Genomic DNA, 72,089 nt, shown 5'->3' with positions numbered 1-72,089 from the left:
GTTCCTGGTGTTAAATTCCTATCACTGAAAGAGAAACTGAAGAGGTAGAAAAAGTCTTGAATCACTGATGCCAAACCTCCCTCACTACTCCCACCCCCATGCAATGGCAGCATGGTGCCGAGAACATCTCTGGAAACTGGGAGAGGAAGAGCACAGAAACTGTGAGGCATTAATCTCAGTGCTGGCCTATTAGAGAAGAAAGAAAAACCAGGTGAAACTCAGCTGATGCCTACCCACAGAGGGAGCATTTGAACCAGCCCTAGCCAGGGAGGAATCACCGATCCTAGTTGTCATAACCTGAGTTTCTGCAAACACTTCCACTGAGGGCTACAGTGCTCTGGGTCTCTAAGTAAACTTGTAAACTTGAAAGGCAGTCTAGACCATAAGGACTGAAACTCTTAAGTGAATCCTAGTGCTAAACCAGGCCCAGAGACAGTGAAATGGAAGGGAATATGACCTACTGAGACACCAGCTGGGCTTGCTAATGGAGAGCTATCAACACCCTTCCCCTAGCCCCAGGCTGCACAGCTTCTGGCTCCAAAAGAGACCCTTTCCTTCTGCTGAGAAGATGAGAGGGAAGAGTGAGGAGGACATTGTCTTACATCTTACATACCAGCTCAGCTGCAGCAAAATAGGGCACTGGTCAGAGTTGACAGGCCCCTGTTTGAGCCCCTTGCTCCCAGACAATATTTCTACACACCCTAGGCCAGAAGGAAATTCACTGCCTTAAAAGGAAGAACCCAGTCCTGCTAGCACTCATTACCTGATAACTGAAGACCTTTTGGGCTCTCAATAACTGCAGCAGTACACAATTACTGCACTGAGGACCTTGGTTCAGCTTCTGACAGTTGGTGGCTTCAGGTAAAAATCAGCACATTACTAGCTGTTGTGGCTACAGAGTGAAACTTCTCTGCTTGAGAAAATAAGAGAGATAAGTAAAGAAGACATCGTCATGCATGTTAGGTACCAGCATGGCCACAGTGGGGTAGAGCACCAAGCAGGTTCTTGTATTCTTTAATATCAAGACTTTACCCTTGGATGGCATTTCTCAGCCTGCCTTGGGCCAGAGGTCGGGGAGCCCACTGCCCCAAAGGATGAGTCCCAGGCTAGGCAGTATTCACCATAAGCTGACTTAAGAGCCCTTGGGCCTTAAGGGAACATCAGCAGTGGTCTGGCAGCACTTCCCATGGCCTGTGGTGTTGGGGGGTATGGGGTGAGGCTCCTCTGCTTTTGAAAAGGGGAGTGATAAGTGGGAGAAACTGCATCTTTTGGTTTGAGTGCCAGCTCAGACACAGCACAATAGAATACCAGGTTGACTTCTAAGGTTTTGGACTCTAGACCTTGACTCCTAAATGGCACCTCTGGCACACCTGTGGCCTGGGGGGACTTGTTGTCTTGAAAGAAAGGACACAGGCTTGGCTGGCTTTGACACCTGATAATTGTAGAGCCCAAGGGCCTCTAGCAAACATAGGAACTAGCTAGGGGGTGGTAACAGCATGCCTTGAGTGAAACTCAGTGCTGTGCTAGTTTGAGGTCTGATGTAGTGCAGTCAGAGTGGTGGTGGCCACAGGGGTGCTTGGTGTCACTCCACCCCCAACTTTAGGTGGCTTACCACAGAGAGAGAAACTTTATTATTTTTATTTATTCATTTATTTTTGCCAGGGGAAAGAAAGGGAGGATAACAATAATCTCTGTCTGTTAATCCAGAAAATTCTTCTGAATTTTGTCCAAGATCTACAAGGTGGTATCACTAACAGTCTGCAAAACCCATAGTGTTACTGGGATTGTGGTGCCCCCTAAACTGGATACAGCTTAGATCACAGCACCCAAGTTCTTCTAGGTATCTGGAAAGCCTTCCCTGGAAGGATGGGTACAAATAAGCCCATATGGTGAAGACTACAATAAATACCTAATTCTGCAATACACAGACACTGAAGCACATCTAGTAGCATCAACACCATCCAGGAAAGCATGTCCTCACAAAATAAAATAAATAAGGCACGAGGGACCAATCCTGCAGAAAAAAAGATATGTGACTTTTCAGACAGAGAATTAAAAAATGCTGTATGCAGAAACTCAAATAAATTCAGGATAACAAATAGAAGTAATTCAGAATTCTATCAAATAAATTTAACAAAGGAATTGAAACAATTCAAAGAATTAAAAAGAAATTCTGGAGATGAAAAATGCAATTGGCATACTGAAGACTGACTGCATCAGAGTATTTTAATAGCAGAACTGATCAAATAGAAGAAAGAATTAGTGAGCTTGAAGACAGGCTGCTTGAAAATACGCAGTTTCAAAAGACAAAGAAACAAGAATAAAAACCAACAAATCATGCCTACAAGATCTAGAAAATGGCCTCAAAATGGGCAAATTGAAGAGTTATTGGCCTTAAAGAAGAGGTAGAGAAAGAGAGAGGAATAGAAAGTATATTTTAATAGACCATAACAGAGAATTTTCCAAACCTAGAGAAAGATGTCAATATCTAAATACAAGAATGTTGTAGAACACCAAGCATATGTAACCCAAAGAAATATACCTCAAGCCATTTAATAATCAAAATTTCAAAGACCAAGAATAAAGGATTCTAAAAGCAGAAAGATAAAAGAAACAAATAACATACAGAGCTTTAATGCATTTTGCAGCAGACTTTTCAGTGGAAACAGTACAGGCCAGGAGAAAGCAACATGAAATATTTAAAGTGCTGGCCAAAAACAAACAAACAAACAACAATAACAAAAGAACCTTTTAGCCTAGAATAGCATATGCAATGAAAATATTCTTCCCACATGAAGGAGAAATAAAGACTTTTCAGGACAAACAAAACCTGAGGTATTTCATTAATACAAGACCTGTTCTACAAGAAATGCTGAAGGGAAAACTTCAATCAGGAAAAAGAAAATATTAATAAGCAGTAAGTCATTGCCTGAAAATACAAAACTTCACTGGTAATAGTATAAAGAAAAAGCACAGAATGGTATAACCATATAACTGTGCTGTGTAAATTATTCTTATCTTAATTAGAAAAAAATAAATAATAAACCATTAAAAATAGTAACTACAACTTTTAAAGACATAGGCAGTACAATGAGATATAAATGGAAACAACAAAAAGTTAAAAAGCAGCTACACAAAGTTAAGATGTACAGGTTTTATTAGTTTTTTTAAATATTTGTTTATGCAGATTTTGCTATGTTGTTATCAGCTCAAAATAATAGGTTATAAGATATTATTTGTAAGCCTCATGATAACTTCGAACCAAAAAAAATACAACAGATACACAAAAAATAAAAGGCAAGAAACTGAATCTTATCACAAAAGAAAATTACCTTCACTAAATTAAGACAGAAAAGAAGGAAGAGATCATAAACTAACAAGAAAACAAATAACAAAATGGCAGGAGTAAGTCTTTACATTCAATGTTATCAATAATAACATTGAATGTAAATGGACTAAACTCTTCAATTAAAAGAAATAAACTGGCTGATCAGATGAAAAAACAGACTTATTGATCTTTTGCCTACAAGAAACACACTTCACCTTTAAAGACACAGATAGGCTGAAAATAAAGGGATAGAAAAAGAAATTACATTCAAATAGAAACCAAAAAAAGCAGAAGTGGCTATACTTATATAAAAAAACAGATTTCAAGACAAAAACCATAAAAAGAGATTTAAAATGTTGCTATATATTGATAAAGGGGTCAATTCAGAAATAAGATATGACAATATTAATTATATATGCACCAAACACTGCAGCGCCCTGATATATAAAGGAAATATTATTAGAGCTAAAGAGAGAGATAAGACCCAACACAATAATAACTGGAGACATCAATGCCCCACTTTCAGCATTGGACAAATCAATTAGACAGATAATCTACCAAGAAACATCAGACAAGCTGCACTATAGACTAAATGGATTTAATAGATAACTACAGAACATTTCATCCAATGGCTATGGACTACACTTTTTTTTTCACAAGAACATGGATCATTCTTAAAGAAAGACCATATGTTAGGTCACAAAGATAGTCTTAAAACATTCAAAAAATTGAAATAATATCAAGCATCTTCTCTGACCACATGGAATAAAACTAGAAATCAATTACAAGATAAATTTTGGAAACTATAAAAATACATGGAAATTAAACAAATATGCTCCTGAATTACCAGTGGGCCAATACATAAATTGAGAAAAAAATGAAAAATTTGAAACAAGTGATAATGGAAACATAACATCCCATAATCTGAGGAAGCATAGCAAAAAAGTAAAAGAAACAAAAGAAAAAATAAAGCATGCCCAAATTTAAAACCTATTAGATACAGCAAAAGCAGTACTAAGGAAAAGGTTTATAGCTATAAGTATCTCCATCAAAAAAGATGAGGAACTTCAAATAAATAATGTAACAATGCTTCTTAAATAACTAGAAAAGCAAGTGCAAACCTACCCCAAAATTAATAGAAGAAACAAAATAATAAAAGCAGAAATAAATGAAATTAAAGTGAAGTAAACAATAGAAAACATCAATGAAAAAAATTGGTTTCTGGGAAAGTTAAACAAAATTTACAAGCCTTATTCAGACTAAGAAACAGATATGATCCAACTAAATAAAATAATAGATAAAAATGGAGGTATGACAACTGATACTGCAGAAATTCCAAAAATTATTACTGGTTATTATGAGCAACTATATGCCAATACATTGGAACATCTAGCAGAAATGGACAAACTCTTAGACATGTACAACCTACCAAGGTTGAACCAGGAAGAAAGCCAAAACCTGAACAAATATTGATAACAAGACATGAGAGCAAAGCCACAATAAAAAGCCTCCCATATAAGAAACACCAAGGACCCAAAGGATTTACTGCTGAATTCTTCCAAAGAACAACAAATTTATTCAAAGAATAACGAATACCAGGCCTACTCAAATCATTCTGAAAAATGGAGTAAGTAGGATTACTTCTGAACTAATGTTATGAGGCCAGTCTTATCCTGATAACAAAATGAGACAAAGGCATATCAAGAAAGAAAACTACACACCAACATCCTTGATCAATATTGATGCAAGAATTCTCAACAAAATACTAGCAAACCAAATTCAACAGTAAAATAGAAAAATCATTTATTATAACCAAGTCAGATTCATTCCTGCAATGCAAGGATGATTTAATATACACAAATGAATCCATGTGATACATCATATTAAAAGAATAAAGGATATAAAGCATATGATAATTTCAATTGATGCTGAACAAACATTTAATAAAATTCAACATCTTTTCTTTATAAAAAACAAAAAAGACCATTATTAAATGTTCATGGATTAAAAGGATTATTCTTGTTAAAATGTTGATACCACCCAAAGCAATCCACAGATTCAATGCAATCCCTATCAAAATAACAATGACATTCTTCACAGAAATAGAATAATCCTAAAATTTATATGGAATTAATAAACAACCAAAAAAGCCAAAGCTTGTCTAAGAAAAAAAACACATGAAGGAATCACATTACCTAACTTCAAATTATACTATGGAGCTATAGTAACCAAAACAGCGTGTTCTGGCATAACAACACACATACACCAGTGGAACAGAATATACAACCCAGAAAAATAATCCACACACCTACAGTGAATTCATTGTCTACAAAGGTGTCAAGAAAACATACTGGGGAAAAGACAGTTTCTTCATTCAATGGTGCTGGAAAAACTAAATATTCATATGCAGAAGAATGAAACTAGACCCACATCTTTCATGGCATACAAAAATCAAATCTAAATTAATTTTAGACTTAAATCTCAGACCTCAAACCATAAAATTACTACAAGAAAACTTTCAGGAAAGTCTCTAGTACATTGGTCTGGGCAAAAATTTCTTTGGCAATACCCCACAAGCGCAGGCAACCAAACCAAAAATGGAAAAATGGAATCACATCAACTTAAAAGGTTTCTGCACAACACAGGATACAATTAATAAAGAGAAGAGAAAACCCACAGAAAGGGAGAAAATATTTGCAAATTACCCATCTGACAAGGAAGGGATTAATAACCAGAATATAATAAGGACCTCAAACAATTCTGTAGAAAAAATATAATAATCTGATCAAACATGGGCAAAAGATTTGAATAGACCTTTCTTAAAAGAAGACATAAGAATGGCAAACAGGCATTTGAAAAGATTCTAAACATCACTGATCATCAGAAAAATGCAAATCAAAATGATGAGATATTATCTCACGCCAGTTAAAACGGTTTATATACAAAAGACAGGCAATAACAAATGCTGGCAAGGATGTGGAGAAAAGGAAACTCTTGTACACTGTTGGTGGGAATGTAAATTAGTATAAGTACTGTGGAGAACAGTATGTGTGGAAGTTCTTTCAAAAACTAGAAATTGTGCTACCATATGATTCAGCAATCCTACTACTAGGTATGTATCCCACAAAAAATATCAGTATATCGAAGAGATGTCTGCACTCTCATGTTTGTTGATGCATTGTTCACAATAGCTAAGATTTGGAAGCAATCTAAGTATCCATCAACAGATAAATGGATGAAGAAAATGTGGTACATATACACAATGGAGCACTATGCAGCCATAAAAATAATGAGATCCACTCTTTTGCAACAACATGGATGGAACTGGAGATAATTGTATTAAGTGAAATCAGCTGCACCAGGGGTAAGACTTCTGCCTGCTCCCAGCCCCCAAGAGCCCAGGGAGGCCCAGGTCTATAACCCTGACTTGTGCGGCTGCAGTCACGTTCAGGATGGGGCTGCTGCTTGATCCTGGCTCCTGCTGGTTCCGTGGAGTGTGCAGCCCGGGCCAGCCCCCTTGCAGCACTGTGGGACTATAACATAGAGATTATGTATGTATTATTGATGGCAGAGGTGGGCCATCTGGAGTGGCCCTGCCATCACTCTAGCCTCTGCAGGGAGGATGCCAGAAGGCGGTGGACAGCCCCCGCAGCCCGCTGTACTGGGGGCTGCCACAATGGGTCTGGGCAGGGTTGCCCGCTGGTGGGGGAGAAGCACAGTCAGGCAGAGAGGATCCCTGAAGTGGAGATACACCCGGGATGATGCTGCAGTTGCACATGGAGCACAGGGGCTGGCACAGGGTGCAAAGCTGGGGCCACGCTTCGGGGCCGTGGAAAGTGAGAGAGGCACCCGATTCAGGGATCCAGCCAGTGGTGCAGCCACTGCGCCCACCCCATCTTATCCAAATCAGTTGAAGGCCTTAATAGAAAAAAAGAAAAAAGACAAAACCGGACCTCTCCAGAGGAAAAGAAAATTCTGCCAGCAGAGTACTCTCAAATTTGAACTCTACCGTGGGTCACCAGCCTGCAAGCCTACCCTGCAGATTTCAGAATTGCCAATATCCGCAATCATGTAAGCTAATTTCTTAAATTCTTTTGCTCTCCCTCTTCGTCTTCCTCTCCCTCTCTCAAATAACCAAAATACATGCACCATCATACAGAGTGGTGAAAAACTGAATGTGTTTGCCCAAAGTCAGTAGCAAGACAAGATGTTCATTCTCACCATTTCTATGTAATATTTTACTAGAAGTACTAGTCTAAAAATTAGATAAGACAATGAAATAAAAGGTAGCCAGAGCAAAAAGGAAGAAGAAAAATTATCTCTATTTGCAGTTGACATGAAGTTTTATATAAACATTTCTAAAGAATCCACAAAAAATATTAAAACTAGTAAATGAATTAGCAAAGTTTCACAGTACAAGATGCATATACATATCAAATGTAATTTTATATATTATCAATTAACAATTTAAAAGGAATTTAAGGATAAAATCCATATAAAATATGTTTAAAAAATAAAATTCCTTACTATGCAGCCATAAAAAAAGGATGAGTTCATGTTCTTTGCAGGGACATGGGTGAAGCTGGAAACCATCATTCTCAGCAAATTATCACGAGAACAGAAAAACCAAACACCTCATGTTCTCACTCATAAGTGAGAATTGAACAATGAGGACACATGGACATAGGGAGGGGAACATTACACACTGGGACCTGTCGGGGTGGAGGGCTACGGGAGGGATAACATTAGGAGAAATATCTAATGTAGGTGACAGGTTGACGGGTGCAGCAAACCACCATGGTATATGTATACCTATGTAACAAAACGGCACGTTCAGCACATGTACCACAGAACTTAAAGTATATAAAAAATAAATAAATAAAAAATAAAGTCCTCAAAAGCAAATGTAACAAAAGTAGTACTAGACATGTACATTTAAAAATATAAAATAATATTGAAACAAATTAGATCTAGTAAATGGGAATAGATTCCACGTTCATGTATCAAACTATTTAACATTATTTAGATGCCAATACTCCCCAAATTAATCTACAAAGCCAAAAAAATCCTATCAAAATAACATCTGGCTTCCTTGCAAAAAAAAGGGTAATATAATCCAAAAATTCTTATGGAAAGGCAAATAACTCAGAATAGGCAAAACAAGTTTGAAAAATAAGTATAAAAGTTCAGATGCAAACTTTCTGATTTCATAACAGATTATATAAAACTACATTAAGCAAGACAGTATGTTAATGATATCGAGACAATATATTAGATCAATGGAATAGAATTAAGAGTCCAGAAATAAAACCACAGATTTTTGGTCAATTGATTTTCCACAAAGATGACAAACTATTCAACGGGAAAAGAACGGTCTTTTCAAAAAATACTACTGATACAACTGTATATCCATGTGCAAAATAAATAAATAAGGTTGGACTCACACTATACACAAAAACTAAAGTGTATCAAAGATGTAAACGTAAAAGCTTTTTAGCTCTTTTTTTAACATAAAAATCTTAGAAGGGTATGTATGAACGAATCTTCCTTGACCTTTGATATAGGTAATTGTTTTTTAGGCATAATAGCAAAAAAACTTGTGACAAAAAACAAAATAAATATATTGGACTATATTAAAATTAAAAGCTTTTCTTCTGAAAATTATGGCATAAACAAAACAGCCCTCAAGATGTAAGAAGATATTTGCAAATCATAACTTTGATAATAGATACATGACATATATCCAGAGTAAAATTAGCAATGTTTACAACTCAACAATAAAAACCAAAATAACCCCATTAAAATATGGGCCAAGGATGTAAGTAGAACTCTTTCTAAAGAAGATACACAAATGGCTAATATATACATAGTTTCTATGTATCATTAATCATTAGGGAAACGTAAATGGAAGTCCTGATGGAATTCATCTTCACAGCCATTAGGATGGTTCTAATAAAAAAGGCAGACGGTAAAATGTGTTGGTAGGGATATAGAGAAATTGGGAAGCACACACATTGCTGGTGGGATTATAAAATGGTGAAGCTCCTCAAAATGTTAAAAATTAAAAGTAATTGCAAACATTACTTTTTAATTTGCATTAAGAGTAATAGCAAAAACGCAATTACTTTTGCACCAATGTAATACAATGTTGCCTTATGAGCCAGCAATTCCACTAAATATATACCCATGAGAAATTAGAACATATATCCACAAGAACTTATATGTCAGTGCTTATAGCATTGTTATTCATAACAGGCTCAAAATGGAAAACAGCTCCTATGTCTATAAACGGATGAGTGAAAAAAATGAGGTATACTAATGCACTAGAATGTATTTCATTGAATCATTAATTAATTTATTTTTAATTTTAATTTATTCATTTTTAACTTTTATTTTAGGTTCGTGGGTACATGTGAAGATTTGTTATATAGGTAAACTCATGTCATGGAAGCTTGTTGTACAGATTACTTCGTCACCCAAGTATTAAGTCTAGTACCCATAAGTTTTTTTTTTCTTCTCTCCCTCTTCACAACGTCCACCCTCATGTAGACACCAGTGCCTGTTTCCTTCTTTGTGTTCATGAGTCCTCATCGTTTAGCTCCAACTTATAAATGAGAACATCTGGTATTAGGTTTTCTGTTTCTGCATTAGTTTGCTAAGAATAGTAGCCCCCAGCTTCATCCATGTTCCCACAAAGACATGATCTTGTTCTTTTTTATGGCTGCATAGTATTCCATGGTGTATAAGTACCACATTTTCTTTATCCGGTTTTCCACTGATAGGTGTTTAGATTGACTCCATGTCTTAACTATTGTGAATAGTACTGCATGAACATATGTATGCATATATCTTTATAATAGAACTATTTATATTCCTTTGGGTATATCCCCAGGAATGAGGTTGCTGGGTAAAGTAGTAGTTCTGTTTTCATGGCTCTTTGAAGAGTAGCCACAATTTTTTCCAAAATGGTTGTACTAATTGAAATTCCTATCAACATTGTGTAAACGTTCCCTTTTCTCCACAACCTTAGCAGCATCTGCTATTTTTTGACTTTTTATTAATAGCCATTCTGACTGGTGTGAGATGGTATCTCATTGTGGTTTTAACATTTCTGTAATATTGAACTTTTTGTCATGTGCTTGTTGGCCACAGGTATGTCTTCTTTTGAAATATGTCTATGTCCTTTGACCATTTTTTAATGGAGTGGTTTGTTTTTGTTTTGTAAATTCGTTTAAATTACTCACAGATGCTGGATATTAGACCTTTGTCAGATGCATAGTTTGCAAAGATATTCTTCCATTCTGTAGGTTGTCTCTTTATCTTGTTGATGGTTTATTTTGCTGTGCAGAGGATCTTAAATTTGGTTAGATCTCATTTGTCAATTTTTCCTTTTGTTGTGATTGCTTTTAGTGTCTGTCTTAAAATCTTTGCCTGTTCCTATGTTCAGGATTGTGTTACCTATGTTGTCTTCCAGTTTTTTTTTTATAGCTTTTGGTTTTACAGTTAAGTATTTAGTCCATCTTTAATTGATTTTGGTATATGGTGTAAGAAAGGGGTCTAGCTTCAATCTTCTGCATATGACTAGCCAGTTATCCCAGCACCATTTGTTGAATAGGGAGTCTATTCCACATTGTTTGTTTTTGTGAGCTTTGTCAAAGATCAGATGGTCATAGGTGTACAGCCTTATTTCTGGACTCTCTATTCTGTCCCATTCGTTTACATGCATGTTTTTGTACCAGTACCATGCTTTTTTGGTTACTACAGCCCTATAGTATAGTTTGAAGTCAGGTAGTATGATGCCTCCAGTTTTCTTCTTTTTGCTTAGTATGGCATTGGCTATTCAAGCTCTTTTTCGGTTCCATATGAATATTAAATAGTGTTTTGTAGTTCTGTGAGGAATGTTGTTGGTAATGGGATAAGAATAGCATTTAATCTGTAAATTGCTTTGGGCAGTATGTCCATTTTAATGATATTGATTCTTCCTATCCCTGAGCATTGGATGTTTTTTTCATTTGTTTGTGTCTTCTCTGATTTCTTTGAACAGTGTTTTGTTATTCTCATTGTAGAGATTTTTCACCTTCCTGGTTAGCTGCAATTCCTAGGTGTTTTATTCTTTTTGTGGCAATTGTAAATGAGACTACCTTCCTGGTTTGGCTCTCTGTTTGGCTGTTGTTTGTGTGTAGAAATGCTAGTGATTTTTTTGTACGTTGATTTTGTATCCTGAAACTTTGCTGAAGTATTTTATCAGCTGAAGGAGCTTTTGTGCTTAGACTATGGGGTTTTCTAGATATGGGATCATGTTGTCTGCAAACAGGAATAATTTGACTTCCTCTCTTCCTACTTGAATGCCATTTTTACTTTCTCTTGCCTGATTGCTCTGGCAAATATATAATTTAATGCTACACATTTTCCTTTAAGAATGGCTAACTTTGCATCCCACAAATTCTGATTATATTTTTGTTTTCATGTAGCTAAAATGATTTTTACATTTAATTTTTTTGAACCACGGGTTATTTAAAAACATGTTAATATTTGAAGTAAATTTTTACAAAATTGATTCATATTTATTGTGGTCTAGAACATACTTTATTTTTTATTTGATACAGTCTTTCAAATGTGTTAAGATGTGTTTTATAGCACAAAATGTGTTCTTTTTAATATTTCATGTGTGTTTTTGAAGAATGTGTATTATGCTCTTTTCATATGGATAATTCTATAACTGCTAAGTGATCAAATTGATTGAAGTGATGCTTAGGCCATCTTTATTCTTACTGATATTTTGCCTGCTTAATCTGTCAGTTACTTACATTGAGTTGTTGATGTCTCCAACTATAAAAGTAGATTTGTCTGTTTATCTTTGCAGTGCCGTCAGTTCTTGCCTCACATACTCTACTTTTTAGGTGTGTACATGTTTTGGATTGTTATATTCTCTTAAAGAATTGACCCTTTATCATTTAAAAATGGCTCTTCATTTCTGATCATTTCACTTTCTCTGAAATCTGCCTTTTCAAAAAATAATATAGCTACTCACACTTTTTTTACACTTATGTAATGTAGATTACAAACTAATAGTGACTTATATATATATTAATGTTATAACCCACTGTGGAAAGTGGCCAACATTATTATCCCAAACAGCCCAAGTTGGTAAAGGCTTTTTAACCAAAGCATTCTCTGAAAACATTAACTTTTGGTAACACGCTTTGTTTTGATAAATGTTAACACTGTATACCTTTCTTTACCTCTTTATTTTTAAATTATCTGTGTCTTTACATTGAAAGTGTCTTTCTTTTAGACATATACAGTTGATTTTGTTCTTTCCCCACTCTGACAATTTCTATCTTTAGTTAGTATGTTTGGACCATCATATTTAAAGTAATTATTTATACTAATATTCTATTTATATTAATATACATGATTGATATATTTCACCCTTATAAATATTTTCTATTCATTTCATTTGTTCTTTGTTTCTTTTTTTCTTCCTCTTTTTTTTTGAGACAGGGTATGTCTTTGTCACCCAGGCTGGAGTGCAGTCATGCAAACATGGCTCACTGCAGCCTTGACCTCGTAGGCTAAAGTGATCCTTCACCTTTGCCCCCCAAGTAACTGGAATTGTAACCACCCAAGAAGTTCACCTTGCTGGCTGCCTAGACAGAGCTTATTTATCAAGGCAGGGGAATTGCTATGAAGAATGTATAATTCACACCGAGCCAGCTGTGTAGGAAAGTGGAGTTTTATTATTACTCAAATCAGTCTCCCTGAACACTCAGAGATCAAGGTTTTAAAGATAATTTGGTGGGTAGGGGCTCAGGAAGTGGGGAGTGCTGATTGGTCAGGTTGGAGATGGAATCATAGGGGGCTGAAGTGACGTTTCCTCACTGTATTCTGTTTCTGGTTGGGATTGCAGAACTGGTTGAGTCAGATTACCACTCTGGGTGGTGTCAGCTAATCCATCTAGTGCAGGGTCTGCAAAATATCTCAAGCACTGACCTTAGGTTCTACAGTAGTAATGTTACCCCCAGGAGCAATTTGGGAAGGTTCAGACTCTTGCAGCCAGAAGCTGCATAACCCCTGAAGCATAATTTCTAATCTTGTAGCTAATTTGTTAGTCCTGCAAAGGCAGATTGGTCCCTAGGCAAGAAAGGGGTCTTTTCAGGAAAGAGCTATTATCAATTTCGTTTCAGAGTCAAACCATAAAAGGAATTCCTTCCCAAGGTTAGTGTGGCCTATGCCCAAGAATAAACAAGAACAGCTTAAAGGTTAAAAACAAGAGGCAGGGCGCGGTGGCTCACGCCTGTAATCCCAGCACTTTGGGAGGGCGAGGTGGGCAGATCACAAGGTCAGAAGATCAAGACCATCCTGGCCAGCATGGTGAAAACCCATCTCTACTAAAAATACAAAAGTCAGCTGGGCGTGGTGGCACGTGCCTATAATCCCAGCTGCTCAGGAGGCTGATTCAGGAGAATCGCTTAAACCAGGGAGTGAGCCAAGATCATGCCACTGCTCTCCAGCCTGGCAACAAATCGAGACTCTGTCTCAAAAAAAAATAAATAATAAAATAAAAAAGAGAAACAAGATGGAGTTGATTAGGTCTGATCTCTATCACTGTCATGATTTCCTCAGTTATAATTTTTTCAAAGGTGGTCTCAATTCCTGCTTTTTCGTTTTATAGCACCTTATTCTTAAGGTATGGACAATGAAGATGGAGAAAGGCTATCAATTGCTCTGGCTTCTTCCTGCTGACAGGGTGCATGGTGGGGGTAGGGGTTGACTCCAAGGTGAGAGACGTGGAACTGTTTTGCAGCTGTCTGAGCTTGCTCACACAGACCAGGCTGGGATTCCAAGGCTTTCATGACAAAGGTGTTAGTATTCTCATCTATAGTTTTAATACAGCATTTAAGTGGACAGTGTACTATAAATACTGAGTTCTAGGATAACGAGTGCAATTTCTGGTTTTAAAATTAAAGATTTAAAGCATTTGTTTGATAACTTGTAGGCAGCCAAAAATATTTAATCTGACTTGTACAGAAAAAAATAAAATAAAGACTCAAAAACAACTAACAACAGGTGTACTATAATTATTGAAACAATTTTTTTCTCCCAGTCTTTATTTTTATTAAAAAAAGTCATTATACTGCTGATTTACTTGCAAAATAAACTTTAGTTTTATTATACTTAGCCTGATTATTTGCATAGAGTGCAGCAAGAGTAATTATTTTTCACATAGGACTTTTAAATTGGCTCTGATGGAACTCTGTTGCATAAGGAATCTCAGATAAGACTTTTTAAGAAACCAAGTCAAGCCATGGGTTTTTACCCTCAAATACCTATGAGTTGGGTAAAAATTCTTCTCCTCTTGAGGTTTCAAGATAACTTGGGGCTCCTGGGCCTGTTAGAAAGTGACATTCTTTACTTACCACAGGTCAGGAACTCTGTATAGGAACTGCATAGACAAGGTATGAGGCCAGTTTTCCCAATGGGCTTTTATTTGCTCTATAAGTCAAATTTGATTCCTTAAAGGACAACACACCATTCTAGTCAAAGACTTGGTAAAATAACCAGTTTCTCCGATTGTGTTCTGTTGTAAAAGAAAACATTCTTATTGCATTTATGCAAATAACTATATTGCCATAATTTAAGAATACTCACATAGTTTCCAAATTCTGGGGAAATCAGATAGAGAGAAGCAAATATGCCTCTAATTTTCTTCAGAGCAGTATACTTTACTCAGTTGTTAAAACCTGTAAATAGCTCAAAAAATAAGTTTCCTTGGCTCTGAAAAAAACAAAAAGGATCAGCAAAGTTTTTAGCAAAACATAAAAGTAAAAAAAAAAAGGTTACTTCAGTTTTCTATCAGCTCAGTCCATTAAGTCAACTCCTGTTCTGCTTGATATTCATGAACATTTTAGCTTTCCATGACAGTCCTGAGAGTTTATTTCCTTTATTCTAATGTCACAATCTCGAGTTATCTAAGAAACTTGCATTCAAGAGCTCCTGTCAATGTTTTATAGCTGATTGTGAAATCATCTTCTAAAGATGACCAAAACAAAACAACACAACAATTGTCTGTGGACGAAAAGAACATTTTAAGGCAGCCACAGTTAGAGACACAATTGACAAGAAAATTTGTTATTTCTGTGGCACACAATAATTTAACATAACAAGTTTAATTATTACTGATAGCATATACTGAGGCATATCAGAATTATAGGAATCTTATACAATTTCATAACACATACTACTAACCTCTTTATACAAATATAACCCATAGAAAGTTAAAAACAATTTTATATTTGATAGTGCTTCCTGTGTTTGAAACACTTGATTTCACAAAATAGAATCCCAGGTCACCATAAGTCATTCATTTAACCAAACTGATAACTCAAAAATTTAAAAAAAGGAGAAACTTTTACTCTGATAGAGAGGGGACTCAGCTTTCCAAACAATAAGACTCAATGAAGATAGTATAAGGCCACCAGAATCTCTCTTCTCTCTCCCTTCATACTTTTTTGTTTAGTTTACTTAAAAGGCAAACAAAAACCTTTCATTATCTTTTAATATTACATAAAAATCATTTTCAAAATAGAAAACCATATTTTATGTTTGCATTTGTGCATCTTTAATGCTAAATTTAGTTTTAATAACATTTTTAGTAACAGTTTTAATTAATTTGATGATAAGGTAAGATTTTCATAAACCTTTTATAAACTTTTACAATTTTTTTTGTTAAACAGCAGAACAATGTTGTAAAAAACTCTGTTATGCTTTTATTCCAATGTTCAATTTATGGAAAAACTGAATAATACTCCTTTAACTTTAGCCAATATATTTATACACCGTAATTTTTAAAATAAACCTACCACAACTTGCTTAAACCTTTATATTTTTTCTGCCTCACTTAACACAACTTAACCCTCTGAACTTAGATGAGAAATTCATATTCCCATGCTTTTATATAATCTTTTATTTTTTATTTTTTATTTTTTTGAGATGGAGTCTCACTCTGTCACCCAGGCTACAGTGCAGTGGCACAATCTAGGCTCACTGCAAGCCCCACCTCCTGGGTTCAAGCGATTCTCCTGCCTCAGCCTCCCTAGTAGCTGGGACTACAAGCGTGCACCACCACACCAAACTAATTTTTGTATTTTTAGTAGAGACAGGGTTTCTCCATGTTGGCCAGGCTGGTCTTGAACACCTGACCTCATGATCCACCCACCTTGGCCTCCCAAAGTGCTGGGATTACAGGCGTGAGCCACTGTGCCAGGCCATCTTTACATGATCTTTTACCAAAAGCACATTCTACTTTCCTTACATGGCTTGTTTGTAAAACTGTTTCTTCAGTAGTCTCACATACATGTTACACTGTTAACTCTTAGCAACTATTACTTTTGGTGAAAAACCTGGTTTGTAAGTGATTTTATTTATGTACCAGGTGTGTAACCCAGGATGCCAGTCAAAAGTGCAGATAAAGTCTGACTCTTTCCAGCATAGCTAAGGGGTGTGGCTAACTCCACATGTTCCCAGGCCTTATCTAGCTGTAAAGCAGGTAGGTTGTACAGTTAAGAGTCATAGTGGCATTTTATGAAACATTTAGGAGGCCTCACAACCTTCAAATTGTACAACATTTCTTGCATAAATTCCCTTTCAGAAATCCTTTCACAACTTACACAGACCATCTGTGACATGCTTAGATTTTCTGACTTGTCCTAAACATCCCGTTTTTTAAAGAACCAATCACTTTATTTTAGGACAAGAATTTACCATACAAGATCCTTTTTTATATAAAATATCTTTTCTTTATAACATTCTTTGCATAGCTAGGGAGCTAATTTCACATGTCCCCAGGCCTTATCTAGCATAAAATGGCACATCTTTCAGATGTGCCAAGAAGTTATAGATTTGGTCTCTTTGCATTATCCCATATTTCTTCAGGGTTTTGTTTATTTTTTAAAATTAATTTTTCTTTATTTTTGTCTGAATGAGTTGATTCAAAGAACTAGTCTTTGAGCTGTGAGTTTCTTTTCTCAGCTTGGTCTATTCTGATCTTAATACTACCAATTGTACTATGAAATTCCCATAGGGAATTTTTCAGCTCAAAAGGTTAAGTTTAGGTCTTTCTTAAAATAGAAATTTCATCTTTCAGCTCTAGAATTATTATAATGATTGCTTGGCTTCCTTGGATTGGGTTTGAACTTTCTCCAGGATCTCCGTGAGCTTCCTTGTAATCCAGATTCTGAATTTCATGTCTGTCATTTCAGTTATCTTAGACTGATTAAGAACCATTGCTGGGGAGCTAGTAGGCTTGTTTGGAGGTAAGGGTACACTCTGGCTTTTTGAATTCACAGAGTTCTTGCACTGATTGTTTCTCATTTGGGAGGGCTGTTGTTCCTTCAGCTGCAGTGCAAATTGAGTACAGTAAGTTGGTTCCATTTCAAGCCTCTATACAAGGTCTTTGTTTTTGAATTTTTGATCTTGGTGTCTCATGGGGGGTGATGTAGCGAAGTGTTTTTTGCTGTTGTTAGTTTGGCCTGTGTTACCTGTAGACAGCACTTAAGAGCAATTGTTGCTAAATAGGCTCTTACTCAACCACGTGGCTCTTTTGTGTTTCCTAATATTTCCAGCTATGTTCCCTTCCCCAGGATCATTCAGGTCCAGGAATCAGCCCTAGCATTCAAGCCCCCCACATAGGGTTCCTCAATTTCTCCCTCTTCAGCCTCAACATATGCCTCTTTTCTCCATTTGCATTTGGCATTTTATCTCTAAAGATCTTCTCAAATTACAGTGGTTTAGTCCAAATCCCAGTCTCTGTCAGTGAGAGTGGCACTTCCTAGCTGCATCTAGTTGGTCATCTTGCCCTTTTTTTCAATTGGACACTTTAAAATGGTTAATTCTGTTATGTGATTTCTTTCTCAATAACATATTTTTAAAAATAAAATATTACGACTAAGGAGAATCTAAAGAGATATTTTAACTAAATATAATGTGGCTTCATGGATGAGATTGGGAAACTGAAAATGGATATTAAGTAAAAACTAAGGAAACCTAAATAAACTATGGCCTTTAATTAATAAAAATACTAAGAACTGGATGGTAGTTGATATTAACATGGAAAAGATGTTAGAACTCAGAGAAAATGTTGGCTCAAAGTAAATATGAATTTCAAGTGAATCCCCGAGCAACAAAAAACAGTTTTTATATTTTTTGGAATGATAATGTAGACTGAAAAATGTGACTATAATAATGAATGTAATTATAATTATTATTAATGTATTGTATTATTAATATAAATTTTTGTGTTTATCCCCAACATCTAGAATAGTGTCAAGTACACAGTAGGTAGTTAATAAACATTTGTAAAATGAATGAATGCATTTATTGTGGTCATTTCTATTTATAAAAATGTACCAGATCAAAAAGGAGCCAAAATAATGTTTTTGACTATCTTTTTTAGCTAATGTAGATTTATTGCACAGCTGGTCCATTTGACTGCTTAGGGATTAGGTAGTAAGATGAGAAAAAGGAAAACAGCAATTTCCACTGAAAAATAACTGATTCATGGCCCTGTCTATTCATAATCTAAGCTTGTTAAATATTCAGTCTGTGAAACTTAATACACAAGGAACAAATTTCAAATGAGGCCCAGGTTTTAACTAGAATGCTAAAAGAAAGCCTTCTTTTGCAGAATAGTACATGGAATAAAGTTCCATTTGTGAAAATAAGAGAATATACATAGATATGTCTGTATAACCCAAGTACAATTTCTGGAAAGTTATAGTTATTTCCCTTAAGGTGTAGAACTGTGCTGGGGGTGAGTTTTACTTCTAATTTCATATCCTTCTATAATGTGTGATTGTCTTTTTACCATGAGCTTGAATTACATTATAGTTTTTAATATTACTAAAAATATGTTTGTCATTATACTTTGCTCTTCATGGAACCTTATAAAAGTTCCACCTTTGAAAGAAGTTGCTCAAGATTCTTTTTCTTCTTTGAGTCTCTATTAAACCACTAAACCATTTAGTTCTCAGAGCTTATCCATATCCTGAAATTATAGCTTAATCTGCCTCATTTTTACAACTTCAAATCTTTTAAATTTTCATTCTTTTATAAGACTTTATGGGCACTATTATTTCAGTAAACACAAAAAAAAACCCTATTCCAGATAAAAGTGAAAAACAAAACAAGGCAAATTTGTATTTTTGTGAAAACTCTGTGTGTAACCACACTCCTCTGTCTATAAAGTACATTCTCATATTTATGAAATTCCTCACGTTTTGAATTTACCCAAATTTACATGGTGAAAAAGTTTATGCAATTTTTAGACATGGAAAAGTTAGTGTTATAATATGCCCTTCAGGAAGGTTGGAGAAATGAAAGCAAAGTCCTAACCACTCATCAGAAATAATAAACATGATTTTAAATACAGGATAATCTCTCTTAAAGTTGTATTGTTTGGTTGCTTCTTTTTAAGGCCATAATATCTTGAATTGTGTGACAGAGCACTGTTAACAATTAACTATAATGATTCTCACTCAATTGAGGTTATTGAAGAGGAAATCCTACATTGAAATTGCAAGTATCTTCCTGCTTTCAGAATCTTTCTTATTCCCCTACAAGAGGGTTATCATTAAAGCTATAGTGAGTTTTCTTTCTAAAATACAACTTTGGTACTCTCACAGCAGAAAACAAACTGTACCAGTTTGCTTGAGACTGAGATAATTTCCATGGCATGGGACTGTCAGTGCTAAAACCAGGATAGTCCCTGGCCAACCAGGACTGTCATTTATCCTGTTTTAAACCTGCTCACAATCAGAATCACTACTCAGTTTTTATAAAATGAAAATTCACATTTTTTAGTCTGGAATACAAGACTTTGTAGTACAAAGTTTCTGCTTAGCTCTTCTGTTTCTTCTAGTGTCTATTCTGGCAGTGTATTAGTCCATTTTCACACTGCTATAAAGAACTTCCCTGAGACTGGGTAATTTACAAAGAAAAGAGATTTAATAGACTTACAGTTTCATATGGCTGGGGAAGCCTCAGGAAACGTGCAATCATGGCAGAAGGCAAAGGGGAAGCAAGCACCTTCTTAACAAGGTGGCAGGATAGAGAGAGAGAGAGAGAGAGAGAGGGCAGGGGAAACCACCACTTATAAAACCATCAGATCTGTGAGAACTCATTATCAAGAGAACAGTACTGGGGAAACTGCCCCCATAATCCAGTCACCTCCCACCAGGTCTCTCCCTTGACACGGGGGGATAACAACTGGAGATGAGATTTGGGTGGGGACATAGAGCCAAACTACATCAGGCAGGTACACTCTAGCTGTACTTTATTATTTCTGGTCAAATATTGCAGCAAATATCATTTGTTTCATGATTCTTTCACATGCCTGTATTGTTTCCCTACCAAGGACGCCTTTCCCCTTTTTCTTTACCTGCAGAATTTATACTCATCCTTCAAGTTTCTTTTTACTGTTTCCATAAAGCTTTTCTTAACTTTCCAATACATTCATTTGCATATAAGCCTCCCACAGCACTTGTGTACATCTCTATTAGGACTCATCACATGGTTTAAATTTTCTGTCTGCAAGACTATCTTTTCTACTAGGATGTAAAATACTACCAGAAACTCAAGAATCTTTTTATTTATTCTGTAACCAAGATATCTGACATGGAGTAGGCATTCAATGGCAAGTTAATTATCTAAGGCAAATGAATTCTTAATTTTACAACATCTATCAGTAACTATTAAAAAAACACCCACTAGTTTTGCACTAGTTGCTGTTGCAAATGAAAAAAAAAACAGTTTAAGATCAAATTTCGGAGGGAGTAGCCAAGATGGCCGAATAGCAACAGCTCCGGACTACAGCTCCCAGCGTGAGCGACACAGAAGACGGGTGATTTCTGCATTTCCATCTGAGGTACCAGGTTCATCTCACTAGGGAGCGCCAGAGAGTGGGCGCAGGTCAGTGGGTGCGCACACCGTGCGCGAGCGGAAGCAGGGTGAGGTATTGCCTCACTCGGGAAGCGCAAGGGGCCAAAGAGTTCCCTTTCCTAGTCAAAGAAAGGGGTGACAGACAGCACCTGGAAAATCGGGTCACTCCCACCCGAATACTGCACTTTCCCGATGGGCTTAAAAAACCGCCTACTAGGAGATTATATCCCACACCTTGCTCAGAGGGTCCTACGCCCACGGAATCTCACTGATTGCTAGCACAGCAGTCTGAGATCAAACTGCAAGCTGGCAGCGAGGCTGGGGGAGGGGCGCCCGCCATTGCCCAGGCTTGCTTAGGTAAACAAAGCAGCCTGGAAGCTCGAACTGGGTGGAGCCCACCACAGCTCAAGGAGGCCTTCCTGCCTCTGTAGGCTCCACTTCTGGGGGCAGGGCACAGACAAACAAAAAGACAGCAGTAAACTCTGCAGACTTAAATGTCCCTGTCTGACAGCTTTGAAGACAGCAGTGGTTCTCCCAGCACGCAGCTGGAGATCTGAGAAGGGGCAGACTGCCTCCTCAAGTGGGTCCCTGACCCCGACCCCTGAGCAGCCTAACTGGGAAGCACCCCCCAGTAGGGGCAGACTGACACCTCACACAGCTGGGTACACCAACAGACCTGCAGCTGAGGGTCCTGTCTGTTAGAAGGAAAACTAACAAACAGAAAGGACATCCACACCAAAAACCCATCTGTACATCACCATCATCAAAGACCAAAAGTAGATAAAACCACAAAGATGGGGAAAAAACAGAGCAGAAAAACTGGAAACTCTAAAAAGCAGAGTGCCTCTCCTCCTCCAAAGGAACGCAGTTCCTCACCAGCAACGGAACAAAGCTGGATGGAGAATGACTTTGACGAGCTGAGAGAAGGAGGCTTCAGACGATCAGATTACTCCGAGCTACATGAGGACATTCAAACCAAAGACAAAGAAGTTGAAAACATTGAAAAAAATTTAGAAGAATGTATAACTAGAATAACCAATATAGAGAAGTGCTTAAAGGAGCTGATGGAGCTGAAAACCAAGGCTTGAGAACTACGTGAAGAATGCAGAAGCCTCAGGAGCCGATGCGATCAACTGGAAGAAAGGGTATCAGCGATGGAAGATGAAATGAATGAAATGAAGCGAGAAGGGAAGTTTAGAGAAAAAAGAATAAAAAGAAATGAGCAAAGCCTCCAAGAAATGTGGGACTATGTGAAAAGACCAAATCTACGTCTGATTGGTGTACCTGAAAGCGACGGGGAGAATGGAACCAAGTTGGAAAACACTCTGCAGGATATTATCCAGGAGAACTTCCCCAATCTAGCAAGGCAGGCCAACATTCAGATTCAGGAAATACAGAGAACGCCACAAAGATACTCCTCGAGAAGAGCAACACCAAGACACATAACTGTCAGATTCACCAAAGCTGAAATGAAGGAAAAAATATTAAGGGCAGCCAGAGAGAAAGGTCAGGTTACCCTCAAAGGGAAGCCCATCAGACTAACAGCGGATCTCTCAGCAGAAACTCAACAAGCCAGAAGAGAGTGGGGGCCAATATTCAACATTCTTAAAGAAAAGAATTTTCAACCCAGAATTTCATATCCAGCCTAACTAAGCTTCATAAGTGAAGGAGAAATAAAATACTTTACAGACAAGCAAATGCTGGAGATTTTGTCACCACCAGGCCTGCCCTAAAAGAGGTCCCAAAGGAAGCACTAAACATGGAAAGGAACAACCAGTACCAGCCGCTGCAAAATAATGCCAAAATGTAAAGACCATAGAGATGAGGAAGAAACTGCATCAACTAACGAGCAAAATAACCAGCTAACATCATAATGACAGGATCAAATTCACAAATAACAATATTAACTTTAAATGTAAATGGACTAAATGCTCCAATTAAAAGACACAGACTGGCAAATTGGATAAAGAGTCAAGACCCATCAGTGTTTTGTATTCAGGAAACCCATCTCATGTGCAGAGACACACATAGGCTCAAAATAAAAGGATGGAGGAAGATCTACCAAGCAAATGGAAAACAAAAAAAGGCAGGGGTTGCAATCCTACTCTCTGATAAAACAGACTTTAAACCAACAACGATCAAAAGAGACAAAGAAGGCCATTACAAAATGGTAAAGGGATCAATTCAACAAGAAGAGCTAACTATCCTAAATATATATACACCCAATACAGGAGCATCCAGATTCATAAAGCAAGTCCTGAGTGACCTACAAAGAGACTTAGTCTCCCACACAATAATAATGGGAGACTTTAACACCCCACTGCCGACATTAGACAGATCAACGAGACAGAAAGTCAACAAGGATATCCAGGAATTGAACTCAGCTCTGCACCAAGCGGACCTAATAGACATCTACAGAACTCTCCAACCCAAATCAACAGAATATACATTTTTTTCAGCACCACACCACACCTATTCCAAAATTGACCACATACTGGGAAGTAAAGCTCTCCTCAGCAAATGTAAAAGAACAGAAATTATAACAAACTGTCTCTCAGACCACAGTGCAATCAAACTAGAAGTCAGGATTACGAATCTCACTCAAAACCACTCAACTACATGGAAATTGAACAACCTGCTCCTGAATGACTACTGGGTACATAACGAAATGAAGGCAGAAATAAAGATGTTCTTTGAAACCAACGAGAACAAAGACACAACATACCAGAATCTCTGGGATGCATTCAAAGCAGTGTGTAGAGGGAAATTTATAGCACTAAATGCCCACAGGAGAAAGCAGGAAAGATCCAAAATTGACACCCTAATATCACAATTAAAAGAACTAGAAAAGCAAGAGCAAACACATTCAAAAGCTAGCAGAAGGCAAGAAATAACTAAAATCAGAGCAGAACTGAAGGAAATAGAGACACAAAAAACCCTTCAAAAAATTAATGAATCCAGGAGCTGGTTTTTTTAAAGGATCAACAAAACTGATAGACCTCAAGCAAGACTAATAAAGAAGAAAAGAGAGAAGAATCAAATAGATGCAATACAAAATGATAAAGGAGATATCACCACTGATCCCACAGAAATACAAACTACCATCAGAGAATACTACAAACACCTCTATGCAAATAAACTAGAAAATCTAGAAGAAATGAATAAATTCCTCAACACATACACTCTCCCAAGACTAAACCAGGAAGAAGTTGAATCTCTGAATAGACCAATAACAGGATCTGAAATTGTGGCAATAATCAATAGCTTACCAACCAAAAAGAGTCCAGGACCAGATGGATTCACAGCCGAATTCTACCAGAGGTAGAAGGAGGAACTGGTACCATTCCTTCTGAAACTATTCCAGTCAATAGAAAAAGAGGGAATCCTCCCTAACTCATTTTATGAAGCCAGCATCATCCCGATACCAAAGCTGGGCAGAGACACAACCAAAAAAGGGAATTTTAGACCAATATCCTTGATGAACATTGATGCAAAAATCCTCAATAAAATACTGGCAAAACAAATCCAGCAGCACATCAAAAAGCTTATCCACCATGATCAAGTGGGCTTCATCCCTGGGATGCAAGGCTGGTTCAATATACGCAAATCAATAAATGTAATCCAGCATATAAACAGAACCGAAGACAAAAACCACATGATTATCTCAATAGATGCAGAAAAGGCCTTTGATAAAATTCAACAACCCTTCATGCTAAAACCTCTCAATAAATTAGGTATCGATGGGACGTATTTCAAAATAATTAGAGCTATCTATGACAAATCCACACCCAATATCATACTGAATGGGCAAAAACTGGAAGCATTCCCTTTGAAAACTGGCACAAGACAGGGATGCCCTCTCTCACCACTCCTATTCAACATAGTGTTGGAAGTTCTGGCCAGGGCAATTAGGCAGGAGAAGGAAATAAAGGGTATTCAATTAGGAAAAGAGGAAGTCAAATTGTCCCTGTTTGCAGACGACATGATTGTATATCTAGAAAACCCCACTGCCTCAGCCCAAAATCTCCTTAAGCTGATAAGCAACTTCAGCAAAGTCTCAGGATACAAAAAAAAAATCAATGTACAAAAATCACAAGCATTCTTATACACCAATAACAGACAAACAGAGAGCCAAATCATGAGTAAACTCCCATTCACAATTGCTTCAAAGAGAATAAAATACCTAGGAATCCAACTTACAAGGGACGTGAAGGACCTCTTCAAGGAGAACTACAAACCACTGCTCAAGGAAATAAAAGAGGATACAAACAAATGGAAGAACATTCCATGCTCATGGGTAGGAAGAATCAATATCGTGAAAATGGCCATACTGCCCAAGGTAATTTATAGATTCAATGCCATCCCCATCAAGCTACCAGTGACTTTCTTCACAGAATTGGAAAAAACTACTTTAAAGTTCATATGGAACCAAAAAAGAGCCCGCATAGCCAAGTCAATCCTAAGCCAAAAGAACAAAGCTGGAGGCATCACACTACCTGACTTCAAACTATACTACAAGGCTACAGTAACCAAAACAGCATGGTACTGGTACCAAAACAGAGATATAGATCAATGGAACAGAACAGAGCCCTCAGAAATAACGCCACATGTCTACAACTACCTGATCTTTGACAAACCTGAGAAAAACAAGCAATGGGGAAAGGATTCCCTATTTAATAAATGGTGCTGGGAAAACTGGCTAGCCATATGTAGAAAGTTGAAACTGGATCCCTTCCTTACACCTCATACAAAAATCAATTCAAGATGGATTAAAGACTTAAATGTTAGACTTAAACCATAAAAACCCTAGAAGAAAACCTAGGCATTACCATTCAGGACATAGGCATGGGAAAGGACTTCATGTCTAAAACACCAAAAGCAATGGCAACAAAAGCCAAAATTGACAAATGGGATCTAATTAAACTCAAGAGCTTCTGCACAGCAAAAGAAACTACCATCAGAGTGAACAGGCAACCTACAAAATGGGAGAAAATTTTCACAACCTACTCATCTGACAAAGGGCTAATATCCAGAATCTACAATGAACTCAAACAAATTTACAAGAAAAAAACAAACAACCCCATCAAAAAGTGGGTGAAGGACATGAACAGACACTTCTCAAAAGAAGACATTTATGCAGCCAAAAAAACACATGAAAAAATGCTCGTCATCACTGGCCATCAGATAAATGCAAATCAAAACCACAGTGAGATACCATCTCACACCAGTTAGAATGGCAATCATTAAAAAGTCAGGAAACAACAGGTGCTGGAGAGGATGTGGAGAAATAGGAACACTTTTACACTGTTGGTGGGACTGTAAACTAGTTCAACCATTGTGGAAGTCAGTGTGGCGATTCCTCGGGGATCTAGAACTAGAAATACCATTTGACCCAGCCATCCCATTACTGGGTATATACCCAATGGACTATAAATCATGCTGCTATAAAGACACATGCACACGTATGTTTATTGCGGCATTATTCACAATAGCAAAGACTTGGAACCAACCCAAATGTCCAACAATGATAGACTGGATTAAGAAAATGTGGCACATATACACCATGGAATACTATGCAGCCATAAAAAATGATGAGCTCATGTCCTTTGTAGGGACATGGATGAAATTGGAAATCATCATTCTCAGTAAACTATTGCAAGAAGAAAAAACCAAACACCACATATTCTCACTCATAGGTGGGAATTGAACAATGAGAACAACACATGGACACAGGAAGGGGAACATCACACTCTGGGGACTGTTGTGGGGTGGGGGGTAGGGGGAGGGATAGCATTGGGAGATATACCTAATGCTAGATGATGAATTAGTGGGTGCAGCGCACCAGCATGGCACATGTATACATATGTAACTAACCTGCACATTGTGCACATGTACCCTAAAACTTAAAGTATAATAATAATGAATAAATAAATAAATAAATAAATAAAAGATCAAATTTCTTCCTTCAAATGGCATAAAATCTTGAATAAAGCAGGAATCTTCAGAAAGGAGTTTCTGGTCACAGTCAGTGAACAAATATGCTTTATATAACTAGTGTAACCTTTTGTACCTTTTTATTTTAGAGTAATTACAGTTTATCATGTAGTTATAATAAAAATACAGAGAGATTCAATCTGTTGCTTTTTGATATTTGCGTGCATATTTCTGATTGAACATAAGTTTTTATTTCTATGGGATAAATGTTCAAGAGTACAGTTGCTGGGTTGTATGAAAATTGCATGTTTAGTTTAATAGGAAACTTTCAAAAGTAAAATGTACTTCTTAATATTCTCATCAGCATTCTGTCAGTGATCCAGTTTATGTCCATCCATGACAGTATTTGGTGTTGCCACTGTTCTTTTTATTTATAAGCCAATTTGAAAGGTTAATGTAGTGCTATCTCATTGTGATTTTAAATTTCATTTTCTTGATGGCTATTGATGCTGAACACTTTTTAATGTGCTTATTTGGTATTTGTATATCCTTCTCAGCGAAATGTCTTTTCATGTTATTTTTTCATTTTCTAATCCAATTGGCTTTTTTCCCCTTTTAATGTTGCATTTTGAGAGATCTTCATATATTCTAGGCATTAGTCTTTTGATGGCTATGTGGATTTCAAATATTTTCTTCCAGACAGCAAGTTGTCCCTTTTGTTTTCTTAACAAAGTCTCTCAAAGGCAGAATATTTTATAATTTTGATGAAATATGATTTGTTGTTTTTTCTTTTATGGGTAATATTTCTGCCCAAGTATCCTTTACCTAGCCCTAGACTCTGAAGATTTTCTTTTGTGTTTTCTTCTAACAACTTTATACATCTATATTTTATATTTTAGTCTGTGATACATTTTGAGCTCACTTTATTGTTTTAGAGACAGGAACTTGACACCTTGCCCAGGCTGGTCTTGAACTCCTGAGTTCAAGCAATCTGCCCACCTCTGCCTCCCAACTCACTGAGATTACAGGCATGAACGACTATGCCCATTTTGAGCTAATTTTTGTATTAGGTATGAGACTTAGGTTGAGACTTAGACTTAGATTTGTTTGTTTACCTATAAACATACAATTTTTCTAGCCCATTTGTTGAATAGGTTATGCTATCCTCTGCATTAATTGCTTCTTCATCTTTGTCAAAAATCAGTAATATTCACCTGAGTCTATTTCTATGTCTTCTGTTATTTTCTCTTGATCTATGAGTCTATTCCTCCACCAATGCTTCATTGTTTTGATCAATATAGCTATATAGTAAGCCTCAATATTGACTTGATTATGTACTAAGAATTATTTCTTCCACTTCATACTTTTTTAAGATTGTTTTAACTCTTTTAGATTCTGTGCCTTACCATAAAAATTTTATAAAAACATTTTCTATATCTACAAGGAAATTATGCTGGGATTTTGATAGAAATTGCATTAAACCTACAGATGATTTAGGGTGAATTGACATCTTCAACATTTTGGGGCTTCTAATTCATGTGCTTGATTTGTGCCTCGATTTAGAGAGTTTTACAAATTCTTTTCAGGCCAGGCGCGGTGGCTCACACCTGTAATCTCAACACTTTGGGAGGCCGAGGCAGGTGAATCATGAGGTCAGGAGTTCGAGAACAATATGTCCTGAAGCCAATATGGTGAAACCCCATCTCTACCAAGAACACAAAAATTTGCTAGGCGTGGTGGCACGCAACTGTGGTCCCAGCTACTCAGGAAGCTGAGGCAGGAGAATAACTTGAACCAGGGAGGCGGAGGTTGCAGTGAGCCGAGATCGTGCGACTGCACTCCAGCCTGGGTGACAGAGAAAAATTGTGTCTCAAAAGAAAAAAAAATTCTTTTCAAGTTAATAATTTTCAGCCTATAGATCCTGTACATGTTTTTAAAATTGTGTACATAAGTATTTTTTCTCACTGCAACAATCTAGAGTAATTATAAATGATGCTGTGGTTACAGTGTCAATGTCTGCACATTAATTATTAGTATATAGAAATGTAATAATCTTTTTTATGTTGATCTGTTATTTTGTAACCTTGCTAAACTCACTTACTAAGTTAGTTTACTAGCTTACTTACCAACCTCTGTGCCTTTTCTTTTTCTTGCCTTGTCGTGGCTAAAACATTTAGTACTATGTTGAATAATACTAGTAAGAGCAGGTATGTTTTGCTTCTTCTGTATCTTAAGAAAAGCATTCAGACCTTCATCATTAATTTTGATCCCTGCTACAGTATTTTATAGATGCAACTTTTTAAGTTGAGAGTATTTCCATCTATTCCACAAATTCTAAAAGGCTATTATGAATAGATGAAGAAAGTCATGTCAAATATGATACAGGGGATGTATGAGTAAAACATTGGAGAAATATATACCATGCAAATATTTTAAAAATTAAAAATGTCTATATTATTAATAATATCATAAAAGTAGATTATAGGGAAAAGATAATTATTAGTGTAAAAGAGAGATGTCACATAATTATAAAATTATCAATCTACTGGGACTGTATAATGATCCAGTGTACATACCAAAAAAAGCCTCAGAATACATAAAGAAAAACTGATGAAACTAAAATGAAAAAATAGATAAATCTATAATTATATGTGAGGATTTTAACATCTTATTCACAGTAATTGATAGAACTCCTTAGACAGAACATCATCAAGGAAAGAGAAGATCTAAACAACACAGTAAACCTACAGGAATAAATTAACATTCATAGAGCATTCCACACACAAAAAAAACTAGCAGAATATACATTTGTGTACGTGTGAGCCTGTGGAATATTCACCAAAATCAATCATATTTTAGGCTATAACAAAAATCTCAAAAATTGCAAAATAATTAAAATTATATGCTGTGCTCACTGATCTGTTCTTTCTTTTGTTATTTTAGATTCAAAGATATTTGTGCAGGTCTGTTATGTGGACATATTGTGTAATAGTGAGGTTTTAGCTTTTAGTGAACCTATCACCCAAATAGGGAACATTGTACCCAATAGGAAATTTTTGAACGCTTGTGCCGCTTCTACCCACCCCTTCTGGGATCCCCAGTGCCTATTATTTGTATCTTTATGTCCATGTGTACCCATTGCTTATCTCTAACTTATAAGTGAGAACATGTGATATTTGATTTTCTGTTTCTGAATTATTCCACTTAGGATAATGACCTCCAGCTCATCCATGTTGATACAAAGGATATAATTTAATTCTTTTTATGGCTTCATAGTATTCCATGGTGTATATATGCCATATTTTCTTTATCCAAATAATCACTGATAGATACTTAGGTTGATTCTATGACTGTGTTATTATAAATAATGCTACAATAAACAATATAAGTGCAAGTGTTTTTTGATAAAACAACTTATTTTCCTTAGGATAGTTATACAGTAGTAGGATTACTGGGTCGAATGATAGTTCTCTTTTTAGTTCTTTGAGAGATCTTCATACTGTTTTCCATGGGGGTTCAACTAATTTATATTCTCACCTGCAGTGTATAAGCATTCCCTTTTCTCCACAAGGCTGCCAGCATCTGTTGTTTTTTGACTTCTTTTTTAATAATAGCCATTCTAACTGATATAACATGGTATCTCACTGTGGTTTTGATTTGGATTTCTCTGATAATTGGGGACAATGAGCATTTTTATATGTTTGTTGGCTGTTGGAATGTCTTCTTTTAAGAGGTAAGTGGATCACCTGAGGTCAGGAGTTTGAGACCAGCCTGGCCAACACGGCGAAAGCCCGTCTCTACTAAAAAAAAACACAAAAATTAGCCTGGCATGGTGGTGGACGCCTGTAGTCCCAGCTACTCGGGAGGCTGAGGCAGGAGGATCACTTGAACCTGGGAGGTGGAGGTTGTGGTGAGCCGAGATCGTGGCACTGCACTTCAGCCTGGGCAATAGAGTGAAACTCCATCTCAAAAAAAAAAAAAAAAAAAATAGGGGGGTCTGTTTATATTATTTGCCCACTTTTTAACTAGATTATTTGTTTTTTGCTTGTTGATTTATTTAAGTTATTTATTGATTCTGGATATGATTTTTTTATCAGATGAATACTTTGCAAATATTTTCTCCCATCCTGTAGGTTGTTTGTCTGCTCTGTGGATAGTTTATTTTGCTGTGCAGAAGCTCTTCAGTTTAATTAAGTCCCATATGTCTACTTTTATTTTTGTTATATTTGCTTTTGAGGTCTTAGTCATAAATTATTTTCCTAGGCCAATGTCTAGAAGAGTATTTTCTAGGTTTTCTTCTGGGATGTTTTCCATTTTATGTCTTATATTTAAGTCTTTAATCCATCTTGAATTAATTTTCAAATACGATGAGAGATCGGGTTCCAATTTCATTCTTCTGCATATGACTAGCCAGTTTTTTCAGCACCATTTATTGAATAGGATGTTCTTTCCTCATTGTTTGTTTTTGTCAACTTTGTCTAAAAGCAGTTGGCTGCAGGTATGTGGCTTTATTTCTGGGCTCTCTGTTCTGTTTCATTGATCTATGTGTGTTTACTGATCTTGGTGAAATCAAACTATAATCCAGTAACAGAAAGACAACAGAACATCTCTAAACACTTGGAACATTAACAATACATTTTTAAGAACTTTATTCTACATTTTAAAAAACTTTTAACTTCAGATGTTCCTAATCTTCTCCCTCCTCCCACCCTTCACCCTCCAAAAGACTGTGTTGGGGGAAGGGTGGGAGGGGATGAGGGATAAGAGACTACACAATGGGTACAGTGTACACTGCTCAGGTGATGGGTGCACCAAAATCTCACAAGTCACCACTAAAGAACTTATCCATGTAACTAAACAACACATTTTGAAATAATTTATGGATCAAGAATAAGTCGCAAAGGAAAATTTTAAATATGCTATTACTGAAAATAAATGAAAATAAAACATATTAAAAGCTGTACTGAAAGGAAAATGCATAACACTAAGTACTTATATTTTTAAAAGTGGAAAAGCCTCTATTGTGTTCAGGGGTCTTGGGTTGGCCCATTTGGCCAGCTTCCCCACAGGCAATTTTTTTTCCCTATGGTCCAATCGTGTCAATGATGGATCTTAGGCAACACCTAATGTTCAGGCAGTTTATTCTGGCAGTACACTTATAAGATGGACAGTGGGAACAAGCCAGTGGTATGGACCAGTTACAGTCAGGGATCTGATGACTGCCTCACCAGAAGAGTCTCCAACTGGAGAACATTCTGAGAGTTAGAGGAATATTTCCCCTTTCTTACACTTGTATTCAGTCTGGGTCAGTTACGAAGTGTTTCTTTCATAAAGGCAGTTTAAGCTATTCTTATACAGATACGCTTTGTTCTAAGGTTCTTAAAGTTGACTCTGTGCTGAGGTGGCCTTTTCTCTAGGGCAACCAGTGTTTTTTGGCCCCATTGTGAAAGAGAACGAGTAATCTTCAGGGCTATAGTGCTGAAAATCCCCCAGCTAGGATATTTCATATTATTAGTTAACACGTAGGGTAGGTCCTATGAGATGTTCAATTGGGCCTCATGATTATTATTAATCTTATAGTCACAGTATGTCTCATAGTATACTATAGCATCACATTATTTATTATTATTATTATTATTATTATTATTATGTTATTAGAGATAAGGTCTTATTCTGTCACCCAGGCTGGAGTGCAGTGTCCCAATCATGGCTTAGTGCGGCCTCAAGTGATCCTCCAGCTTCAGCCTCTGGAGTAGTTGGGACTACAGGTGCACACAATTATGCCTGGCTAATTTTTCAATATTTTCTAGAGACAGGATCTCACTATGTTGCCCAAGCTTGCAGGCTCAAAATATTAATCTATATTAGGAAACTAGGAAAATAAGATAAAAATAAACCAAAGAGAGGAAGTAAAGAAATAATAAAGATAAGGGCAAAAGTTGATGAAATTGAATAAAAGCAAGCAAGAGCAGCAAAATAAACTCCAATTAAATCAAAATGTTGTATTAATATAATAAATAAAATGTATGAATCTGTAGAAAAACTGACAAAAATTGAAAAAGAAAAAAACCACTGATACCTAGAATGTAACAGGAGCTATCACTGAGGATCCTACAACCATTAAATGAAAAATAAGAAAATACTGCAAATATTTTTATTCATAAATTTGACAACATAGAAGAAATGGACCAATTCCTCTAAAAGCATAGACTACTAAAATTCAATCAAGATAAAATAGATCATCTGAATAGTCATTTAATTATTGAAGAAGTTAAATCTGTAACTAAAAGGCTTTCAAAAATGAAATCTCCAGGCCCTAATGGTTTCATTGGTGAATTCTACAGATGATTTCAGAAAGAATTGACGAGAATTTTACACAAATACTTGCAGAAAATAGAAAATAAAAGAATAGTTTCCAATTAAGAATCTAGTATTACACTTACATGACAATGAGAAAAGTACAGTATAAAATATTACTAACAAAATAGTCTGTTATTAGAATTATTAACAAAATATTAGGAAATTAAATGCAATCATGCATAAAAGAAATTATACACCATGACCAAGTAGGATATAGTCCAGTTATTCAAGGCTAGTTCAATATTTGAAAATCAATCAATTTAATGCAGCATATCCACGGGCTTAAGAAGAAAACATCATGTGATCATATCAATTGATGAAACAAAATAACCAAATCTAGCACTCATTTATGATAAAAATCCAGCATACCTTATAGCAATAAAATTTGAAAAACTTTTTAGTAAGTTTTCAAAAAGTCCCCACCATTTTCCATTGTACGCTTGTTACCAGCTTGCCCCTAAAAACATTTATGTGTAAAACCTTTGCTAGAACATAGCCTACTAGAATTCTCATTTTCCTTAAACTGTCTGGATGCAGAAGGTGTTTATACTGCCTCATGTAGCTATCAGTGGTTATATGTATTTTTAAATTTCTTATTGGGGTTAAAATACACCTGACATAAAATTTACCATTTTTTATCATTTGAAGTGTAAAATTTAGTGGCATTATGTAAATTAACAATGTTGTATAACAACCACCACTATCTAGATTAAATATTTTAATCACCTCCCCCCAAAAATTCTCATCCATTAAGCAGTCATGTCCTGGTCTTTCTTCCACCATTTCCCCCAACCACTAATCTATTTTTTATTTATTTGGATTTACCTCTTCTGAATATTTTATATGAAGAAAATAGTAAAATATGTGGCCTTTTTTGTGTGGCTTCTTTCTCTTAGTATAATTTTCTCAAGGTTCATCTATGTTGAAGCATGTACCATACTTCATTCTTTTTTATGGTTAAACAATAGTCCATTGTATGGACATACCACAATTTATTTATCCATTTTTCTGCTGATAGGCATTTGCATTCTTTCCACTTTTTGGTTATTGTGAATAGTACTCCTATGAATATTCATCTACATGTTTGTATTTCATCACTTTTTTTCAATTCTCGAGTATATACTTAGAAATGGAATTGCTGGGTCATATGGTAATTCTATGATTAACTTCCTGATGAACTGCTAAACTGTTTTCCACTGCAGCACACCATTTTACATTTCCACCAGCAATGTAAAAGATGTTAGTCCTTATTAAGGATATAATGTAGTTTAAAAATACTGTGCAAAATATAAGGCATGATCAGCATTCTCAAAGAACTTCTATACCACTTATCAGTCTAATTAAATTATGAAGATAAGTCAGGAAGTCAAGAATCATAATGTATATGGCCTTTATTATTGCCTGGTGCCTAGATGAAAACCTTATACATAGAACACTTTTTATATTTGTTTACTGATTGGGTGTCTAGATAAGATAAATTAAAGAAAATAAAAACTAAATGAAAGGCAACCTAGAGGACTTCAAGTACACGATATTCTTTGATTAAAAAAAACATGAGGATCAATTAAGAACAATAAAATCGAAGAAGAGAATGACAACTTGAAAGACTAAGTGTTCTAAGAGATTAGATAGTAGGTGCAAAATGATGCACGAGAGACATGTTTTTCAGCACTATCTTTGTGTCCCATTAGTTGCAATTTATAGTAACCTGGGATAATCCACTCATCCCAAGAAACACTTTAAGATCCACAAAATCATTATTTGAATGCTTCATTCTGCTTGTGTTACATTAAGAAAACTGCACAGTAAGAGACATGTTTAAAAGTTAAGAAAGTTGGTGGGCATGGTGGCTCATGCCTGTAATCCCAGCACCTTGGGAGGCTGAGGTGGGCGGATCACCTGAGGTCAGGAGTTCAAGACCAGCCTGGCCAACATGGTGAAACCCCATCTCTACTAAAAATACAAAAATTAGCTGGGTATGGTGGTGGGTGCCTGTAATCCTAGCTACTCAGCAAGCTGAGGCAGGAGAATGGCTTGAGCCTGGGAGGCGGAGGTTGCAGTGAGCTGAGATCTCGACACCGCACTCCAGTCTGGGCTAATGAGCGAGATTCTGTCTCAAAAAATAAAAATAAAAATAAAAAGGTAAGAAAGTTTATTAGATAAATAAAAAGGCTAATTCCAGATAAGAAAAATATTATTACAACAATTGCTATTGACAAAGTGCTTCCATACAATTTATGCCATTAGCTTCACTACATAAATGCTAACTAAAAATATATAATTACATGCTAACTGACGAAGATAACCATATTTTACTTGTGTATGAAAATAATTCAACAAATCTTCCACACTGATAACAATTTTATATGTTACATACAATTAAAGTCATAAAACATTTTTAAAAACATGAATTTAACCTCCATTATACTAGGACAGTACAGAACAAAGAAATTCATTCTTCATTTGGCCAGCAAAGAGACAGAGTTTGAAACATTACTCGTAGGCTTAGCTGATTAGTCCAAAACAGTACACAGGATCTTTATTATCCCCTATCTCTGTAACTACTTTTCTTTTAAAACATCACTGAGTGTCAAATACAAGTGACCATCTATTAAATTTCATTCTGATTAATGAACCCACAAATGTTAGAATTATTTTAACATTGAAATGAAAGAAACTCCCAATATTATTTTAAATCATAGAATAAAAAGAAGGAATATTTGTTTTAAATCACTAGCCTAAGTCCCTTAAAACGTCACGTCAGCAGATCACAGTGCTTAACAATGTAGCAGTTAGGAATGATCATGGGTAGGAAGAATCAATATCGTGAAAATGTCCATACTGCCCAAGGTAATTTATAGATTCAATGCCATCCCCATCAAGCTACCAATGACTTTCTTCACAGAATTGGAAAAAACTACTTTAAAGTTCATATGGAACCAAAAAAGAGCCCACATTGCCAAGTCAATCCTAAGCCAAAAGAACAAAGCTGGAGGCATCATGCTACCTGACTTCAAACTATACTGCAAGTCTACAGTAACCAAAACAGCATGGTACTGGTACCAAAACAGAGATATAGACTAATGGAACAGAACAGAGCCCTCAGAAATAATGCCACGTATCTACAGCCATCTGATCTTTGACAAACCTGACAAAAACAAGAAATGGGGAAAAGATTCCCTATTTAATAAATGGTGCTGGGAAAATTGGCTAGCCATATGTAGAAAGCTGAAACTGGATCCCATCCTTACAACTTATACAAAAATTAATTCAAGATGGATTAAAGACTTAAATGTTAGTCCTAAAACCATAAAAACCCTAGAAGAAAACCCAGGCAATACCATTCAGGACACAGGCATGGGAAAGGACTTCATGTCTAAAACACCAAAAGCAATGGCAACAAAAGACAAAATTGACAAATGGGATCTAATTAAACTCAAGAGCTTCTGCACAGCAAAAGAAACTACCATCAGAGTGAACAGGCAACCTACAAAATGGGAGAAAATTTTCACAACCTACTCATCTGACAAAGGGCTAATATCCAGAATCTACAATGAACTCAAATTTACAAGAGAAAACAAAGAACCCCATCAAAAAGTGGGTGAAGGATATGAACAGACACTTCTCAAAAGAAGACATTTATGCAGCCAAAAAACACATGAAAAAATGCTCATCATCACTGGCCATCAGAGAAATGCAAATCAAAACTACAATGAGATACCATGTCACACCAGTTAGAATGGCGATCATTAAAAAGTCTGGAAACAACAGGTGCTGGAGAGGATGTGGAGAAATAGGAACACTTTTACACTGTTGGTGGGACTGTAAACTAGCTCAACTATTGTGGAAGTCAGTGTGGCGATTCCTCAGGGATCTAGAACTAGAAATACCATTTGACCCAGCCATCCCATTACTGGGTATATACCCAAAGGATTATAAATCATGCTGCTATAAAGACACATGCACACGTATGTTTATTGTGGCACTATTCACAATAGCAAAGACTTGGAACCAACCCAAATGTCCAACAATGATAGACTGCATTAAGAAAATGTGGCACATGTACACTATGGACTACCATGCAGCCATAAAAAAGGAGGAGTTCATGTATTTTGCAGGGATATGGATGAAGCTGGAAACCATCATTCTCAGCAAACTACTGCAAGGACAAAAAAACAAACACCACATGTTCTCACTCATAGGTGGGAATTGAATAATGAGAACACATGGACACAGGAAGGGGAACATCACACACTGGGGCCTGTTGTGGGGTGTGGGGAGGGATAGCATTTGGAGATATACCTAATGTTAAATGACGAGTTAATGGGTGCAGCACACCAACAAGGCACATGTATACATATGTAACTAACCTGCACATTGTGCACATGTACCCTAAAACTTAAAGTATAATTAAAAAAACAAAAACAGCAACAGCAACAACAACAACAAAAAAAAAAAAAATAGCAGTTAAATGTGGTTATGGAGCCTACTGCCTGGTCTTATACTCTCACTTTCCCAACCACTAGCTGTGTGACCTCAGATAAGTTGTTTAACTTCTCTTTGACTTGGTTGCCTCACACGTAAAACGAAAGTAATTATGCGTATGCCATAGAATTATTTGTGGATTAAATCAGTTAATAAATGTGAAACTGCTTATAATAGGGATTGTTAATGTTATATAAATGTTATGATTATTATGTTGAGTGTTCAGAATTTACATGCAGTATCATCTATGCAATCAGAAGTGAATAAGGGAAGACTGTTTTTCTTCCTTCAGGGGCATTCAAAATATAGAAGTCTCTCCTTATCTGAGACATCAGAAGAGATACTGTTGTACCCTATAGTCCCAACAGAAAAGAAACTGAAGAATTTATATATTTTGTAAAATTTAATTCATTCACCAAGTTACTTTATGAGAGAACAAATGTCAATTCCTATTTTATAGCAAATAAAACAAGAAAGAGAAAAACAGTGGGAATCCTTTATAGCCCTGCTGCAGGGAGGCAGGAAGACCGCCTGCCTTATATCCTCACCGTATTCTCTCAGGCTTTCCCTGCTAAGAGTTGTTAGATTTACAGTATAAGAGATGACCCACAGTATGTTTAAATCCTAAAAAGAAACGAAAAGAAAAGAAAAAAGTTGGATTAAAACAGTGTTGTACTGTATTTCTGAATTTAAGGAAATATTAGCACTACATAAACACTAATATTTTCAAGGACCATTATATTTTATTATTTTCTAAGTCTAATTCTTTTATTCCACAAAAAATCTCCTATTGGGCCAAGTTATTGGACTTTTGGCTAAGAAGGACAAAAAAGTGCACCTTTGAAGCCAATGTTGAACCAAGTATAGAGAAGTTATCTAGTAAAGAAAGGACATCTTAACAATTAATTTAAGCCTCTAAAGGGAAGAAACAATTTTTTCCTTCTGATTTATCCAGATTGTCTGTTGGTGTGTTACCAATTTTACTATGAAATAGTAAAAAACTCTCTGTTCTCTCCTAGCTGAAGAAAAACAGCTTATATATTGTTCTTTTAACTCTTCTGAGATAATGTGACCCAAGCAATATCATCGATGTTCTTTTTCTTCTTTCATATCCCTATCTGTTTTATCCTTGACATAGCATAAATCTTAGTTGTTTTAAGCTTAGGGCTGTATATGAAAACACCAACACCCCACTGTCGTGCAGCTGCATACATATTCTCTCTTACCTCTGAAGTTTTCCTCATCTACAGCAGCAGTGCTAGGGGTCAAACACACAAAGGTGCTGTCCCTCAACGCAGCAAACACCGCCATGTGTTGTATGTTTGATGAATTAAAAGGATGCTGCCAACTTAATTACACTGTAACCCTTCAATAAAGGAAGGGCAGAGCTGATTAACTAGTGAATAATTGGGGGCTGATTGATGGCTCTCTCCCTCACTGCTGAAGGCTGTATATATAATTATTTTGCCTTTGGGCCTAATTTTGCCACTGTTAGCTTCCACTTTTGTCATCAGTTGTAATTTATAGTTGAGTCTTGCAGCCTTAAAGAAAAAAGGGGAATACAAAATGGAATAGCTCTGATCCTTAGATATGTCACCTGCAAAAGGCCAGCAGGAAGCCTTGAACATCAACATTTACTGTCATTTAATAGTATTAACACTTCATGCTTAGCTAAAAAAATTATAATTTTTCAGTGATCATAATATCGATTTCTTTGAGCTTAAAATGATATTGTGTCATCTAGTAGGTTTGGATGCACTTTTAGTTCAAGATTGATTTGTTAAAAGTCAAAAGAATTACATAATGCTCTTTTTTCTCCAAATGTTCCCTCTTTTTAATGTACTAGCAAAGCTGTGAATATTTTTTAAAGGCAGCAGGGTATAATTTCTTCAACGGAAAGTTTTTAAAAATCAGACATCCTCAGCAATCATAAATATTAGCATAAAATGACCACTATGACTAAAAAATAAATCCAGTACCAGAGTGTATATGAAAAATACAATATCTATTAAGCATTTATCATGTACAAGGTACCGTGCACAATTTGAAAAATATATACAAAGTAATAACAGTCATGTGCTAAAACCTCAGTATATCAAATCCTTAACTTAAAATGTAGTATATGAAATATTTCACTCATAAAGCTGTTGTAAAACACTGTGATTCAAATAAAGCAGACCAGTCATAGCAAAGGGCTTTATTGTGGATACTCCAAGTTTTATGAAGAGACCAACCCCTTACCATAAAGGGGGAAAATAAGACTAAAGAAATGACTTAAAGATTGCTATTTTCCTCACCATGCTAAAACAATGCAGATGGCTTTATATTCCAGATTTTTCTTTCCTTAGTGGTCATAACATCTTACGTGTATATTTTTGGTAACTAATTTTTAAAATACTGCAGTGGCAAAGTTTCTAAATTATAAGCCAAGATATGCAAATTTTCCCTCTCAGATTTCCTTTGTTGTTTTGTCCTCACTGAAAACTTTCTAGCCTGTGACTCACAGGACAATTTGAAGAATCTTTCAGTCAAAGCTCAGTAGTGTGCCAGTGGGCATAGGCTAGGAGAAAAAAAAATAAAGATTGATATTTGCCCTCTCTTCTTATCTGCACTTAATTTATAAGTCAATGTGGGTATACAGGAGAAATAAAGGCAGAGACCTTGATGCCTCCCCGTGGAGAATATGCACCATTTGGATTGAAAGCATGAAAGAGGGGAAATTAATGGTAAGCTGTTCATCTGTCACTACTGCCAGCCTGATGTTTTTGCAGAGAAAGCGAGGACTTATATGACATGCCCTCCAGTGAAGGGCAAGTCTGTCTGCTATTCTATTATAAACACAGTGCTCTGGGTTTCAGAGGGATTTAAATGTACTATAAGACTGTACTTTGGATAGATGAGTATTTATACAATTTTATTTTGCAAAAGTATTAACTTGTAGAATTCTGCTTGTTTTAAGAGGAAATCATATTTTCTCCCTCTCCCCATTTTTCTTCTGTCTTCATTTCCTTCTTTTCCTTAAAAATTAAGTCAAACCTTCTGTTTGACGATGTGGCTTGGGCCTTTTACATTTGGCTAAATTTTTCTTGTATTTTCACATTGCAGTAAAATGTAAATAGATCCTAAAGATTAGGCACATGAAAAGTGGAGAGGACTTAGTTAAATTTCACTGTACAAAATGTAGAAAATGACTGCAAAATTTAAAATGTAAGGTGTGATTTTTTATTTCCATTGAATATAAGCACAACTATGAACATATTGTGAAGTACCCAATTGACAGAGGGAAACATAAATAAAAATTTGATCTTGTGTGGAAGATAAAGGAAGTCATATTTCCTTATTATTGCCATGATTTATCATGTTAAGAATTGATATATTATCGGAACACTCGATGCTTTCAGTGGGAAATGGAGTAGTACAGAAATTGATGGCAGAAATTAAAGTTTAATATTCTTCACTCAACTTTCCAATGTAACAAAAAAACTCTATATTCTTTATTATAAGTAAAAGGGAATTTGGTATATGTATTTACTTTCGTTATTTATATTATCTTTATTATTGAATAATTGTTTTACAGAAAATTGACCAAAACAAGAGAAAAAGAAAGGACATTAGCATTGTTTTAAAGTAGAAGAAGAACATAAAATAGAAACAAAGTAAACTTTTAGTAATTTGGTGAGGGTCTAATCCATTATTATGTTCTAACTAAGGAAACATTTTCAATAGACATCAAGTAAACCTCAATACAGAAAGGCAGAAACATTTCAGTTTCCTTACAAATGCATGAAATAACAACTATAATATAAATAATTCAAGAAACCTTTATTTCATGGAAATTAAAATATTATTTTTGTAAATATATATGAAAGGAACTTCAGCTTCTGTTCCGATATATACCCATACATGTGAAGACCCAGTATGCTTCCTTCAAGAAGATTACATTTTAGTAACAGAATAAAGTAAGACAAATATGCAAGTAACTAAAACAATGGCAAAAGCAATATTTCCATGTGAGCAGTAAACAAAACAAAATGAAAATGTTAAAAGTTCTGTGAACTCAGCTGCAAGACAAATTAATCCTGAGTATAAAAGAGTAACATGAACAAAGTGGCATTTTCTATGAACTTTAGACAGTTGGGAGGATTTAGAGTTCATGAATGAGGAAGAGGATTTTCAACTAGGGAAAGATAATGCTGGTGTGGAGGAAGTTCAGGAAATGGCAAGTAGTCCAATTTGCTGGAGTAGGGAAAATATAAAGGAGAGTTGTGGGTAATAAAACTGGAAAAGAAGAGTTGATTTGTGCTATAAAGAATTTTGAATGCCATGATAAAAAGTAAATTCCTTATTTGGTAAGCATGGAAAATCACAGAAGAATTTTAGTTAAGAAGAGGGTAAACAAGATGAATTTGATTATTTAGTAAGATTGATTTAGTAGGAGATTATAGCATAGATTGAAGTAGAGGGAGATGGAGAACCAGAGGCCACTTAGAAGGCAACTGTAACTAAGGATATGATAGGTAATAATAGTCTGGATAAGTGGACAAGCAGTGGAAATGAAAGAAAAGAATACCTTTCAGCATTCAGTGGAGGTTGAATTCATAGGGCTTTTGTAGCTGAATGATGGCTGATATTGAACTTGGATGATAGAACAATGGAAGAATCATACAAAAAATAGGAAAAAATAGAAAGAAGGTGGAAATACCTTTGAATTTAATTGAAAATTCAGGACTGGAGCCCACAGGAGAGGTCGAGATTAGATATTGAGCTTTAAGAAGTATCAGCACCAAACCAAAAAACATTTTAACATCGCTCATTTTGATTTTTAAAATTAACCTCCAGAAACATTGTGTCGCACACAGTACCCTGTGTTTAGAAACAACTGTAGCAATCAACCACATCAGAACCCTTTTTTGGTCATCTCTTAATGGAGTATTGACAAATCAACACCCCTGGGGTGAATTTCAGTGTAAAAGAATTATACACTGTTGATTTCTCTGGCCTGTTTGCTTGGGTTGAAACATTTATTTCTCTGAAAAAAAAAATGAAACCCTTTAGGCAGAGAATCAGTTACTAGTTTAGTATTATTTATTTTTTTAAAAATTCTATCTGCTTATGATGCCTTATATGTGTGTATGTGTGACAGAGACAGGGGAAAGACGGAGGGAATTAGAGAGGAAGAGTGACAGAGAAAGAGGGAGAGGGAAAAAAGGGGGTAAAAGAGAGGGAAACAGACAGACAAATACAGAAAGACACAGAGAAAAAAGAGACACAGAGAGAGAATCAATATGCAAAGATGCAGTAACATGTAGGCAAAATAACATTTTTGTCCATGAATGATCAGAGACAAAACTCTTATTTGAAGATGTATATTTTCAACTACAGTAGTCTTCTGACAAAAATTTATTTCTTTTGTAGTTTAGGGAAAAGGTCTTTGTAAATATTATAAACTGAAATGCTATTCCTCAATTTCACCCTTTGTATTATTCCCAAGACCTCATTTGGTGGATTTCTGTATAATAATAGATAACAAACATTTCAGCTCTTTAAAAAACCCTGGAATAAGTGATGTTATAGACTAGGATGTTGGTAGATCTAGGACCCACCAGATCTCAGAGCTAGGCCACAAGCAAACTCTCAAAATCTACTTCTAGACATTAGTATTTGCAATGGTGAAACAAAAAAAAATTACTTTTACAATAAATATTTAAATGCTTAAAACTGTTTAATGCTATGACTATCTCTGTGGAATTACCCTTGAGATTCAGAAAGGTACCTAGTTTGTTTGTAATTAACTGGCATAGCCATATGTCTGGGTCGATTATCTCAGTTATAATACTAATGAGGATAAAGTTACAAGTTTGATTACATGAGTCAGTTAGCATCCAGTTCTAATTTCTACAATGTCACAGCCTGAACATAAACTCCATATCTCAGTCATTATGAGAGAGAAAACCGTCATAACACTAGTCCCAACAGAGGTGACATAGGTCAAATAGCATGAGAGTCAAAAAACATCAATGCACAGGGCTTATTACAAGATTGTTTCCTTTACATAAGGATATAGACACAAGTGCTTCTTGGAAAGGGAAATATTTCAGACTATTTATAAACAATTATTCAATGACTATGAATATTCAAGAAGTTCAGAATGTGGTATCTGTTACATGGAAGGAACAGTTGGTTAGTTTCTATAACTCAAGCCATCTTGCAATTCCTCATTACATGTCTTTTGCACGTGTAAAAATCCCTTTGACAAAATTCTGTTGTTCATTTTGGAAAATAAAATACCAGTGTATTTGATCCACATTTGCTTTATAATGTATTTCAGTAAAGGGATATTAACATCACTCATGCTACTGAAGGGCAAGGACTGAATTTTTCTATTATGTTAATCTTCATATTCCTATAAGCATATTATATGGTTAACTAATTGATTCTATGCTGGTTTAAAACTGAATCAAACCACCTAAGAAACCATGGAGTCACTTTAATCCCTGGGAATCAGCTTTTCAAAACACGATTCAGATTTGTTTCTTTGTTTGTTTGTTTCTTTTTGTAGGCCCCAGAGTGGCTAGAATAGAGCCAGGTACACAATAGGTGTGCAGTAAAGAAAGAATGGATGGATGGATGGACGGATGGATGGAGAGAAGAATGCATACATCTCCAATCAGGCCTTGGCCTCTGGTCTTCTGTGCCTTTCCCATGCTTTTAAAGTGGTGGTGATTTGTATTTAGATTTTACAATCTTCTTTACATATACTGCTTTATCTTATATTTTTTGAAATATTTTGATCAGCAATGTAGGCATTGAAACTAAGTGCTTTGAGGCCCACCTCAGGGCTAGGTTTGCACCTGTGGACATCAGCTTCAAGCTGGCCCCCACAGTACCAGGCTCCATACAGGCCTTGGTGACTCCAGGCTTAAAGGCTTTAGGCCCATCCAGTGCCACGTCAGCAGAAAACTCCAAGCTGACCCCTGAAGCCTTAGGCTACAGGCCCATTCACAGCATGAAGCCAACCCCTGCATCCCCAGGCTCCAAACCAGCACTTAGGGACCCAGGTTCTAGGCTTATCCTTATGCCAGAACAGTACCCAATGGCCTCACCTCCCAGCTGGATATCACAGACTCAGCCACCAGGCTAGTGCTCATAGACTCAGCCCACAGGCCAGCTCCTGCAGATATGGTCTGCAGGCTGGAAGAACATCAGACCAGCCCATGAAATCCTGTGCTTCTGCAACCCAGGGTCCAGGCTCATCCTAGTATACCTTAGGCCGAGGTTAGACCCATCAAAGCCATTCTTCAGGCCCACCTCAGCACCAGAACAATCCCTGTAGCATCAGGGTATAGGCCAACCCCCAAGGACCTATATTCCAGGCTAACATTTGCAGAGCCAAGATTCAGACTGAATCCCATAAACTCAGGCTCCAATTCTGCCCCAGTTCCCAGTCAGCTCCCATGGAATTAGGCTTCAGGCCAATCCCTGTGGACTCAGGGACTAGGACCATCCCTGAACCAGGCCTGACCCCATGGACCCAGGCTTCAGGATGGACACCAAAGACATGTGCTTCAGGCTTCTTCCTACAGATCCAGTTGACAAGTCCACTCTGGTGGACTCCAGTACTAGGCTTGCACCACAAACCCAGGATTCAGGTCTACACAGAAGGCCCAAGCCCCAGGCCAGCGCCTTTAGACTCAGATGCCAGCTCTACCCACCTGCTGACTCAGGCATCAGGTCAGCTGGCTTAAGTACTTGAATAGAAGCACTACATGTGGACCCCACCTGACAGCCTGCCCAGAATCTCTGGACTATCTTATTGATGAAGGGTTTTCCCTGTCAAAACCAGTCTGCAAAGACTGGGATAGGTGTATATTTCTTCAAATGTGCAGATACCAGTGCATGACTGAAGGAATGATGAACAATCAGGGAAACATGACACTACCAAAGGAAGAAAATAAAGCAACGGTAACCAACCCTAAAGAAATGAGGATTTATTGACTGCCCGAAAAAGAGTTCAAAATAACCTTCATGAAGAAGCTCAGTGAGCAGCAAGAGAACAGAAAGACAAATTAAAAAATCAGAAAAATAATAGTGAACAAAAATTAAAAGATAGAAACGACAGTAGTCCCTACTTATTTGTGAGTTTTCTTTCCACATTTTCAGTTAATTGAATTCAACCATGGTCCAAAAATATTAAATGAAAATTTTGAGAAATAAAAAATTCATAAGTTTTAAATTGTGTTGCATTCTGCTTAGCATGATGAAACCTCATGCCATCTTGCTGTGTCCCACCTGGGACATGAATCATTTTCCTTTGTGCAGCATATTCCTGCTATCTATGCTACCTTCCCATTAGTCACTTAGTAGCCCTCTCAGTTATCAGATTGACAGTTGCAGTATGTCAGTACTTGTGTTCAAGTAACCCTTATTTTACTTAATAATTACTCAAAATGACAAGCATAATGATGCTGGCATATTGTTATGATTGTTCTATTTTATTTTTGTTTTTTGTTGTTAATCTCTTACTGTGCCTAATTTATAAATTCAACTTTATCATAGATATGAATGCATAAGAATAAACAATATCCATAGGGATTTGTATAAGCTGCAGTTTCAGGCATTCACTGAGAGTCTTGAAATATATCTTTCATGTATAAGGGGAGACAACTGTATAAAATAGAAACGCACAAATTGTATAAAATAGAAACACACAAATTCTGGATCTGAGGAAAACAAAGACATGGCCTTGCAAAAAAATGTTTTGATATGACCTCCAAAATTTTTGATAAAATAAAAAATAGACAAATGGGACTGCATCAAACTAAAAAGCTTTGGCACAGCAAAGGAAACAATCAACAAAATCAAGAGACAACCTATGGAATGGGAGAAAACATTAGCAAAATCTACATCGTATAAGGAATAAATATACATCCAAAATATATGGAACTCAAACAACTCAATTGAAAAAAAATCTGATACATAAATAGGCAAAAGAGCTTGTGATAGCTAAGATTAGGTGTCAATTAGACTTGTTTGAGAAATTGTCAGATGGCTAGTATGCATTGTTTCTGGCTGTGACTGAGAGGGTGTTTACAAGAAGATTGACTTTGGAATCAGTGGATTGAAAGAAAAACCTGCTTTCAGTGTGGGCAGGCACCATCAAATCAGCTGGGAGCCTGAGCACAATAAGGTGGGTGGAAAAAGAGGGATACTCACCTCAATTTTGCTTTCTCTTTCTCTATCTTCTGGAGGAGGATGCCTTTTTCTCCTCCCGTTTTTGAATATCAGAGTCCAAGTTCTTCAGCTTTTGCACTCTAGAACTTGCAATAGTTGCCTCCTATAGGCAACTCAGGCCTTTAGCCTCAGACTTGAAGCTACATTTTTCATTTCCCTGGTTTGGAAGCTTTCAGACTTGGGCTGAGCCCCATTAGCAGCTTCTTTGGAAGCCACACTACTGACCTCTCCAGGAATCACACTACTAGCTCTCCTGATTCTTCAGCTTGCAGTTGGCCAGCTGTGGGACTTTACCTTCATGGTCACGTGAGTCAATTCACCTCTAATAAATCTTCTTTCACACACACACACACACACACACACACACACACACACACCACACCCATATTTATCCTATTGGTTCTGCCCCTCCAGAGAACCCTGACTAATACAGACCTAAATAGACATTTCTCAAAAAAGACATAAAAACGGCCAACAGGAATGTTATAAAATGCTCAAACACATTATTCACGAAAGAAATACAAATTAAAACCACAATGAGTTATCACCTAACACCCCTTAGAAGGGCTGTCATCAAAAAGACAAAATATAAGTGTTGGCAAGGACATGGAAAAATTAGAACCCTTGTAAACTGTTGGTTGGAAACACTATTAGTTGAAAACAGTGTGAAGACCCCTCAAAAATTAAAAAGACAACTACCATATGATCCAGCAATCCCACTTCTGGGTATATATGCAAAGGAAATGAAATTAATATGCTGAAAAGATAACTTCGCACACATATTTATTGCAACATTACTCATAATAGCCAAGATAAAGAAAATGTTATAATGTGGTGTGTATATATGATATATAATATTACATATATATGTGGTATATATTTTATATATGTAATATTCAGCCTTTAGAAAGAAGGAGCTCCTACAATTTGCCACAACATGGATGAAACTGGAGGACATTATACTAAATCAAATAAGCCAGACAGAGAAAGAAAAATACTAGATTATCTTGCTTATATGTGGAATCAAGAAAGTCAAACTCATAAAAGCAGAAAGAATAGTGGTGGTTGCTGGAGGTTGAGGCTGTATTACTACCCCACCCCAGTCTCTGGGGAATTGAGAGACATTGGTTAAAAGATACAAAGTTTCAGTTAGACAGAATTAATATGTTCTGGAGATGTAATATACAGCATGGTGATTACAATTAATAAGATTATATTGTATGCTTGAAAATTGCTAAGAGTTTAGACCTTAAATGTTCTCACCACAAAAAAAATGATAAGTAAAAATGAGTTAATGGATATGTTAATTAGTCTATCTCATCATATCACAACGTATACATATATCAAAACTTCACATAGCACACTATAGATATATAAAAATTTTATTTTTCAGTTATCCTTTAATGAAAATAATATTTTAAAAAGAGCATAAACTGAGGAGATAGGTTGAATATGCAGACTAGAGACATTCGACACTTGCCCTTTCCAGAAAGAAGAATCAAAACTATGAATAATCACACCGTGAATAGAAAATCTAAGAGAGAACATTGCTGTACAAAAGAGAAACCACCGGAAATACCTGATGAACAGAGGGAGAAGAAAGTGAGTGACCAGCTTGTCCAAGATTAACAGGAGCCTTAAGAGATTCCCTACTGCGGGAAAAGGGGAAGTGAAGAGACCTTCAGTGGTCCATAATCTGACCATGGACTGCTGCAATTCTAATCATGAGAGGGTTCTTGTACTGACACAAACACTACCATGGGTAGTGATCTGAAGTCTCCACAAGGAAATTGCACCAGACGAGGAATACATTCTAGCTTGCACACTCCCTGTGAGACATAAGCGGTTGCAACATTGTGCCATCGTAAAAGCACAGCCATCATGGGACTGCATCCTTCCCTGGAAACCACAGCTTCCTTATCTCCACATTTCAAGAGCTCCCACTGACACCACCCAGTGTGAACCTGGAGGGCTACAATGGCACAGTCCTGGCTGGACCCAAAAGTGCTGCAGAGTATTGACTACTCTACCACACAGGGAGTACTAATATCCATGGAAAGGACAGTGCAGTGCAGCAAGGAGGTGGCCACTGGAACAAAGGAAACCAGAGCATGTGCTTTTCAGAAGCAACCCTGCTCCCTGAAATGCCACAAACTCTGTGCCCAGGCTTGTAATAGGTGAGTAGAATACCTTCCCCATTCCGCATATGGCTGCAGCAGTTACTGCCATAGGGAGCATAGGCAGGCAAGCCTGAGAGCTGACTGTCTGAGCCTGGGATCAGCAACCCCAACCCCACTGGCATAACAGCCTCTGTTCTTGGGCTTATATGGAAAAAGATAAGCTGCTTCCCTGCTCTGCACACTGCCACAGCCACAGCAGCCCTGTTGCTGCCACTGGGAGCTGGAGTGAGTGAGTCGGAAGGCTGCCTGTCTGGAGCTATGAGTGGCAACTGCACTCCAACTCATGTGTAGAAGATGAGGTCCCTACCCTCCTGTGCAGTGCTGTCACTCATGCTCCACATCTGACAGCTGCATGTCCAGGGCTGTGAACGGTAACAATCTCCCTGGCGGCAAGGTCTCTGTTTTCAGGCCCAAACACAGAAGGCAGGATTTCCTTTGTCTCTCTGCACAACCTTGCAGTCATCGTGCAGCTAGAAACCGAAGCAAGTGCTACACAGAACCTGAAAGCATCCTGTTTGGGGCTCTGAGTGCCAACCATACCCATGCCAGAAGCAAGGCCCCTGTATTCTAGTATGTGTCCTGAATACAGGATCCTCACACACACCACTGTGGCTACTGCTGCTTGCAGAGAAAAAGTGTGCACTCCCCAGAGTCTGAGAGCTGTCTGCAGGGGATTTCTGATAGCAACCACACAAACACCAAGAGTAGAACCACTGTCTTTTAGCATGAATCCTGAGGTCATATTATCCACACCCACTACTACAGATCACCATGTTCTACCTACTACAACTTATGCCTATGCCCCTGCACACCACAAGCGGCCTGAGGTGAGACTTGCCAAGCCTGACACCACCACCTCAGTACCTGAGCATGATTGAGTACCTGGGGATTTCTCTGCCCATTTCACTACCTCTGGCTTATGTGTACTCCCCCTGAGAAAGTGAAAACAGACACATCCAGCCTGCCAGCAACATACCAACAGCACCAACCCACACAAGTCACCTAGGAGCCTAGAGATCAGTCTTCCCAGCCCATCAAAGCTATCATGAACATAAGTATGCACTGCTTGGGACCAAGAGTATCATCCTGCCCTGGTATTGCCATTGTTCATGCCACAACTGCTCAGAAGCCTGAGAACCCACCTGCCAAGAACACAGCTGTCACTACCAGCACTCAAGCAAGACACCTGGAGGCCCAGGAATTTACCCACCTGAACCCACTAAAAAAGTGCCAGTATATGCCATCCTTGGGCTCAAGAACAGAGATGTTTAGTCCTCTGCCACCACCACTGGAACCTGAAGATTGGCCCACCTAGGATCCGTGTCCTGGACAAAACTTTACTACCACATTTATTAATAACTACACCCTAAACCACTGAAGAAATTACAGATAGCACTGATGCTGTTTAGAGGCAAATAAATCATACAGAGACTACAATACTGCACACACCCAGAATAAAAGCCAAAGAACTCTACCCAACCAAAACCACTGACACATATTCAGGAAAAATTCCTCAGGTATGAAAGCAAATTCAAAAAATTGGGAGAAGTGACTACCACAAAAAATGTGTAGAAATCAATAAAAGAACATAGAAAATGTGACAAACAAAAAATGACACCTTAAAAGGAGCACAACAATTCTCCAGCAAGAGATCCCAATAAAAAATTTAAAAATTCTGGAAAATTTTGGTAGTAAAGAAATTCAGTGAGACACAAAAGAATTCCAAAAAACGATACAAACAAATCAGAAAGACAATTTAGAATATTAATGGGAAATTTACCAAAGAGATAAACATCATTTTTCAAATGAAAATTTGGGAACTGAAGAATTCACTGAATAAAATACAAAATTTATTCTAAAGCTTCAACAATAAACTAGATAAAGAAGAAAAAAAAGCTCACAACTTGAGGACGGGTCCTATGAGATAACCCAGTCAGACCAAAATTATTCTTTTTCAATGAAAAAGAATGATTAAAGCCTTTGTGATATATGGGGCATCGTAACATGGCCAATTCTGCAATTTATTGGTATGCAAAAAAGTGAGAGAAGAAAAAAGGTGTTTGAAAACCTATTTAACAAAATAATAGACAAAAAGTTTTGAAGTCTAGCAAGAGATTTGGAAATCCAGATACAGGAGGTTTAGTGATCCCCAAACAGACACAATACAAAATGGTCTTCTCCACAGCATACCATAGTCAAACTATCTAAAGTTAAAAACAAGAGAGAATTCTTAACAAGACAAGAAAATGTTTCACCTATAAAAGAACTCCCATCAGACTAACAGTGGATTTCTCAGCAAAAACCATATAGGTCAGGAGAGAATGGGATGATATATTCAAAGTGATAAGAAAAAAGTAAACAAAATTTTCACCCAAGGATACTACGTCTAGCAATATTGTCCTTCCTAAATGAAAGAGAAAGTACCACAGTTATTGTAATGATAACACATGGAAATCTGAACTCACTGGTGACACAAACACACAAATGAGAAAGAGAACAGACACAAATGGTACCACTATATAAACCTGCAAAACCACAATAACAAACAATAAGTGACAAAGAAAGGAACAAAGAATGTACAAAACAGCAAAAAAAACCAATTAATAATATGACAAGGAAAAATCCTCACGAAACAATAATAACCTTGAATGTAAATTAATTAAATTCTCCACTTAGAAGATATAGACTGGCCAGGTGCAGTGGCTCACACCTGTAATTCTAACACTGAGAGGCTGAGGTGGATGGACCACTTGAGGTTTGGAGTTCGAGACTAGCCTGGCCAACATGGTGAAACCCTGTCTCTACTAGAAATACAAAATTCAGCTAGGTATGGTGGTGGGTGCCTGTAATCCCAGCTACTCAGGAACCTGAGGCAGGAGAATTGCTTGAACCCAGGAGGTGAAGGCTGCAGTGAGCCGAGATCATACCACTGCACTACAGCCTGGGCAACAGAGTGAGACTCCATCTCAAAAGAATATATATATGGCTGAATGGACAAAGAAATGATCCAATTATATGCTGCATACAAGAAATACACTTTACCGGTAAAGAAACATAATAGACCGAGAGTAAAAAGGTGGAAAACTATATTCCACCAAAATGGAAACCAAGAGCTAACAGGAATAGCTATATATAGCAATACTAAAGACACATGAATTCAATAATTGAGTGCTCAGATTCATAAAGCAAATGTTATTTGATATCAAGAGAGAGAGCCTTTAATACAGTAATAGCAAGACTTCAATAAGAGATTCTCAGCATAGACAGAAAATCTAGAGGAACAATAAAAAAGAAACATTAGATTTGAAAGGGATCTGAGATCACATGGACATAACAGACATTTACAGAACATTTTCTCCAATAACAGAAGATTACATGTTATTCTCATCAGCACATGGAATATCCTATATGTTAGGACAGACTATATGTTAGGACCCAAAATAGGCCTCAAAAAATTCTAAAATAAACAAAATCATATCAAGTATTTTCCCAAACCACGATGAAATAAAACTAGAAATCAATAGGAGAGAAACTTTGGAAACTGTACACATATGTGGAAATAAAATAACATGTTTCTGAGTGAATATTGGATCAATAAATAATGTGGAAATAAAAGAAAAATTCTCGAAACAAATGAAAATAGAAACACAACATATTGAAACCTGTGAGATACAGCAAAAACAGTGCTAAGAGAAAAGATTATAGAAGTAAACACCTACATAAAAAATTCAAATAAACAATTTAACAATGTATCTCTATAAATTAGAAAATCAAGAGCAAACCAAACTCAAAATTAGTATATGAAAAGAAATAGTAAGTTTAAAAATATACAAAGGATGAATGAAATAAAAAGTCAATTATTCAGAAACATAAACAAAATTGATAAAACCACGAGCTAGACTAACCGAGGAAAGAAAAGAGAAAACCCAAATAAAATTATAAATGCAAACACAGTTGTAACAACACTGCCACAGGAATGCAAAAGGTCAATGGAGAGTGTTATCAATAGCTATATGATATAAACTGAAAAACTTAAAGAAAATCAATTGATTCCTGGAAAGATATAACCAACCAACACTGAATCAGGAAGAAATATAAAATCTGGACAAACCATGATATGGTTTGGTTCTGTGTCCCCACCCATATCTCATGTGGAATTTTTATTCCAAATTTTGGGGAAGAAACATCATGGGAGGAGGTTGGATCATGGGAATGCATTTCTCCCTTGCTCTTGATAGTGAGTGAGTTCTCACAAGATCTGACAGTTTAAAAGTTTGTGGCACTTTCTCTCTCTCTCTCTCTCTCTCTCTCTCTCTCTCTCTCTCCTGCCATCCTAGGAAGAAGGTACTTGCTTTCCCTTCACCTTCTGCCATGATTGTAAGTTTCCTGAGGCTTCCCAGTCATGTTTCCTGTTAAGCCCGCTGAACTGTGAGCCAATTAAAGCTCTTTTCTTTATAAATTACCCAGTCTCGGGTAGTTTTTTATAGCAGTGTGAGAACGGACTAATACAGAAATTTGTCACCACAGACAGTGGGGTGCTGCTATAAAGATACCCCAAAACGTGGAAGTGACTTTAGAACTGGGTTGTCAGCAGAGGATGGAACAGTTTTGAGGCCTCAGAAGAAGACAGGAAGTTGTGCTAATGTTTGAAACATCATAGAGACTTGTCAAATGGTTGTAACCAAATTGCTGATAGTGATATGGACAGTGAAGTCCAGGCTGAAGTAGTCTCAGATAAAGATGAGGAATTTATTAGGAATTGGAGTAAAGGTCACTTTTGCTATGCTTCGCCAAAGAGACTTGCAGCATTTTGTCCCTGGTCGAAATATCTGTGAATCTTTGAACTTGAGAGAGATGACTTAGGGCATCTGGTGGAAGAACTTTCTAAGCAGCAAAGCATTCATGAACGACTTGGCTGTTTCTAAAAGTGTATGCTCATATGCATGAAGAAAAAGATGGTATGAAATTTGAGCTTATATTTAAAAGGGAAGCACAGCCTGAAAGTTTGAAAAATTTGCAGCCTGACCATGCAGTAGAAAATATATACTCTCTTTTTTTCTGGGGAGAAATTCAAGCTGGCTTCATAGACTTGGATAACTAACAAGGAGCCAAATGCTAATAGCCAAAATAATGATGAAATGGCTTCAGGGCATTTCAGAGATCTTTGCAGACTTCCCCTCCCATCACAGGCCTGGAGACCTAGGAGGAATACATGGTTTCCTGGGTCAGGCCTAGGGTCCCGTTGCTCTGTGCAGCCTCGGCACAGGGTGTCCTCTGTCCCAGCTGCTCAAGCTTTTGCATTGCCTAAAAGGGGACAAGGTACAGCTCAGGCAGTTGCTTTAGAGGGTGAAAGCCCCAAGCCTTTGCAGCTCCCATGTATTGTTGTGTCTGCAGGTGCACAGAAGGTAAAAGTTTGGGAGCCTTTGCCTAGATTTCAGAGTATGTATGAAAATGCCTGGATGTCTAGGCAGAAGTCTGCTGCAGGGGTGGAATCTTCATGGAGAACCTTCATTATGGCAATGCAGAGGAGAAATGTGGGGTTGGAGCCCCACACAGAGTCCTCACTGGGGCACTGCTTAATGGAGCTGCAAGAAGAGGGCCATGGTCCTCCAGACCCCAGAATGGTAGATATACTGGCAGTTTGCACTCTGTGCCTGAAAAAGCCACAAGCACTCAATGCCAGCCTGTGAAAGCAGCCATGGGAGCTGTACCCTTCAGAGCCACGGGAGCAGAGCTGCCTAAGGTTTTGGGAGACCATCCATTGAGTCCGTGTGGCCTAGATGTGAGACAGGGAGTCAGGAGATCATTTTGAAGCTTTACAATTTGATGGCTTCCCTGCTGTGTTTCAGACTTGCATGGGGCCAGTATCCCCTTTGTTTTCACCAATTTCTCTAATTTGGAATGGGAACATTTAGCCCAATGCCTGTATCCCAATTGTATCTTGGAAGTAACTAATTTGTTTTTGAAATTACAAGCTCATAGGTGGAAGAGACTTGCCTTGCCTCAGATAAGACTTTGGACTTAGACTTTTGTCTTAATGCAGGAATGAGTTAAGAATTCAGAGGACTGTTGGGAAGGCATGATTGTGCTTTGACATGTGAAAAGAACATGAGATTTGGAAGGGGCCAGGGGTGGAATAATATGGTTGGCTCTCTGTCCCTACCCATATCTCATGTGGAATTTTAATTCCAAATTTTGGGGAAGAGCCCTAGTGGGTGGTGACTTCATCATGGGAGTGGGTTTCTCCCTTGCTGTTCTCATAATACTGAGTAAGTGCTCATAAAATATGGTTTAAAAGTGTGTGGCACTTCCCCCTCCCTCTCTTACTCTGCTGCCTCCCTGTGAAAAAGTTGCATGCTTCTCCTTCACCTTCTGCTGTGATTGTAAGTTTCTTGAGGCCTCTCTGTCATGCTTCCTGATAAGCCTGCAGAACTGTGAGTTAATTAAACCTCTTATTTTCAATAAATTACCCAGTCTTGGGTAATTCTTCATAGTAGTGTGAGAATGGACTAAAACAGACCAATAACAAATAGTGGAATTATGTCATTAATAAAATGTCATCCAACAAAGAAAATTCTAAGATCAGATGGAATCACTGGTTAAGAGTCTACCAAATGCATAAAAAATACAAAATATATCTATACCATATATACTATAGATATACTATAGATAGTATATCTATAGCATATATGCAATAGATAGTATATATACTATATATAATCTATAGTATATATAGTGTATATGGTATAGATATACTATTAGAGTATATATAGTGTATATGGTATAGATATACTATATAGAGTATATATAGTGTATATGGCATAGACATACTATATAGAGTATATATAGTGTATATGGTATAGACATACTATGTAGAGTATATATAATGTATATGGTATAGACACACTATATAGATTATATATAGTGTATATGGTATAGACATACTATATAGAGTATATATAGTGTATATGGTATAGACACACTATATAGAGTATATATAGTGTATACGGTATAGACATACTATATAGAGTATATATAGTGTATACGGTATAGATATACTATATAGAGTATATATAGTGTAGATGGTATAGACATACTATATAGATCATATATAGTGTATATGGTATAGATATACTATACAGAGTATATATAGTGTATATGGTATAGATATACTATACAGAGTATAGATATGCTATATATACTATATATACTATATATAGTATATATAGTATAGATATATCATATGTAGTATATATAGTACAGATATAGTATATATAAGATCTTATATATATACTATATATACTTTATTATATTATATATGATCTATAGTATATATAAGATCTTATATATAATATATAGTATATATAAAAGATCTTATATATACACGATCTTATATATATTATATATATAGTATATATATAAGATCTTATATATATATATACACACATACCTTTGTGTATCAATAGAAGAAAAAAAAAGCAGAAACTCTGAAACTTCAATATATCTGTTTGAATATCATCCCACCAGTGACTAGCTGTGTGATCTTGTAAAATTGAATTAACTTCTCTGTGCTATAATTTCTCATTTCTATATTGGTCATAATAATGCTACCTGCCTCCTAATAGTCATAGAAGATTAAATAGAATAATATATAGAGAGCATTTAGTAGAGTTTCTAGTATTTTATGTATTATATAAATGATTATTATTGCTAAAGTTATATTTGTACTGTAAAATGCCAAACAACTTACTTTATGCAAAAAATTTTTCTGACCTAGTGAAAAAAATTTGAAAATCAGTAAAGAGTATATGTACAAAGAGAGGTTGAGATAGAGTGAGATAAAAGAAATTAAGTAAAAAGCAAAAAAAGAAAGGTGAAACAATAAAGGTTCACAGCTGAAAATATTTTTTAATTGTTATAGAATACATAAAACATAAATCATACAATTTTACATGTAAGATTCAGTAGTATTAATCACATTGGCAATGTTGTACAATCATAACCACTATCTATTTGCAAAACATTTTCATTACTCCCAAGCAGAAACTATGTACCCATTAAAAATAATTTTTCAGATCTCCCTTCTTTCTCACCCCTGGTAACAGCTAATGAAATTTTCCCTTTATAAATTTGCCTGTTTTATATATATCATATAAGTGGAATCATACAATAGTTTTTTTATGTCTGTCTTGTTTCACTTAGTGTAATGGTTTAATGTTCATCCACATCATAGTATGAATAAGAACTGATTAAATTTTATGGCTGAATGATTGTGTGTGTGTGCATGCGTGTGTGTGTAATTTTGTTTATCCATTCATCTCTTGAAAAGCACTTAGTTTGTTTCAAGATTTGGCTATCATAAATAACACTACAACAAATATTGGCATACACATATGTGTGTGAGTCACTCTTCAATACTTTTGAGTATATAACTAGTGGTGTAATGGCTGAATCATGTTATAATTTGGGTTTTTTTTTTTTTTGAGAAACCATTAAACTGTTTTCCACAGTAGCTGCACCATTGTCCATTTTCACCACTAATGTATGAGAGTTCCACTTGATTCACATTATTAAAGAAAATAGTTATCCTATTTTGTGAGTAGTGGCATCGCATTGTAATTTTGATCTGTGTATCCCCAATGACTAATTATGTTAAGCATCTTTTTATGTGTATGTTGATCATTTGTATGCCTTCTTTAGAGAAATGTTTATCCAAACCATTTTCTCATAATGTAAATGAGTTATCTTATTTTTATACTCTATACACTAAAACTTTATCAAGTGTATCATTTGCAGATCTTTTGACTCATAACTTAAGTTGTCTTTTCACTTTCTTAATAATGTCCTTTGATGAACAAAATTTTCAGTTTTGATGGAGTCCAATGTATCTATTTTTTGTAGCTTGTGCTTTTGGTGTTATAGCTAAGAATCTATTGCAACTCCAAGGTAATGAAGATTTAACTCTATGTTTTATTTGAAACATTTTTATGATTTATTCCTTAAGTTTTGTTATTTGATTTATTTTGATTTAATTTTTCTATAAAGTATGAGGTAAAAGTTCACGTTTATTCTCCTACACGTACATATTCATTTTTCCTGTCACCATTTGCTGAAGAGACTGTTCTTTCCTCCATTTAATGGTCTTAATACTAATTTCTCATTAGAAACCTTGGAGGCCAGAAAGTAGTGGGGTGATCTGTTTAATGCACGGAAAGAAATTTTTAGAAAAAAAAACCCTGTCAACTTGGAATTATATATGTCAAGACTCTCCTGCAAAAAATAAGGGAGGACGTAAGACATTTACAGATAAACAAAAGCTGAAGGAATCATTTTCAGTAGACTATCTTTATAAAAATGCTAAGGCAATTCCTTCATACAACTATTATCTGCTCATAGAAATATAAATATAAAGAAATGCCTTCAGATTGAAATGTAAGAACTGTATGTAGTAACTCAAAGGCATATAAAAATATAAAGAATTTCTGTAAATGTAAATACATAGACATATATAAAAGCTATTATTATTGTAATTTTGGTTTTAAGACTCTGCTTTAAATTTTCCATGGTTTTGAAAAGACAAATGCATAAAATATAATTATAAATCTATGCTATTAGGCACATAATAAATAAAGATGTAACTTGTAACACAAATAACATAACAGGGAAGGTGAGTAAAACAGTATAGTTATAAGTTCTATTAGTATGTGACTGAAGGTAAATTGGTATAAATTCAAATTAGATTATTATAATTTGGGGATGCTACATGTAATCTTCATGGGAACCCCAAATAAAATATTGAATACAAGAAATAAAATAAAAAGGGTGTAAACATTTATAACTTCAAAGAATCCATTAAACACAAAACGAAGTAATGGAGGAAACAATGGAAAAATCTATAAAATATATTTAAAAAATTAACAAAATGAAAATAAACCCTATTAACAAAATGAAAAAAAACCCTATTTTTTCCCTTATTAGTAATTACTCCAATGCAAAGGAATGTCCAGTCATGGAGGCTCATGACTTTAATCTCAGTGCTTTGAGAGGCCAAGGCAGGAGGATGGTTAAAGGAGAGGAGTTCAAAACCAGCGTGAGAAACATAGAAAGACCCCATATCTAAAATAATAGAAATAAAAAATCATACAAATTAAACTTCCCAATCAAATGGCATAAAGTGGAAAAATAGATTAAAATACATGATTCAAATATATGCAATCTACAAATGCTGAACTTTCCTAGAACACAAACAGATTGACAGTGAAAAGAATAAAAATGTATTTTATGTAAATACTGAACAAAAGAGAGTTGGACTGGCTACACCAATAAGAGACAAAATAGTCTTTAAGTAAAAAATTACTACAAGAGACAAAGAGGAACATTATACATTGATAAAAGACTAACTTCTCAAAATATATAATGATTATGAACATATTTGCACCAAGCAATAGCGCTCTGAAATATGAAGCAAATATTGACATAATTGAAAATGGAAAAGGGGTTCTAAAATAGCAGTTGGCAACTTTAATACTCCACTCTTAATAATGGATACACAACCACAAAAAAAGAACAGTGTACTAGTACTGAATAATACACTATGGTATTCTCTAGATAAACAGAATTAACTACGTAGATGTATGTGTTTGTACACATACATACACACATAATGATATGGTTTGGGTGTGGCACCACCCAAATCTCATCTTGAATTGTAATTCGCACATTTCCCAAATGTCATGAAAGGACCCTGGTGGAAGGTAATTGAATTATGGGGGCAGGTCTTTGCTGCACTGTTCTTGTGGTAGTGAATGAGTCTCATGAGGTCTGATGGTTTTAAAAATGGGAGTTTCTCTGCACAAAATCTTGCTTTGCCTGCCACTATCCAAATAAGATGTAACTTGCTCCTTCTTGCCTTGTTCCAGATTGTGAGGCCTCCCTAGCCATGTGGAACTGTGAGTCCAATTAAGCTTAAGCTTTTTTTTTTTTTTTTGTAAATTGCCTAGTTTTGGTTATCCCTTTACCAGCAGCATGAAAACAGACTAATACAGTGAATTGGTTCCAGTAGAGTGGGGAGTTGTTGAAAATGTGGAAGCGACTTTGGAACTGGGTAACAGGCAGAGGTTGCAACAGTTCAGAGGGCTCAGAAGACAGAAAAATGTGGGAAAGTTTGGAACTTCCTAGAGACTTGTTAAATAGCTTTGCCCAAATTGCTGATAGAAATATGGACAATAAAGTCCAGGTTTAGGTAGTCTCATATGGAAATTAGGAACTTGTTGGGAACTGGAGCAAATGTGACTTGTTATGTTTTAGCAAAGAGACTGGTGACACTTGCCCCTGTCCTAGAGAATTGTGGAACTTTTAACTTAAGGGAGATGATTTATGGTATCTGGCAGAAGAAATTTCTAAGCAGCAAAGCATTCAAGATGTGACTTGGGTGCTGCTAAAGGCATTCAGTTTTATAAGGGAAGCAAGCATAAATGCTTGGAAAATTTGCAGCTGGACAATGTGATTGAAAGGAAAATCCCATTTTCTGAGCAGGAATTGAAGCTAGCTGCAGAAATTTGCATAAGTAACAAGGAGCTTAATTTTAATCTCCAAGACAATGGGGAAAATGTCTCCAGGGCATGTCAGAGGCCTTCATGGCAGCCCATCCCATCACAGGCCTGGAGGCCCAGGAGGAAAAAGTGGTTTTGTGGGCCAGGCCCAGGGCCCCTGGGTTGTGTGCAGCCTAGGGACTTGGTGCCCTGCATCACAGCCCCTCTAGTTGGGGCAGAAAGGGGCCAACATAGAGCTCGGGCCACAGCTTCAGAGGGTGGAAGCCTCAAGCCTTGGCAGTTTCCATGTGGCATTAAGCCTAACAGTGCACAGAAGTCAAGAATTAGGTTTAGAGGACCTCTACCTAGATTTCAGAGGATGTATGAAAATGCCTGGACTTCAGAAAATGCCTGGATATCCAGGCAGAAGTCTGCTGCAAAGGCAGGGTTCTCATGGAGAACATCTGCTAGGGCACTGGAGAAGGGAAATGTGGGATTGGAGCCCCACACAGAGTCCCTACTGGGGCACTGCCTAGTGGGGCTGTGAGAAAAGGGCTACCATTCTCCAGATCCCACAATGATAGATCCACTGACAACTTGCATCATGTGCCTAGAAAAGCCACAGACAACACCAGCCCGTGAAAGCTTCAGGGAGGCAGGCTGTACCCACCAAAACCACAGAGGCAAAGCTATCCAAAACCATGGGAACCCACCTCTTGCATCAGCAAGACCTGGATGTGAGACATGGAGTCAAAGGAGATAATTTCTGAGCTTTAAGATTTGACTGCCCCACTGGATTTTGGACTTGCATGAGGCCTGTAGCTCCTTTGTTTTGACCAATTTCTCATATTTGAAACAGCTGTATTTACCCAATGTCTGTAGCTCCATTGTACCTAGGAAGTAATTAACTTACTTTTGATTTTACAGGCTCATAGGCAGAAGGGACATGCTTTGTCTCAGATGAGACGTTAGACTGTGGACTTTTGAGTTAATGCTGAAATGAGTCAAGACTTTGTGGGACTGTGGGGAAGAAATGATTGATTTTGAAATGTAAGGACATAAGATTTGGGAGGGGCCAGGAGCAGGATGATATGGTTTGGTTGTGTCACCACCCAAATCTCATCTTGAATTGTAACTCCCACAATTTCCATATGTCACGGGAGGTACCTAGTGGGAGGTGATTGAATTATGGGGAATGGCCTTACCTGTGTTGTTCTCATGATAATGAATGAGTCTCACAAGATCTGATGGTTTTAAAAATGGGATTTTCTCTGCACAAGCTCTCTCTTTGCCTGCCACCATCCACATAAGATGTGACTTGCTTCTTCTTGCCTTCTGCCATGATTGTGAGGCCTCCCCAGCCACTTGGAACTGTGAATCCAATTAATCCTTTCTTTTGTAAATTGCCCAGTCTCGGGTATGTTTTTTATCAGCAGCGTGAGCACGAACTTATACACATACATATATAAATACCTTTATCTATGTATCTATATAGAGAGACATATAGATATAGATATCTCTGTGGAGATTGATCTGTAGACTTATCTTTTTCTTTCTACACAGTCATTCCTAGGTAACTGTAGGGGATTTTTTCTAGGAACCCCTTGTATGATTTGGCTCCTTGTTCCCACTCAAATCTCATCTTGTAGCTCCCATAATTCCCATGTGTTGTGGGAGGGACCTGGTGGGAGATAACTGATTCACAGTGGCGGGTCTTTCCCATGCTGTTTTCATGATAGTGAATGGGTCTCACAAAATCTGATGGTTTTAAAAATGGGAATTTCTCCGCAAAAATGTCTCTTTGCCTGCTGACATCCCTATAAGATGTGACTTGTTCCTCCTTGCCTTCCACCATGATTATGAGGCCTCCACAGCCACGAGGAACTGTGAGTTCTCCATTAAACCTCTTTCCTTTGTAAATTGCCCAGTCTCAGTTATGTCTTTATCAGCAGCATGAAAACAGACTAATACACTCCCATAGATACCAAACTTCACAGATGCTCAGGTCCCTTGTATGACATGACATAGTATTTGTCTATAACCTATGCACATCCTCCTATATACTTTAAATCTCTAGATTACTTATAATACCTAAAACAATGTAAGTGCTATGTAAATAGTTGTTATACTGTATTTTATATTATTTTTCTTTTTTCTTTCTTTTTTTTTTGAGACGGAGTCTCACTCTGTCACCCAGGCTGGAGTGCAAAGGTGTGATCTTGGCTCACTGCAACCTCTGCCTCCTGGGTTCAAGCCATTCTCCTGCCTCAGCCTCCTGAGTAGCTGGGATTACAGGTGCCCGCCACCACGCTCAGTTAATTTTTCGTATTTTTAGTAGAGATGGTGTTTCACTATGTTGGTCAGGCTGGTCTCCAACTCCTGACCTCTTGATCCACCTGCCTCGGCCTCCCAAAGTGCCAGGATTGCAGGTGTGAGCCACCACGCCTGGCCATATTATTTTTCTTATTGTTTTCTTAGTGATTATTTTTTTTCTTGAATATTTGTGATTCACAGTTGGTTGGATTAATAGATGCAGAAGCCACAGACATAGAAGGCCAATTGTTTGTGTGTGTGTGTGTGTGTATGTGTGTATAAAATTTCTCTAGATAGATAGTCAATAAAGGAATAGATAGATTGATAGGCAAATACAAAGGGATTTCTTTCTGAAATCAGTCATATGATTGCAGAGGTGCAAGTTTAATATATTAAGAGTAGTCTGGCGGACTGGTGACCCAGGAAAAAGTTGTAGTCCATGTACAAAGGCAGTTTACTGGCAGAATTCCTTCTTCCTTGTGAGATGTCTGTTTCATTTAATTAAATCCTTCCATTAATTGATGATTCTCGGCCACAATAGAGGGTAATCTGCTTTACTCAAGTCTACTGATTTAAATGTTAATCTCATCCATAAAACGCATTCAAAGAAACATCCAGAATAATGTTTGATCAAATACCTGGGCACTGTGGCCCAACAACGTTGACACAAAAAAGTAAACATTACAAGTCCTCCCCTTGTCAAACTGCCATCTATACACATCTCTGTACACCATACCTAAACTCTTAATAAAGAAAATTAGAAGACCATACTCCTGCCAAATATAATACAACTATCCGCATATAACTGAAAATGTACTAACTCCTTTCTCAGAAGAGAATGCAAAATCTTTGGAAAATGTTTACTCTTCTTCTTGATATCCCATAACTGAAATAATATGATGTAAAGTAAACAATATGTAAAACCATGATATAATGTAAATATATATTATGTTACATGATAAAAGCATAGAAGAAAACAAAGAATTATTTATACACATATTCATAACAAAACAAAATAAGACAACTACAATCACCTTTTCTATAACTTGTCATGCAGTCATATCTGGTACTCATAACTATACATACTGTATTTCCTTTGCTCTTAGAAAATACTTCAGCTGGTTGTAGTTTTTCACCTGGGGACTGACACAAAGTTTCATTCCAGAAGTGTCTGGGCTATTAATAGTCTCTTCTTCACAATTCAGAGTAATGAGGAGCTCAAAGTGGCTGAGGAGCAATCTTAACTTCCAATTCAATGGAATTCTTGTGTCTTCTAGTAAAAGTATCCATCCCTTTGTAATTAAGACCTGTAATATTATAGAAAAAAAATTGTTACAAGTGAGTCACTAGCGGTAATAGTTTTGCCATTCCCATTTCAACTTGTTGATTCCTGGACCTGTGAATCCTGGGTATGGGAGGAGCATTACAATATACTGGATGCTGTTTTAGATCATACACAACTTTCTGAAGAAATGTGCCCCAGCGCTACATGGTATTTACCACTTAGATTGCACTGTCACAGAGTCTTCAAAAGACCATTTCATGGTTCTGTTGGCCAGCTCCATAATTCTGGTGGAGAAAACATGGCAAGACCACTGAATCCTATGACCATAGTCTCAATGCTGTGCATAAAAGGAAGGCAAATTTATATCCGCAGTAAGTGTATATTTTAGCAACAACAAAATACTGTCTTCCATGATGAAAGCAGTTCAATGAAATAAACCTGGCACCAGGTAGCTAGCTGATCACCCTGAGAAATAATTGCAATCTGAAACTAAAGGCAGTCTACTGGAAGGATTTTTTTTCCCCAGGATAAATTATTCTATTTTTATTGAGAGCTTCTCTTGATTATATGAGGCCCACCCTCATTATAGAGGGTAATCTGCTTTACTCAAAATCCTCAAATTTAAATGTTAATCTAATCCAAAAAGAACTCACCTTCATAGAAACATTCAGAATGATATTTGACCATGTGCTGGGCAGTTACCCAGCAAAGTTAACACATAAAATTAATCAATATAATCAGTGAGAATACTGTGAACTTGAACAAAACTATAAACCACCTGCAACTAAAAGAAATACAGAGGACACTCTACCCAAAAAACAGCACCACAATACATAGCATTCTCAACTGTACATGAAACATTTACCAGGGTAGACTATATATTAGGCCATAAAATTGGTACAAATAAAGATTAAAAACATATGGCTGAGCAAGGAGGCTCATGCCTATAATCCCAGACTTTTGAGAGTCTGAGACAGGAGGATTGTTTGAGGCCAGGAGTTTAAAAAGAGTCAGGGCAACATGGTGAGATCCCATCTCTTCAAAAAGAAAATAGATTAGGTGGGCATGAAGATGCATGCCTGTAGTCCCAGCTACTCAGGAGGCTGAGGTGGGAGAACCACTTGAGAACAGGAGGATGAGGCTACAGTGAATCATGTTCACCCCTCTGCACTCAGCCTTGGTGAAGAGGAAGACTGTCTCAGAAACAAACAAACAACACCAACGTGCAATATATATTTTTAATAAAAATGGAATGAAACTAATAGTAAATAACAAAAGGAATACTAAAAAAATTTACAAGTATGTGGAAATGAAACACCTTTTTACAAAACAAATAGGTTAAAGAAAAAAATATTTAAAAATTGATCGGAAAAACACTGAGACTCACAAAATTTTAAAACAACATCCCAACACTTACACAGTCAGTCAAAGAAGGTCTAAGAGGAAAATTTATAGCTTAAATGCTTACATTATTTAAAAAATGTATCTAGAGTAAATAATTTAACTTTACAACATAAAGGACTGGAAAAAAAGCAAACCGAGCTCAAATTTGGTTGATGGAAAAAATTAATATGGATGAGAACGAAGATAAATATAAGAATAGATAAACAACAGAGAAAATCAATAAAAATAAAAATTGGGCCAGGTGCGGTGGCTCACGCCTGTAATGCCAGCACTTTGGGAGGCAGAGGTGGGTGGATCACGAGGTCAGAAGATCAAGACCATCCTGGCTAACACGGTGTAACCCCGTCTCTACTAAAAATACAAAAAAAAAATTAGCCGGGCGTGGTGGCAGGCGCCTGTAGTCCTAGCTACTCAGGAGGCTGAGGTAGGAGAATGGCGTGAACCCCGGGAGGTGGAGCTTGCAGTGAGCCGAGATCGCGCCACAGCACTCCATCCTGGGTGCCAGAGTGAGACTCCATCTCAAAAAAAAAAAAAAAAGAAAGAAAAAAGAAAGAAAGAAAGAAGAAAGAAAGACAGAAAGAAAAAATTGATTCTTTGCAAGGATAAACAAAATTGACACAACTTTAGCTAGATTGACTGAGAAATAAGAGAGGTACCACATAACTAAAATTAGAAATTAAGATAAATTCTGGAGAGGATGAAGAATAAAGGGAATTCTTACATACTGTTGGTGTATGTAAATATATATGTAAATTGTGTATATGTAAATTAGTACAGACACTGTGGAAAGCAGTATGGAGGTTCCCCAAAAAACTAAAAATTAAACCACTGTATGTTCTCAGCAATCACACTACTGGATATACATCCAAAGGAAAGAAAATTATTATGTTAAAGAGATATCTGACTTTCTGCCTCCGCTACTGCCATGGCACCCGTGAAAAAGCTTGTGATGAAGGGGGGCAAAAAAAAGAAGCAGATTCTGAAATTCACTCTTGATTGCACCCACCCCATAAAAGATGGAATCATGGATGCTGCCAATTTTGAGCAGTTTTTGCAAGAAAGCATCAAAGTGATCAGAAAAGCTGAGAAACTTGGTAAGGGGCAGTGACCATCGAAAGGAGCAAGAGAAATATCACCGTGACATCCCAGGTGCCTTTTTCCAAAAGGTATTTGAAATATCTTACCAAAAAATATTTGAAGAAGAATAATCTATGTGATTGGTTGCACGTAGTTGCTAAGAGAGTTATGAATTCCGTTACTTCCAAATTAACCAGGATGAAGAAGAGGAGGAAGATGAGGATTAAATTTCATTTCTCTGGAATATTTTGTATGAGTTCTTGAAAAGAATTTGGGAACCAAAATGGTGGTTTATGCTTGTATCTCTGCAGTGTGGATTGAACAGAAAATTGGATTCATAGTCAAAGGACTTCCTTTGGGCCACCAGTCACTTATTTATACCATGAATTTTTTTTTTTTTTTCTGCTTGAAAATTTCAATTCTCGTGGTAACACCAGAGTACAAGAGGGTGACTTTACAGAAATGACAGCCATTGGGCAGGCAGGTAAGGGTGTGGAGGTGTGGACTGAAGGTAGTGACTGTTTTATTTTAGAAGTGTGACTGTCAATTGTTTCTGTTGCTTTTCCCAAAGAATGATTCAGGGATACAAGTGGGTTCCTCTCATTCATTAAGAGAAAATATGACAGCTTTCTAAGATTCTCTGTGGGAAAATAACAGTGTCAATAAAATTCAGGTTTCTGGGACATTTGTCTTACTTTGATTTTTTTATTGCAAATTTCTCTTGATGCACACAATTGTGTCTACTAATCCTCTTCTTCCTAGAGAGAGAAAATATGCTCCTTCAGCATTGCTGTGTAGTCCATCACTTTCCATAAAGGGGTTTGGGGAATTGATTGTAAAAGTCCCAGGTTCTAAATTAACTACATGTGTACAAATATGAATGTGTCTGTTTCTACAAAAAAAAAAAAAAAGAAATTAAGGTGGGGACATTACTACGAAAAAAATAAGTAGGATTATAAGAGAGTTTAATGAAGAATTGTATGCCAATAAGTTAGATAACTTAGATAAAATGGATAAATTCCCAGAAACATACAACTCACAAATACTGAATAATGGATAGAAAATATGAATGGATATATCAGTAATAAGGAGACAGAATCAGTAATCAAAAACTTCTGAAAAAACAAAAGCATATCCTTCACCCACTTTTTGATCGGGTTGTCTGTTTTTTTCTTGTAAATTTGTTTAAGCTCTTTGTAGACTCGGGATATTAGCTATTGGTCAAATAAATAGATTGCAAAAATTTTCTCCCATTCTGTAGGTTGCCTGTTCACTCTGATGATAGTTTCTTTTGCTGTGAAGAAGCTCTTTAGTTTAATTAGACCCCATTTGTCAATTTTGTCTTTCATTGCAATTGCTTTTGGTGTTTTATTCATGAAATCTTTGCCTATGCCTATGTCCTGAATGGTATTGCCTAGGTTTTCTTCTAGGGTTTTTATGGTTTTGGGTTTTATTTTTAAGTCTTTAATCCATCTTGAGTTAATTTTTGTATAAGGTGTAAAGAAGGAATCCAGTTTCTGTTTTCTGCCTATGGCTAGCCAGTTCTCCCAGCAGCATTTATTAAACAGGGAATCCTTTCCCCATTGCTTGCTTTTGTAAGGTTTGTTGAAGATCAGATGGATGTAGATGGGTGGTGTTATTTCTGAGGTCTCTGTTCTGTTTCGTTTGTCTATATATCTGTTTTGGTACAAGTATCATGCTGTTTTGGTTACTGTAGCTTTGTAGTATAAAACAGACACTACCCAAACAAAGACATTTATGTGGCCAACAAACCATATGAAGAAAAAAGCTCAATATCACTGGTTATTAGAGAAATGCAAATCAAAACCACAATGAGATACCATCTCACGCCAGTTAGAATGGACATCATTGAAAAGTCGGGAAACAACAGAAGCTAGTGAGGCTGTGGAGAAATAGGAATGCTTTTACATTGTTGGTGGGAGTGTAAATTAGTTCAACCATTGTGGAAGACAGTGTGTTGATTCCTCCAGGATCTAGAACCAGAAATACCATTTGACTCAACAATTCCATTACTGGGTATATAGCAAAAGGATTATAAATCTTTCTACTGTAAAGATACATGCACCCGTGTTCATTGCAGCACTATTTTCAATAGCAATGACTTGGAACAAACCCAAATGCCCATCAATGATAGACTGGATAAAGAAAATGTGGCACATATACATCATGGAATACTATCTAGCCTTAAAAGAGAATGAGTTCATGTCTTTTGCAGGGACATGAGTGAAGCTGGAAACCGTCATTCTCAACAAGCTAACACAGCAGCAGAAAACCAAACACCACATGTTCTCACTCGTAAGTGGGAGTTGAACAATAACAATAATGATCTAGTGAATTAGATCATTATCGCATTCCTACAGAGAAATAACTAAGACTGGGTAATTTAAACAAGAAAGACGTTCAGTTGGCTCACAGTTCTACAGGCTGTTCAAGAAGCATAGCTCTGACATCAGCTTCTGGGAATGCCTGAAGAAGCCTATTATCATGGCAGATGGTAAAGTAGGAGCAGGCATGTCACATTGTGGGAGTAAGAGCAACAGAGTCGGGGGAGACACTACAGACTTGTAAATGTCCAGATCTCATGAAAAATTACTCATTATCAGGAGAACTGTACCAAAGTGATGATGATAAACCATTCATAAAAATTCCTCCTTTATTATCCGATCACCTCTCACCAGGCTTCACCTCTAACATTGGGGATTACATTGCAACATGATATTTTGGTGGGGACACATATCCAAATGATATTATTCTGCCCCTGGCCCCACCCTTATCTCATGTCCTTCTCACACTTCAAAATGCAATCACATCTTCCCAATAATCCCCCAATGCTTTTACTCATTCCAATAATAACTCAAGAGTCCAACGTCTCATCTGAAACAAGGCAAGTCCTTTCCACATATATGCCTGTAAAATAAAAAAGTCGTCACTTACTTCCAAGACACAATGGCGATATAAGCACTGGGTAAACATTCCTAGAAATCAGACAAAAGAAAGGGGCTACATGCCCCATGCAAGTCCAAACCCCATCAGGGCCATCATTCACCAAAGATGGAGGACACAAAATCAACACACAAAAATCATTTGTATTTATATACGCTAACAAGAAATAACATATAAAAATTAATAAAATAATTCCACTTACAATATTTTCAAAAGGAACAACATTATTTTCAATAAAATGCTGATAAGTGTGCACTTTGCTGCACTACTTCAGTTGCTGACATACACAAGCGAGCATGGACTCTACTGCCATAACCCTGATGCAGCACTTTGGCCAGCACCACCTATTGGAATGTTGTGGCCAGCTGACTGGAAACAAATGGCTCCTCCAGTGTAACAGGTTCCTAATTTCAAGGGGCCAGATAACAAATTTGGGGACCTGGTAACAGCCCCCCAGAGTTGTAGCATGTAGTCCATGAGTAGTGAGCTGAACTTTAACCCCCTAAACACTTCAGGAATGAAGCCACTCAGCTGAAACCACCTTATGTTACCAATAGAAGGTATCTGAGTTACTGGCGGCAATTCCATATGAGTCTTCGGCAACCTCAATTCTTACCTCCTCAGAAGAAAGAATTTGACTGAGGGGAATAAGGCAGAAAAAGAGACCAAGGCAAGTTTCAGAGCAGGAGTGGAAGTTCATTCTAAAAGGCTTTAGAACAGGAAAGAAAAAAAGTATGCTTGGAAGAGATTCAAGCAGACACTGGGTCAAGTTCCCCATTTAACCCTGATGCTAGGATTTTATGGGCTGGCCCCATTCCCATGATTCTTCCCTAAGGGTCGGCTGCCCACATGTGCAGTGCCCTCCTTACCCTTGGGAAGTGAGCACACTCAGTGTGTTTAGGAAGTTGTATGCTTGCCCATCTGAAGCTTTTCTTCCCTTTTCTGGTGAAGTGCCCAGAAGTTCATACTCTGCCATTTTGTTTCTTAATGCACATGCCAGGGAAGTTGTTGTCTGCTGGTGCTTGCATTCAATTAACACTTTATTGCAACAGGTATGGAACCTCAGAAAATGGCCTCTCCTTGGTGTCAGCTGCCAGTTTATCACTTTTAGAGATGCAATGTGATAATTGCCAAAACATCATCCAACATTCCTAGTGGGTGGGGGAGAGCCCCCTCGTGATCTGCTCTTGCCTGTCTAACAACCTGTAACATTAATACCACAATCAAACTCCCAAAGGCATCAAAGAATATAAAAGGAAAAAAAACCCATTCAAGGGGCAGCTACTTCAAATATTGAACAAATATAAGCCCAAACAGATGAGAAACAGCCCACACAAGAACTCCGGCAACTCAAAAAGCCGGTGTTTTCTTACTTCCAAAAGACCACACTTCTTCCCCTGCAATGGCTTTTACCCAGGCTGAGATGGCTGAAATGACAGACATAAAATTTAGAAGATGGATAGAAATAAAAATCATCAATATTCAGAAGAAAGTCCAAACTCCATCCAAGGAATCTAAGGCATACAATTAAATGATAAGGAGCTGAAGGACAAAATGACCATTAAAAAAGAAAAAACTAATCTGATAGAGCTGAAAATCTCACTTCAAGAATTTCATAATACAGTCATATGGAGTAACAGAAAAATAGACTAAGATGAGCAAAGAAATTTGGAGCATGAAGACTGGTTTTCTGAATTAAATTAGTCGGACACAAATAGAGAAAAAACAAGAACAAAGAATGAACAAAACATTTGGGAAAAATGGGACTATGTAAAGGGACCAATCTATGACTCACTGGCTTCCCTGAAAGAGAGGAACAGAAAGTAAGCCACTTAGAAAACATATTTCAGGATATTGTTTATGAAAATTTCCCCAACCTCGCTAAAGAGGCCAACATTCCAATTCAGGAAATACAGCAAAGCCCTATGAGATACTATACAAGATGACCATTTATAAGACACATAGTCATTACATTCTCCAAGTTTGAATTGAAAGAAAATATATTAAAGGGAGCAATAGAGAAGGTGTAGGTCTGCTACAAAGGGAGCCCCATCAGGCTA

At 36.7% G+C, this 72,089-nt stretch overlaps 1 non-coding gene and 1 pseudogene across 1 annotated transcript, besides 1 other annotated feature; one reads left to right on the top strand and one right to left on the bottom strand.

Annotated features, from left to right (window-relative positions):
• Window positions 1-12,378: 12,378 nt before the first annotated feature.
• On the bottom strand, window positions 12,379-12,525 carry LOC124900496 (small nucleolar RNA SNORA4). Its single transcript, XR_007068426.1, has one exon. It is a non-coding gene; the product is annotated as a small nucleolar RNA SNORA4 (small nucleolar RNA).
• Window positions 38,604-40,291: an enhancer, noted in NCBI's record as "VISTA enhancer hs426". NCBI's record gives its function as "enhancer in: hindbrain (rhombencephalon)[5/5] | forebrain[5/5]" and the evidence as "EXISTENCE:transgenic organism evidence [ECO:0001131][PMID:17130149]".
• On the top strand, window positions 66,893-67,492 carry RPL22P22 (ribosomal protein L22 pseudogene 22; annotated as a pseudogene).
• Window positions 67,493-72,089: the final 4,597 nt, after the last annotated feature.

The sequence above is a fragment of the Homo sapiens genome, chromosome X (assembly GCF_000001405.40).
Source record: "Homo sapiens chromosome X, GRCh38.p14 Primary Assembly".
NCBI classification, from domain to species: domain Eukaryota; kingdom Metazoa; phylum Chordata; class Mammalia; order Primates; family Hominidae; genus Homo; species Homo sapiens.
The sequence above is the reverse complement of the archived record's forward strand: the minus strand, read 5'-3'. Positions and strand labels throughout refer to the sequence as shown.